The 72089-nt window shown below is 40.4% G+C and overlaps 3 protein-coding genes and 1 pseudogene across 3 annotated transcripts; 3 read left to right on the forward strand and 1 right to left on the reverse strand.

Annotated features, from left to right (window-relative positions):
- Window positions 1-10742: 10742 nt before the first annotated feature.
- Window positions 10743-19763, reverse strand: SOGA3 (SOGA family member 3). Its single transcript, XM_032214848.1, has 6 exons — window positions 18834-19763; window positions 17359-17583; window positions 14989-15147; window positions 14348-14416; window positions 12432-13607; window positions 10743-10853 (listed from the first exon to the last, which is right to left on the reverse strand). The coding sequence occupies exons 1-6, from the start codon at window positions 19761-19763 to the stop codon at window positions 10743-10745; spliced, it is 2670 nt and encodes an 889-aa protein (XP_032070739.1).
- Window positions 19764-39286: 19523 nt separating this feature from the next.
- C4H6orf58 (chromosome 4 C6orf58 homolog) lies at window positions 39287-55748 on the forward strand. The gene is made up of 6 exons (XM_032215330.1): window positions 39287-39635; window positions 45005-45091; window positions 46664-46848; window positions 48333-48463; window positions 50592-50830; window positions 55642-55748. The coding sequence occupies exons 1-6, from the start codon at window positions 39287-39289 to the stop codon at window positions 55746-55748; spliced, it is 1098 nt and encodes a 365-aa protein (XP_032071221.1).
- LOC116508133 (ubiquitin carboxyl-terminal hydrolase 38-like) lies at window positions 42550-43867 on the forward strand. Its single transcript, XM_032216616.1, is given in 3 exon segments — window positions 42550-42772; window positions 42775-43032; window positions 43035-43867. Coding segments are annotated over 3 exon segments (1269 nt in total). The 5' UTR covers window positions 42550-42594.
- A 6923-nt stretch (window positions 55749-62671) lies between the features above and the next one.
- Window positions 62672-64407, forward strand: LOC116507294 (annotated as a pseudogene).
- The last annotated feature ends 7682 nt before the right edge of the window (window positions 64408-72089 follow it).

The raw sequence follows: 72089 nt of genomic DNA on the forward strand, positions 1-72089 counted from the left end.
TGTCTGTTAGCTACTTCATTTCTTAACAGCTTTTACTAAATGGAATTTAGTCCCATAATGCATTTCTCCTTAATTGTTCCTATGCCAATGATATCCTGAAAGGTCTGTACACTTCCCACTAATGCTGAGTATATTTTCAAATATAAATTTTAGCTGGACAAAACTGAGAAGCAATCATGTACAACTATGGAGTATCATGTTTATCTTTAAAAAGAAACCTGGATCAACTTACCAAAAGAAATGAAGTTCCCCCCATTTTTCTGGCTGATGTTAATGCCCCCCAGGAAGGTTTCCTTTCATGTCAGAACTTTCAATGTATCTCTCAGGATTGAGACCAGTGCAGCTGTTCGCCTCCCTAGAATGGTGGTAATCCATTATTAGCTAAAACTAATTGCAGAAAATTCCGGAATTCAGTATCATCAAGATCCAGTTTTTTTTTTCTCTTGAAGACAAGCCAGATTGTTGGGTAATTTTAATTTGTAGCAAGGCATAGTGGAGAAAGTATTCCTTTGACCACACAAAGAGATAAACTGTTCCTCAGCAGCTGTTCCTTTCAATCTCTAGACGGACACTCCAAATCCAAATGAAGTTCTAGATCCTGGAATAAAAGATCAGATTGTATTAACAGATTTTAGAGACTGTCAATTCTGCTAACTTGGAAGTCCATGATTATTGAAGAGGGCAAAAAACTGTTATACTTCTGAACTGACCTAAACCAGGTCAGGAAACAGACACCACAAGAAACCCTAGAATCCTATTGTATTACTCCACAATAACAGAATCTTGAAAGCCTGACAGTTTTTCCTGTTCTGTCCCACTTATAACAAAGAGAGTTGAGAAAGCCATGAAGATGATATAAGAGAAACAAATCGGAAACTATTAAGATTCTGTTCCTGAAGCTTATCTAAAAAAAGTATGATTCTAGTCTTAATATGAAATCAGTTTCCAGGCATTAGTTAAAGCAAGAAAATTTTTTCACACAACCTTATCCTCTTGTATTGAGATCGTGTTTAATATATCTTCTCTAAAACCATCTCTATGTTTCTCTAAAACAGGGATGTCAAACTCAAGGCCTGCAGCCCGGATCCAGCCTGCAGGGTGCTTAGATCTGGCCCGTGGGGCAACTCTGGAAATAGCAAAGGACTGGTTCGCGGTGTCTCTGCTAGCAAAAATGGGGCGCAGGTGGGGTGCACATGCCCCTAGCTACAACTGCTTTTGGCCTCCCTCGTAGTCCAGGAGGCCTTCCAGACCCAAAATGGGGTCTCCGGAGTACTTGCCATCCTTGTCTCAGAAGGTTATAAAATGGAGGAAAAGTAAAATATTTTACCTTTCAGGTTTGCAGGATTCTACTACTAGCCTATGTCAATACTTTATAGTTCTAGTCTTCCTACGGAGTCAGTCTCTTGATCTGGTCTCTCATAAGATGATCAAGTAGATCAAGTATTAAAAAAACAAAACCACAGAAATGTACGCCTCCCTATTTTTATAAGTTTATAGAACCATGTCTGCAGAGGTGCAGTTCCGTGTCACGCCCACCATGGCCACACCCACCCGCACCCAACCCTCCAAGGTCAAACCCAATCCTTATGTGGCCCTCAATGAAATTGAGTTTGACATCCCTGCTCTACAAGAACTGTCAAAATGATCTAGGCTCTCGGTTTTATCATGCAGACCGCACTTATTGCACTTATTGCACTTATTGCACTCCCGCACTTGGGAGGCAAGGTGACATTGTTGTTTAGTTTCTCAACTGTGTTGTCCTAGAAGCAGTGGGAGGCTCATTTCATGATGATCTCTCAAAAAATATCTCCAGATGAAGGCAATGAGATACATAACACTGAGTCAGCAATTCACTGTGACATTTGAAGAAGCTTTTATATATTCTCTGGCAGCACTAAACTGACTTTGGCTGACCTCAAAATGTTAAACAAGTTTGTAATTTGATGGGATACCATAAAAAAAAATCCCAGTGATTTGAGCTAAATTGGGAAGTACAAAAAAATATCCTAGAAGAATGGAATAGCAGAGCATTTCTGTACTGTTGTCAATGACTATTAGGTGCCAGATAAGCTAATTCTACTTTATTGAAAGTTACATTAACACTATCTTGCAAGTCTGAAAGTATCTTTCTCCCCATCCCTTTACAACCCAAGAAACTAAGGAGGGTCTCTTCTGAGCTGCTTGCCCCATCCACATTCCTGCTGTGAGCTAAGTAATCTTTAATCTAACCTTTCTCTTGGCTATGTCTCTTCACCCTGTCTCCCACATATCATTATCGCACCTTGAACTAGGATTTCTTGAACTGCAGCAAAAGCCCAATGAATATGAGAACCCTAGCCTTCAAATTCAGGTGTTTTTATGGAAAATAATATTCTGTTAAGACTACTAAACTTTTAAAAAGAAAGAAAAAAGCCTGGCATGTATATTGATCTGAATCCTGTGGGTTCCCTGGATAGTATAGGGATCAAAAGAAAATAAGACCCTGTCTTATTTTCAGGGAAACATGGTACTTTAATAGGGAGGTGGATTCTGCTAGTGATTATAAAGATTAGAAAGGAAGCAGCAGCAAACTGAAGTGAAACTGAACCCGTGGGCGATCCTCATGCCTTGCAGATGAGGTGGCTCTGTCAGATTTGGCTGTTAATGTGACAGGAAGTGTCTAACACATTTCTGTAATTTGATCAATCATTCTTGCAACCAAAATAGTTTCCACCTCATTCTTGATCAGAATTCTCATGTTCACTATTCATTAGGAGGAAACAAGCAACCTTTGGTTACACTCCCTGTAAATCCATGCACCTAGAAACAACATAGCATGGGTTGTACAATAGAAGTTTTGCCTACAGAGAGAGGTCTAAAGAAGTCCACATACATCGTATGCACAATGATGTCCCACTAAGAAGGTCATAACTGGTGAAAATTCTGGCACTGAATTGAAACTGATTGTTGCAAACAAACTTGAGCTACCTCCTATGAAATAAACATATGGTAGCATGGAGATAGTTTCTCCCATGTGGATGGGAGTAAGGAAATCATCTGGGAGAATCTACATTCTAGCTGATCTTAAGGTTTATTTCACCAATATTCTGGGTCTGATGAGACCCTCCATAATGACAGTTTTTTTAAAAAAAAAAACTAACCAGAATACTTAATATGGCAGGAAAAAAGAGAGACAAGAGAAAAGCAAGTGCAATGAGTTAATGCATGTTCTTTTTGGAGAACAGAAGGGGGGGATTGAGGTCCTACTTTCTACTTTCAACTGAAGGAATTAATACTTGGCTGGTTCCACTTGAGTGTTATTGAATATGCCTTTTATAACCGAGATTCCATCAATTAGCATGCTAAAATGTGCAGTTATTGTAAGTCAACAAGTGTTAACATTAGAGATATTCTACTTGAATGGTTTGTGAATGAATCTCAACAGCAACACATCTGCCTACTCATTTCACACAACAAAAAGCAACAACTTCAGTTTGTTATATCTCATATCTCACAGATATTTTGTAACAGAATTTCCACGGAGTTCCTCCATAACTTTGTCCACCAAATTTGTATGATGCATGTTGTTTCACTTTGATTATATAAACTAGTGTATTTGGCATTTTAGGATCTTAATCACAATTTCTTATAATGACTACGGAAAGACTAGCGCTTGTAGCTCATTTGAATTAATCCAACACCCTAACTACCATAAAGGTAAAGGTTCCCCTCACATGTATGTGCTAGTCGTTCCCGACTCTAAGGATAGTGCTCATCTCCATTTCAAAGCCAAAGAGCCAGCACTGTCCGAAGACACCTCCGTGGTTGTGTGGCCAGCATGACTAAATGCTGAAGGCACATGGAACGCTGTTACCTTCCCATCACAGATGGTCCCTATTTTTCTATTTGCATTTTTACATGCTTTCGAAGTGCTAGGTTGGCAGAAGATGGGACAAGTAACGGAAGCTCACTCTGTTACACAGCACTACAGATTCAAACTACTGAACTGCCAACCTTTCTGATTGACAAGCTCAACGTCTTAGTCACTGAGCCACCGCGTCCTATCATACACAGTGTCAAAGGATGGCATTCACCTTCCCTGTATCTGACATTTAAATCCAAAATTACATTAAGGCAATAAGATAGTTCTTGCACTCATTTGTTTCTACTTCAAAGATATATATAAGATACTAACTGACATACAACTTTTCCTGGGAAAGGGATTACCAGAACAGGTAACAGGAACTAGCAATCCAAAATTTCAAATGAAGAAACTCAGTTTTGCTTTTTGACTGGAATAGTCTTTAAAATGTAAGAATCTGTCAACTGCAGTTGCCAGAAACTGACTTAAACTAGGTTTCAGGATCTGTCAAGATATCTCTCATATTTTTCGGAGTATAGGATGCACCTTTTTTCCTCAAAAAAGAGGCTGAAAATCTGGGTGTGTCTTATACATCGAATACAGCATTTTTTGCCTCCAGAAGCCCCGCCCCCTTCACCAAAATGGCCGTGCCTAGCCTTATGGAGGCTTTCAGACAGCTCCTGGGGGCTGGGGAGGGCATAAATGAGCAAAAAATGGGCTGTCTTTTGTCTAGCCCCACTAGCACTCTATAAGCCTCCATAAGGTTATGCATGCAATTTTTTTTGACAAAAAAACAGCCCGTTTTTGTGAAAAATGGGCCTTTTTTGTTTTTTGCTCCCCGCCCCAGGAGCACTCTGCAAGCCCCCCCCCAAGGCTATTCATGCCTTTTATTTGGAAAAAATGGACCTGTTTTTGCGAAAAACGGGCCATTTTGGGGAAGTTTGCAGAGTGCAAAAACTCCCCCCCTTTTCGGAAAGCTCTTTAGTTAGAGTGATTGATGAGAATTACATTGATCAAGTGCTGTGCCAGCAGAAACAAGTCTTAGGTCAGTGATGGCGAACCTATGACACGCGTGTCAGTGCTGACACGCGTAGCCATTTGGGGTGACACGCACAGGATTTCATGCAATTCATCCTCGGCTCCTGCACGGCCGAGAATGAAAGAATCTGTGCTGGAGGAACGGGGGGGCGGGACGTGTGATCTCCCCCGCCCACACTCACTTACTGTATCGCCGCCGCCCCTTTCTGAGCACAGGGGCTGCTGGTAAGGCGTGTGTGCCATGCGCACACACGTCATCAGCGCGGCGAGGGAGGACCCGCAGGAGAGGAGCGCGGGAACAGTGCGCGCCTCTCTCCAGTCAGGCCGGCACAGAGAGTCTACTCCTGGGACTGTCGGTTACGACCGCACCACACTTATCTCAGTTCATGGCAGGGCTGTGGAGTCTGCTGCTTCCAGCTCCACGTCCTCATCAACATGCCGCTCCGGCCCGCCCCCACTATGAATATTCATATTCTTCGCCCTCGCGTCACTAGGAATATTCATAGCAGGGGCGGGCTGGAGCGGCATGTTGATGAGGACGTGGAGCTGGAAGCAGCTGACTCCACAGCCCTGGTTCACGGCACCCCAAACAAGTTCAATAATATCAAGGGCAACATACGAAATCGACTGATGAACAAAGAAGTTACTAAGCAGGTATGTTAAATAATTTGTTTTTGGTTTATTAAATACAATTATATATTGCAATTATACATTTTTGTAGTTTAAACTATAAATTGTGCAAAATTATGTTTTTGTCGAAGTGACACACAATGCGAGTTATGCTCGATTTTTTTGCCGATTTTTGACACACCACGCCAAAAAGGTTGCCCATCACTGTCTTAGGTGCTGCAGGTTGTCAGTGATTTCCTTCTCCAGCACATGGATAAATACACCTGAAAACAGCTACCTATCTACCTACTCTCTCTCTCTCTCCCTACCTACCGTCTGTATTTCTCTCTCTCTCTCTCTACCTACCTACCTACCTATTCTCTCTCCCTGCCTACCTACTGTATTTCTCTCTATCTACCTACCTACCTACTTTCTCTCTCCCTCCCTACTGTATTTCTCTCTCTCTATCCCTCTATCTACCAGCACATGGATAAATACACCTGAAAACAGCTACCTATCTACCTACTCTCTCTCTCTCTCCCTACCTACCTTCTGTATTTCTTTCTATCTATCTATCTATCTATCTATCTATCTATCTATCTATCTATCTATCTATCATCTATCTATCTATCTACCTAACTATCTATCTACCTACTCTCTCTCTCCCTACCTACTGTATCTCTCTCTCTATCCCTCTATCTACCTACCTACTCTCCCTACCTACCTACTGTATTTTTCTCTCTCCCACCTTCCCCCTATCTACCTACCTACCCTCTCCCTACCTACCTACTGTATTTCTCTCTCTCTCCCTCTATCTAACTACCTACTCTCTCTTTCTCCCTACCTTCCTACTGTATTTCTCTCAATTCCTCTACCTACCTTCCTACCTACCTACCTACTCTCTCTCCCTACCTACCTACTGTATTTCTCTCTCTCTCTATCCCTCTATCTACCTACTCTCACTCTCTCTCACCCTACCTACTGTATTTCTCTCTCTCTCCCTCTACATATATATGTAGGTCTCTAGTTGTTCGGGTTTTCTCCCACGTAGAATTGAAGATGTCTTGGCGACATTTCGACGAAGTCTCATTCGTCATCTTCAGGCTGCTTCAGACTACTTCAGGTTTGGTGTTTCCAGGAGTAGAACAACTAGAGACCTACATACTAACACCCGCGAAAACCTCAGAAAACACACACACACACACACACACACACACACACACACACATATATATATATATATATATATATATATATACACACATATATATATATATACATACCTACCTACCAAAGTACCTATCTACTTTGCCTCTTTAAAACCTTGGTGTGTCTTATACTTCAGTGTGTCTTATACTCTGAAAAATACGGTAATAAGCTGTCAGAACTCAGCACTACATCATGCATAATGTGGGCTGGGAGTTTGATAGTCCTGTGCTAAAATAACAGTAAAGGAAGTTTTAGAACGCCTTATAATTGAAAACAATACGGGGATTTAGATTTCTGAATTTTAATTTAAATCACTATGCATATTTTTCAACTAGTATCAAATTCCAAAAGGTTTCATGTAGCATAAAATTGTCCTTCCTAAGAATATTTGAAATATTCACATACAGCATAATTTGGGGTTCAAACTATCATAAGTCAGATATATCTCTATTGCTATTATGTTTACTTTAAAATTGTGATATATTATTCCTGCAAAACTGTATTAGTATCATTTTTTAATGTAGAAGTGATATGAAGAAATAATCTCATTCTTCTTTTTTTTTTTTAAATCTATTTTATTCATTTTCACATTCCATTTTACAATCACTTATATACAGGGTATTTGCTATAAAAGAAAAAAAAATATAAAAAATAAATTAAAAATAAAATAAAAAAGAAAACACAACTCATCATTCACAACCCCACCTGACACTTCCATCCTCCATACACCCCATCTACCCCCTCCAACTTTCCTTTCCTCCCTCTAACGCTCCCCTCCTACTTCCCTTTCCCCTCAAACCTTCCTTCTCCCCTTACTCCCAACACGCCCTCCTTGCATTCCCCTTACTCCTTCCTTACTCCTCCCTCCTCTTTCCCTCTACCTCCCTCCTTGGTGTATTCCTTTATTCAAGTGTTGTTTATTATAATTTGATAAAAAGTAAAATAAACCAAGGGGAAAAAAAATATAAAGAAAGAAAAGAGAAAAAAAGGAAAAAAAAGAACAACCGTATATAAGTGCATTCTTGTTCTTATTGCGACTATGTTAACACCCACCCACCCACCCCCCATAAATCCCCATCCCTACTCCTCCCGACTTCCCAGGGCCCACACCTGGCACTGCCTTCTATCTAAAGTATCTTATGTTCGTATGGATTAAAAATAAAAGTAATATATTAAAGGGAAAAAAAACCAAAAAAAAAAAAAGAAAAAAAGAAAAGAACAAAGAAAAAAGAAAAAGAAAAAAAAAGAAACTCTTTGTGTTAAGCTCAGCCCCCCATCTTTATCTATGCTTAAATAGTATAAGTCATTCTATCTATATTTTATTGAGAAATAATCTCATTCTTAAAACTGGTGATAATTAAAAAAAACTTGGTACATAGGAGATTTGACTAGATAATGGGATTTTTATTTTAGATCAACTAGTAGATAATAATGATGAGCTATCATTTTCTGTGTTAAAATACTATTTCTCTGTTGCCACCCAATGGCAGCTTTTACAATTACAACATTTATTGATGTCTCAATTTGCAGTAGCATTTTCAGTTTCAGAAACACTTGATTAAAAGGGATCACTATATCCAAGAGACAAGAAACTCCACAATTAATCTTTGTAAACAATTGTTATCAATAAATCAATTTGATATGCCTATTTTAAAGACTAAATGGATATGATGATTTTAAAAGCTGAATGGAACAAGGAAATGGAAAACCACATTTTATCTACAAATTAGGGAATAGAGTTTTTTAAATTTAATTTTACTGATTTTCTATTAAATACATTTCTTACTGCTTAATAAATATCATGTTGTCTGTGTATTTAATTTGCTTAACAATACAAATTATGGTTTTTAATCTCAATAATAAACGTCTCAGTAGGTGTGTGTGTGTGCGCGCATGCGTCTTCAAGTCAGGTAGTTAGAATAGAATACACTTAAAATTTAGAGCCATGTATTTTTTTCTGCCAACATTTATCAAAATGGTTTGCCTTTAGATTCTTTCTAGGCCTAAGAAAATGTAACTGGCCCAAGGTCACCCAACTGGCTTTGTGCCTAAGAGTCAGTCTCCTTGTTTCTAACAAACTGTATCGAACTGGGTCTCCAACAGATCTTCAACTATGACTCATTCAACCAAAAATAAGATTTCAGGTTCATTGGACACCATTGAACTTGTACAGAAAAGTAATGAACACATGTTTTGGGAGATGCTATATTTTGCAATGTTTTTAAGTGGTTGTCCTCTAGGAAGAAGTACCATAATTGGATATATTTACTTGATTTTGAGGTAAGCTTTAATATTTTGGGATGCCCAAATTGTTTTAAATTGCATGCCAATTACCTGAAAATTGACATTTGGACAATGGAAATTGATTTTCTCCTTTCATGTTCCCTCTCTTTGTTCAGTTAGTTAGTTAGTTAGTTAGTTGGTTAGTTAGTTAGTTAGTTAGATAGACAGATAGACAGACAGACAGATATCTATCACATTCTGTAACCATGTTATACTCATGTTTATAAGGTATACTTGACATTTTTTTGTTAAGTTAATAACAACTGCAGAAAGGTCATTCTCCAAGCTAAAACATACAAAGGAATCAACTGTGCAACAACATTTCACAAAAGGTTGTTGCTACTCTTGACTGAGAATGAGCTTGCCAGAAAAATACATACAATATTCAAAAGACAAGTCAGGGTGTTATCAGATGGCAACACTCAGAAGGACTGTTGAGTAACCCTTTATAACACACCTGCACATTAACCTGTGGTGAAGGAGGGTGTTGTGTTCCTGCTGAGCTGAATAGGATTGATTCACTGTGACTGCACAGTACAGACATGCAACATGGGAGGCTAATAAACAAACAGAAGAAGGTAAGAGTGATACTTACCAACTTCATAGAGTGCCTGGCTGCTTGCCTAGAAAATAAGTCACTAATGCTAGTGGTTTAATTATTGGGGATTTGGTTTGGCTTGTTGACAGAATGAGATATTATTGATATTACCATTATTATGTTTGCACGTTGCATATTTATTATAAGCACTTTGCATATTTCAATCTGTATTCAAAAATGCAAGAAGGGCCTGCTCGTCCACTGATTTCTGTACAATTTATGCCATTATTATTCAACTCAATATATGTCTTTGCTGTCATGGACATGGCATGATTGATTTGTCATGGGCCTATTCTGCCTTAACACACACTGACATATAATTTGGTCTCAACACTCATCTTAACTTTCTTCCACCTTTGAAAAAAATGAGATGAATGTACATAAATGTAGATGAGTTTGGCAAAGCTACTGGCCTTATTGTCAATCTAATTGTATCAATATTGGTCAACAATTCTTAAACAGACTTCCCATTTATTAATCCTAATCATAGGAATAAGGGGGAAGGGGCAAAAAGATTTTTGGTTAAGTAATTTTATGACAAGTTTGGTTTACTGCTTTTGTTTTGTTTGTTGCTGGCGCACTAAAATCACTAGACGTACATGCTGCATGGGGATATTGTCAAACTAAAATAAAATTAAGAGCTCCCTTGCTTAGCACATAATCTAATACAAAGGCAAAGAAGCTACACTGGTTTTGTGACCATACATAAGTCAATTTATTAATTATGAATATAAAAGGAGTCAGTGGAGTAGAATGAGTTGATGCTCAAAATGACAGGGCTGCTGAACATGTTTGGGTTCTACTTCTGTGTGAATATCCTCCTCCCCAAAATTAAAAATCACATATGGGTAAGAATAGCTGATCTCAGGTATTACAGCATCACACACACACATCTGCAGGGAAAAATTTCACTTGCGTACCTGGCTATTTGGATGGTGCTAGTTCAGATTTGATCGTGGAGCTCTTTGGTTTGGGCTGCTTGCATCATCTGCATTTTGGCATGGAGGTTGGTTTGTCTTCTTCCTATCAAACAGTCTTCAGTGTTTTTACAGCAGTGATTACTACACAAACTATAGCTTTTGAACTTTGTAGCTTGGGAAGATGGACAACATAAAACAAACTGAAAATAACTCTATAACAAATGGTAAAATGATTAAAATATGTCTACAGCACAAAGAACAATGTGAAAAGAAAGACAAGTTTAAATATTGTTGTGTAAGAAAGGGATGAAAACAAGACAAGGATGAGAATAAGTAAAATGATAGGCTGGAACATCTGGGGAAAGTAAATACAAAGACAAGATAATGATACATTAATAAAACAGCAAACTTGACTTTTCAAGAGGAAAAAAGCTGTATCAAACCTTTCAACCTAATCTTGTAAAAATTGTATATTTCAGATCCAAATGCTGTGCAAAAAGAATCTGAAGGAATCTTGTAATAGTAATATTGGCAATGTAATAATTGTAACATTCTCCTGAAATATCTAGGAATTTTCCCATCTGGGTGCTGACTGCTGATGGGGAGGTACTTTAGTCTTATAATCTGAGTTGTAAACTGAGAGCAAATCCCACTCCTTACTAGCACTAATGATGTTACCAAGTTTGGGTAATGAAATATCTACAAGAAAACAACCAAACTCAGAGAGAACCAAGGACCTCTCATTTCATCCCTGAGTTACAAATATTCTCCTTTATTGGTAGAATTGACAAATTAAAAAGTGGGTTGACTCAAATATTGGTAAGCTGATAGTTTCGCTTTTACCCATCATTCTTACTTTTGCTTATATGTCAAAATGAAGACTGACAAGGCAGATGGCAAGAGACCTGGCTGCAGTTACTCCCTCTGCTAGTCATCCTCTTCCCTATTTTAGCCAAAGAAAAAGGAGGCAAGCAAACTATTCCGAAGGGGGCTCCAAAATCAAGCTAAGGTCCCACTCCCATTAACCTCGTCACTCTCATCTTTATCCTCATCCTCCCAGGCCTTGCCCTGGAGTCCCAGCAAAAGATAGGTGGCTATAAATTATTTTATAGTTATGCTGTCTATGGGCAGAAAACCCTCCATTAAGGAAATCACCCAACACCTACCTGGCTATCTTTTTTTCAGAGCCAAATTAAGACATTCTCCCAGGCAACTGGCATTTTAGAATTAAACAGTTAAGTTTCAGTTGTAAACTGTAAAGTATCAAATTATGCTGGCATAATACCTCTTACATGTTTTATTTTTTTCCGTGCTATTTATTGTGTATTTCAATTATAAATTAAGATTTTTAACTGTCTTTTTCCTAGCTATATAAGTTTTATAAATCCTTTAATAATATGGGTGAATTTAAAAAAAGCTAACAAATGACTACTTACTATTCCACTTTTTAGCCAACCTACAGAGCTCTTACTAGGTACAGTAAGTATCCAATAATGTCTTCCTCTTATGCTCTACTTGTACAAAACCTAAGAAACCAATATTGGAACCATAATCTAGGAAATTTAAATTGAGGTCATAGAAATTAAAGGGTGTCTTCTTCATCTCACATAACTACACATGAAAGTAGAAATAGCAAAAGCACTTATTGCTTATTATACTGCTTCATAGTGCTTTTACCTCCCTCTCTAAGCCATTTACAGAGTCAGCATATTGCCCCAACAATCTGAGTCCTCATTTTACCCACTATGGAAGGATGGAAGGCTGAGTCCACCTTGAACTGGTGAGATTTGAACTGACAAACTGCAGCTAGCAGTCAGCTGAAGTAGCCTGCAGTACTGCACTCTAACCACTACACCACATCGGCTTAAGTATCTAACTTTTATCCTGGGCTGAAACTCTTTTTCCTCAATGGCTTGACCAAATAAAAATCTACCTGACTCACTGACAAAGGTTCATCTGTACTTCGATCATCGGAAGGCTTTGGAACTTCTAGCTTGTCAATGAAGGCTTGGAGCTCTTTCCTAAAGGTCTTCATCTGAGCATTGATCCGATAAAGAAGTTCGTGCTCCCGTATCCTACTTCCATCATCCTCGTCATCCACAAGTCCAAAAAGGTCCCCATTTGCCACATAAATTCTTGCCTCAGTTATGATCGTGCTAGTGTCAGAAATCAATCGGTCAATAGTTTTGCCCAGGCGTTCGGCTTCACAGCGGATGTCCTTGGTTTGCTGCCGATCATTAAAGCTTTTCTGCCAACCTACCGGAGTTGGATAGAAGGATCTTGTAGGGGTCAAGCAACGGATGTTGCGGACCTCCTCTGAGTCACTTTCTCCACCAATGGGCCCTTCTCTTTTGCGGTGAGGGGGACGGGAATCCTCATCACTTTCTTTCTTCCCTGCCTCACTTTCAGCATCGCTGTCCCTGGGACTCTCTCGGATCCCCAAATGAGAGGCTAAATCATAGCGCTGCATGTTGGACAACAGTATCCTGTTCTCATATTGGAGCTGCATTACTTTGCCACTGAGTTCATTAATTTGCATGCGGGTAGCCTTCAATTCTTCCTGAAGCATTTCCGTCTTAGCGCTGTCATGGTGTCGTGAACTATCGTGAGTTCCAGTCTTGTATTTGTATTTGTTCAGCTCTGCAGTGACACGTTTGTTTTGTTCTTCTGCATCAGATAAGTTCCTCCTCAATAGTTCTGTCTCATCTTCAACTAACTGCAGATGCTGTCGTAACTCTGAGACAGATTCATTCGGTTCTCCCAAGAGGGGGTTGGCTGTCCCGGAGAAATCATCTCCTCTTAAGTCATCAAGCTCTGCTTTCAGTCCTCTGTTTTCCACTTCCAGTTCCACGATTTTCCTTCCAAGGATATTGGCTTCTTCCTCTACTAACCTCAGACGGAGCTTGAGTTCTGCTTCTCTTGTGCTAGGTGGACCTCCTGCTTCCCCTTTGGGTAAGGGACTGTCTAGATCACCATAAAATAACCGATACTTCTGAAGATCGTGCTCAAATCTGTCCTTTTCCTTGTCAATTTTGGCTAATTTTTTTCTCATCAGAGTAGCCTCTTCTTTGACAAATTGCAACTGGCATTTCAGATCTTCACTGTCCTCCTGTGGCAAAGAAAGAATAACTCCCAGTTATATTGCTTTACTCCTGGGGAGGCCAAGTGACAATTTAGCACAAAATACCAATATGTTCAATATGTACAAATATATACATATGCAGTAGACAGACAGACAACACAACATGGGAATTGACAAGGTGCCACACTTGCAACAAAAAGTGTGACTCAGTGTTCAGTTGCAATCTTTGTCATCTACAGAAACATGATCATTTGGATCCTAATCAGATGAATCAGTTTCATAAAAAGAGCTCTGGTTTTCACACAGTTGACTAAGGAAAGGTTTGCAATCATCTATAAGGGGTCCTCAATTTACAACCACAAGTGAGCCCAGAATTTATGTCGCTCAGTGAGAAATTTATTGAGTGAGTTTTGCTTCATTTTATGACTTTTCTTGCCACCTTTGTTAAGCAAATCCCTGCAGTTGTTAAATTAGTAACACAGCTGTTAAGTGAATCTGGCTTCCCCATTGACTTTGCTTCTCAGAAGGTCGCAATAGGGGAGCATGTGACTCTGGGATATTGTAACTATCATAAATATAAACCAGTTGTCAAGCACCTGAATGTAAATCATGTGACCACGGGGATGCTGCAATGGTCATAAGTGTGAAAAATGGTCATAAGTCACTTTTTTCAATGCCATTGTAGCTTCAAATGGTCACTAAATGAACTTAAATGGTCATATGGTTTGCTGTATTGTACATGGGACAGAAAAAAAATTCTGTATCACCTCAGCAGACATCTGCTGTGACCTTTTTTCTGATTTTTGCAAATCTTTGCTTCCTCTTCTTTTCATAGACTGTTATAAAAGAAAGAGCAGATATAACAAATATTTTAATAAATGCATGCTATCCAAGTTTATTAAGCCACCATTCAAACAATATGAAAATTCCCAGATTTTTTTGATTAATATTTTTCATTTCCTCATCCAGAGATGGCTATGTTGAAACATGGCCAGGGAAGATTAATTCAGTGTTCTTTAAATGTCCTTGTTCTTATTGATCTAAATGCAATAGCAAGGAACATGCTGAAGATTAAAGTAGTTCATAAGTATTAAATAGCATTTTTAAATATGTTGAGTCAGGTACTGCCTTCAACACAATTGTATTCACTAAAGAGATCAATTTTTTTTAAAAGTCTTAAATAATCATTTCTCAGATCTGCAGGTTGTTTACCATGATAAAATAATAAACAGACTTTCAAATCTGTCTGAAAAGCAAAACTGCTTTTCGCCCACAGATCAGCTGTAACCAGTGCAGTCAGAGAAGAGGCAGGAAACATAGCAAAATAGTATATTACAACCCATGATGTACCTATCCCATTTCAGTCAATTTAGCCTGCCCCCCTTCTGATGAGAAGCTTATCACTGACCTCTTTTATTTTGTCAAATTCATTCTGAAAAGCATGTTTTGCAATCTCAGCTTCTATCAGCTGCTGCCTCAACTTTTCGTTTTCATCTTCTGTGGTGGAGCGTTTTTCTTCCACATTTTCCAACTCATGGTGAAGTCTTACTGAAACATCTTTTGCAACCTACATGGAAGAACATTTAACATTTTCAAGCAGGAAAATAACTTTTGATAGTAGGGCTTAATACACTTGTGAAGTTTAGGGGTGTATTGTGGCAACTCATATCAGTTCTATTAAATACTGAATAAAATGTTCTTCCTAATTAAAAAAAAAACAACACAAGTGAAATTAGGGTTACCTCAGACACTCCAGTTTACTCTTTTGAGATCTATTCCGATACTCAGAAACAATAGGATGAATAGAATTCCCAAAGATTAATTCTTTGATCATTAGAATCATGGCCCCAACCCAGCCAGCAACTGCCTTGAGGTCTTAGTCTGAGGAGAATTACAACCTTAGGAAGGGAAACTAGAGCAAAAATGGAATCAACAAAGTACAGGTATTCTCATCGTACGACTGCAATTGAGCCCAACATTTCTGTTAAGTGAGACCTTTGCTCAGTGAATTTTGACCCATTTTAAGATCTTTCTTGCTACAGTTGTTAAGTGAATCACCACAATTGATAAGTTAGTAACCCGGTTGTTAAGTGAAACTGGCTCCCCCATTGACTTTGCTTGTTAGAAGGTCACAAAAGGTGATCACATGTTCCCAGGACACAGCAATGGTCATAAATATGAACCAGTTCCCAAACATCCAAATTTTGATCATAAGGACACTGCAAAAGTCGTAACTTTGAAAAAAGGTCATAAGTGACATTTTTCAGTGACATTGTAACTTTGAACGGTCACTAAATGAACTGTTGTAAGTCAAAGACTACCTGTACAGTAAATGATAAGGAGACATGTTCATTGGTAGATCTAGGAAAGCCAAGACCACCTTGGTATAAAATATTTGGTTAACTATTGAACATGTTTTACTGTAGCTGTTTTTAAAAAATAAACTCTTGTATTATTACAAAGCAATGCAATTATATTTCATACTTTAATCTAGGCAATTCTTTTATTAGTGCTCAGCTTCCAACTCAAGCATTGGGTAATTAATTTGTTTGATTTGTAGCCCAGGCAAATGTCTCATAAAACTCACTTTAATATTCTTCCTCCCAAGTTGGTATGCAACAATTTATGGTTTAATATCCTTTTTCCTAGGTTGACCATCTCAAAGGAAGAATATATATATATCAAGTCATTTGCCCCTGACTGTCAATCCTTCAAGCTAGGCCACATTAGAAAATAAGATTCCACTGGTATAACTGGAACTATACTTTATTGATTTAAGTAATAAAAGAATCTTGAAATCTGGGTTGTGTTTTCCCATCCCTCTCTGTTATATCTTACTGAATTAGGACAAAGTCAGTCTGAGTTTCTATATCACACTTTCTATTTTCCCAAACTTAAACCATGCTTTTGTTTTTGCAACTATTTCTGCATACTGTAGTTTCAGAGATCCATTTCTGAGGATCTCTACATTGATCCTGGGATTGTAATATTAACTGGAGTTATATCCTTTTTTTTGTTTTCAATTGAAAGGAAAAAAACTGGTATGTGGCATTTATTTCTAGATGCATTCACTAAAATTAAATTAAATAACATTATAAGCCTTAAGGTTCTTAAATTGATGACCCCTGGAATGTGATCTCTAGTGATTCCCTAGTGATTGAATACTTCTAAATAATTGAGTAATGTGGGGGCAGTGGTGCATTACGACCAGTACGTTCTGGTACGGTGATCCGGAGGGTCCACCCGCCCGCCCACGCTCCTTACCCGTATTTGAGCTCTTCAGTGCTTCTGCACACAGAGCGTATGGCACCTGCGTGATGCTCCACCAAACAGCTGGAGTGTCACAGTGGTGTCACGGAACATCGCAGAGGTGTCGCAGGTAGTAAGTATGCATGCGCGTGCTGCACGCGTTCATGTGGTGGATGCCGGGCCCTGTTGCACCGTACCGATTGCAACGGGATCCAGAACCCACCACTGGGGGTGGGTGGGTAAAAAATGAGCATAAGAAGTCATGTCATTCTAATGATCACTAGATATTTTGGACTATGAATCTCACAATGGACAAATCAGGTTGGTTTGGATTAATGAAAAATGTCCAAAAAACCAGGACAGTACCACTTTGCTTACTCTGCCTTAGGTAATTAAATTCCAGTTGTCAAAACCACAAGATAACTCAGTTTTATACTACATTTGCCTTCCACAAAAGATTAGAAAAAGTAAAGGTGTCATAATCTGATTGTTTTTCTCATTGATTGCTCATATTCTGGCCCCAAATTACCTTTAAATCCTGTTCCAAACTACGGAGAAGTTCTCCATCAATTTCTCCAGTCTGTGCATAGCGTAGCTTCTTCCGCTCTGCTTTTCGAAGACGATACTGAAGGATCCTACAGTTTTTGTTAGCTCTCTCCAATTCGTGGCGCGCTTCCTGAAGCTGGCAAGCATCCTCTTCAAAAAAACTGTCCCTCATCTCATCCATTTCAGTTCTAAGTTCATCTATTTCATTCTGGCACATGTTCAGAAAGAACAGATAGAAAACATAAAATGACATCAGGTCACATTGATAAAGAACACAAGATATGGTAATTTACCCATGGTTCTTAAATAACTGTTTTAATCGAGGCATATGGTTCCCCATCTAGCTTTCTTAGGCTTGGAAGTATTACAAATGGCAAGAAGAAAAAACGGTGATCCCAAATTAAGAATGCATCCATTTATATTTCAAATATTCTTTGAATTGGCCAAAAGAAAACACTAAAAAAAGCATGTGCAAATGTAGCAGAATGAAACTGCTTCATAAGCCAGAAGGAGAATTCCCAATTATGTCAGCCATGTATGTTCTATAATACATATATGTGACAATGAGAAGTTTGAAGAATGGAGTAGAACATCTCGCAAATCATATTCAACTATGTATATTTTTTATCTCTTACAGATGCAATAAACGTAGAACATTTATTTAGAAAAGAATAATTTCTAAATGTCTATAACTCAGGGAATCTCAAATTGGATTGAGGCCACTAGAAAATCAACAGTAATTTAGAGGATAATAGTAATTTCTCTAAAATGCAAGCAAAGCAGAATCAAGGTATGGTTTTCTGATCCACAGCTTGCCTTAGCAAGTCCATAGAGGGCAGTTACTATACCACAAAGTCTGAAAATCTTTAAGGAACATACATAAAAATGTAACTATTAAACATGCATGTCATACTCTACTCACTTCTTGTCCAATCCTAAACCATGAAACCATTATCTTCATTTTATATATTTGATTCATTTATTAGATTTATACCTTGCCTTTATTTTGTGTAACTCAATTTATGGGAAGACACAGATTATTATTTTACGGAGTTGTAAGTAACACTAGGTTATTAACTCTGTTACTTTGTCAGTTTGCTGGATTGAACCTCGTATTAATTTATATAGCGATAGTCAATTTGGTACACAATAGGAAAAGCAAATCAAAGGTTATCCTCTAGAATATAGGATTTAAAAAATCCTGCAAATACTGTATTATATTCACATCAAAGTTCATAGCCAAGGATTTATGCATTCCCTCCCCTCCCCTTCTCTTAAACTAGGAAGCAAACCATAAGTATCTCAACAACAATTTGGTCTCTTCAAAGCAGAATTTACTGTTAGCATTCCTTCTCCTTTCTTCTGTGGAACAGGCTAGAACACCACCAGCATGTGCACATACACACTAGAACCGAGGCACACCCCCATTATTCCTTCCCTTCTGTATCTTTTGCTTACCTTGAGGTTTTCATTCTCCTCCTCCAGTTTCTCCATCTCTTCCTGCAGCTCCTGCTGCTGAAGCTGGGATTCCTGGGTCACATTGCCTTCCATAGTTCCACTGAGGCCATTGCTACTTTCATTTGCAGGCAGCACTATGGATGTTGAGGAGGGCAAACTGCCCCCATTGCCATTAGCTTTGTTGTTACCTTTGTTCTGCATCTGCGTTGCTGATAACCCTTTCCTGAGATGAAACTGAATGAGCTCACTTTGCAAGCATCCTTCTTTCCAGTAGTTGCCATTGTTCACTGAGAGAACCTGGCCTTTCCCTGAACCACAAGAAGATGAAGATGATGAAGTTGCCTCTCCTGAACTCTTCTGTGAAGGCTTGTTTGTTTTACCCCTGTTCCAGCTCTTGGATGGCAACTGCGAAAGCACAAAACTGCCCACCCTTTCCCCCTTCCCTCCAGATACAAGCTGTTGCTCTCCAGCTCTAGGACCTGTAAGCTCGGTGTCTTTGGGAGGTGCCTCTCTTACTTCGGCTGCAGGCCCTGGATTTGACCTGGGACACCCTCCCGCTGAGACCAGGAATGAGGCAGGCTGCTCTTCAGCACCATCCCCAGCATGGACAGCTCCCAACAGCACTGAGCTTGTTGGCGTAACCTGTGGGGGAAGTTTGTCTCCTTCACCCTTGACCCGGCTAGTTTTCTGTCCTGTTGGTGTCTGCTGCAGTAGCTGCTGCCGGGTAGAGCTTGCTTTCGAGGCAGGAACTGCAGCTGCTGCTGTTGTGAAGCGGGATGAATTGGCAGCTGGCAAAGGCTGGCGGACAAGAGACTCCTTGGGTCTCCCCGGAGAGAATGCACGCTGCTGCTTAGTTCGGCTGCTGCTGCCCTCAGGAAGCAAACGAGGAGGGGAGGTTGCAGCACCGCCTCCACTAGGTGGCTGGTTCATGGCTAAATCCAAGGTGTTGCTGAAATATTCAGCCCTTTCTGGCTCATTGTCTTCCTGCCCTTCCTCCCTCTCTCGGCTGGTGAGCGAAGCACACAGAAGCTTTGTCAACAGCACTGCCCCTCAATACAAAGCAAGCCTATTCACCACATGAAGAACAATGTGCCTATAATAAAAGGGGTGGAGTTTGAAATTGTTCCAAGAGGTTAGCTCACAATCTTAGAGGCAAAAGATGCAGCCACTGACTGGAAGCTTGCTTTTAAATTCCTGAAGCAACAAGCAGTCCTCATTTGTCATGTGAACGGACCGGATCCTCTAGCTGAAGCTACTTTTCTTAAAGGGCTACTTCCACAAACCACATGTTCCAAAGTACTTCCACAGGTCAGTGAGGATGGATCCATTCAATAGCTTCAAAACAGATCTGCCTACAAGGTCCAGCATAGTTAAAAACAGTATCTTCTAGTTGGGAGGAAAAAACTGTGATGAGACTTAAAACAATCTATATTTAATATGCTGTAAAACAAATCAATAAGAGATCTGTTAGAAAACTCTAATTCCACATATGCACCATATCTTTAATACTGTTTTTTAATTAGAACAAGTAACAGGTTCCCTCCTACCTTCTTCCCATATTTTACCCATGCTTCCTAACAAACTCTGAATGTGTTGAGAGGTATTCAGGTACAATGAAAACTCAAACAATCATGATTAAAAAATAAACAGTTAAATTTATTCAAATAAGAACATTAGTGAAGGGAGGAAGAGATTGAATAAATGGCTTTCAGTAGGTACATCTTTAAGTTATTAATTGTAAAGTCAAAAGCAGCGTTAAGACACTTCAGTCTGAAGCAAGCCCCAATGAATACAAGTTACAAAGCAAAGTGAATGTAGTGTTGCAGCCTTCGTGTAATTCAAATTCAAATTTTGCTGTTAGCTTTTAAAAATTGTCAGTTTGTTTTACAGCACAACTACACCAGCCAAGTGTTTCTTTCCAAGTACTAGAAACAAGAGTGTGAAATAAGAAACAATCTTCATTCTTGAATAAAGGATGGATTGATTTGTAAGGCTTAGCTAAATTTGCATATACATCCATTTGTAAAGTGAACTTCTGTTTACTCCACCTCATATGAACACCAAAGCAAAGGAAATGTATGAAAAAGTTTCACAGAAGAGTATCAACCATTTGTTTTAATTATAAACACAGATGAACCACACCTTCCCTAGCTGGGTATTCTCCAAATACTTTTAGTGTCCTGTTTTCATTGTTCTCCCTAGATGATCACATCTGGCCCGAGATTCTGGGAACTATATTTCAATACAAGAAAGGCATCAAGTTAGAGAAGATTGATCTAATTACTAAGCCCTGATTAAGTAGGATTTTTTTCTTGCTGTATTTGCATAGATGCAATAGTTTGCATAACAGAAGCAGAATCCCAAAGTGGATTTGTTTGATTAAATATAAAAAAGTAGCCTATGATTCTTAAAACTTTCTCAAGGTGACCTCTCTTAGCCAATATTTTTATTTATTTATGTAATAGATTTATAGGGCTGCTCAATGTAATTCTCTGTAGCATACAGCAAGACTCAAAGAAAAACATTCCCAAATATGACATATATATATTTTTTAAAAAACCACCTGATGCTGTAATATGTTTGGCACAATAATAATCTTTACCATGTCACTGAAGCATTAAATTTACTATATGACTCTCAGTATTATTATTAATTGTGTAAGTGCATACCTATTTAATCTTGTCATGAGTAAATTGTCCTCAGATCCTAACAATTTACTACAGGTTATGAACTAAAATGTGTCAGTGTAAGACAATGTTTATTTGAGTACTACTGCTGCAAAGATTATAATAGGTGGCTCACAAAATTATAATAACAATGATGACAAAGTATTTTAAAAGTGCCCTAACAGAAATATCTTACAGTGCAGGTAGCTACAATCAATTAGTTATCAAAGGATGAGAGCGATTAAAAATAAGAATCTTCAATACTCCAGAATCTCAATTTTAACAAACACACACAAATCATGAAATAGACAAGATAAGCAACAATTCTACTTTGTGTATAAGTTTCTTTTGAGTCCAGTGATGGGTAAGTAAGCCTGTTTGGGACAAAAAGCTTTGCACTTTTCAAATGCCTTTATTTGCAAACAAGCTGTAAAACTCATATCTAAGGTCTACGTAGATTGGATTTTACTCCATGTTTTACAAATACTTTAAAATCTGGATGTCAAAGTTTTATCAAAATGCCTTTTCGGTTCTTTAAAACAAAGGAAAGAGAACAACGTTCTATTTAAGGCTTGGGGAATTATCCGAATGCCACCTCTCCTTACAGCAATTAATTGACTAATACAGCAATTAACCCTTACAACAACCGACCTACCTGCAGTACCAGCCTTTTCCCTCCGAAATTTCCGCGGCGGCACATCGAACTGCCAGGTTAGGCCAACCGCCGGCTCTCAAGGGCATCCGCCGAGGGATCCCTTCGCGGCTTGGCGACCCCAAGCCCAGGCTGCTCATCCATCCGAATAAACGTGGCTCGCACCCTACGGCGTCATAACCAATGAGAAATCTTGCGATGCTGCTCTCAGTTCAACCCCGAGCGACTCGTATCCTCTTCTGTCGGTAATTAGAAACACTACTAAAGCCAATCTGGACCCAACACCAAGAAGCTTCCCGCTACCTCCCCTCTCCCCGCAGCTCCACATTGGTCTCCCGGGATCTCGTCGCGTGGGGAATCAAAGGAGCGGAGGAACGTCGCGACGCTGCCCGTTTCCCCACTGAAAACAGTTGCCAGGAGTGGGGGAGGAGGAGGAGGGAAGAAAGAGGAGAAACAAAAGAGAAGGTCACGAAGCGCCAGGCTAGCGCCAAGCATCCCTCCATCACCCCACACGCCAGAATCTCTTTGTCATTGCATTGACTTCCCATCGGTAATCGCTTTGCAAAGTCCCCTTTTTGTTGCAATCGATGAATCAATGAACACCCTTTGCTTAGGCACTGCGGGGTCACTGGGGGGTCACTCCCCCCATATTCCAAGAGACTCTCAAACTTGTTCGGCTTTTCGCTTTGCTGAGCAGCAATGCGACGTCCCTCTCCCTCCTCAACCTGAGCGCTGACTTACCCTGCCCGACTTCGTGGCAGCCACCCCGGGGATGCGCGAAGACGCCCCAAGCCGAGTCAGGGCGTCTCGGGAAACTGCAGCGGTTTTATTCCGACGCTGACCTCATTGGGCCTGGGAAAGAGCGGAGGGGGGCGGCGGTGGGAAGAAAGGAAAGAGGGAGGGAGAGAAGGGGGGGAAGTAGCGAGGCCAGATGAAAAGCGCAATCCTCGGCCACGCCTAGGCAGGCCTAAAGGCTCTGGTCGGAATTAGATTCCGGCCCTCCGTGGCAGGAAGGAAACCGAGGTGCTTTCGAAAATCAGTTCAGGAAACGATCGATCCTGATCAAATATTTATTCCGTTTTGAACAGCGTCGACCCTGCAACAATATCGTGTAAGGTGCTTCCTGATAAAACGCGATCGCTCTGGGGATGCCTTTTGTTCTGGGGCTTAGGTTAAATTGTGCTTCAGACGTATATTTTGTTCAAGGGCGCAAGGCTATTAGTGCCAGAGGCAATGCCTGCGACTCCTGCTAATTTCCCCGGATCGAGAGACTAATCCTCTTGTGCTTTAGGCAGTGGTTTCCAATTCTTTTATACCTAAGTTATTTTGTGAATGGAACAGCTTGCCTTCAGACTTTATTGGTTCTTCATCACTGGAGGTTTTTAAGAAGAGTCTGGACAGCCACTTGTCTCAAATTGTATTGTGTTTCCTGCTGGTCTAGAGAACCTCCAAGGTCCTTTCCAGCTCTATTCTGATTTATTGATTGATTGAATTAAAATAGGCATTTCTGGCTTAGGCCTGATATTCGGCCACATATAACTTTCTTTTCAATGTAAAACCTGCATCCATTTCTCATTTAATTTTAAAGTTGCTATCATCAAATTTAAAGAGTTACCTAAGAGAAGTATCTGCTTCCTATTGCGTGAAATCACAGTTGTTTAGAGCCCATAGAAGATTCAATTCCATGAATTTTGTTAAATGTGCTTGATTAGATTTCTATCCCACCTTTCACTGAGCCAAGGTGGCGCAGTGGTTAAATGCAGCACTGCAGGCTACTGCTAGATCAGCAGGTCAGCGGTTCAAATCTCACCGGCTCAGGGTTGACTCAGCCTTCCATCCTTCCGAGGTGGGTAAAATGAGGACCCAGATTGTTGGGGGCAATATGCTGACTCTCTGTAAACCGCTTAGAGAGGCCTGAAAGGCCTATGAAGCGGTATATAAGTCTACTGCTATTGCTATTGCTATTTCTTCCGGAAACTCAAAACAGCACATGTAGCATCCTTTTTTCCAATTTCCCCCCAAAACACCAACCCTAAGCATAAGCTTCCATGGATATCTTGTAATGTTGATCTGCCCAATTTTGGTCCTTCACCACATTTAGTACTTTTATATGATAGATTAGAAGTAGCTTATCAATTAACAATGGGTTAAAAACTCATTGTGTTATTCAACCAAAATTCTTAATACGGCTGAGACAATTACTCTGTTACAGCATGAACTTTTATTTCAGGTGATATGGACAGAAGTAGGAGGAGAGCCATGGGAATCTATGGTAGCAAAAAATCTGGCAATACCTTTTCCAGCTAACAAATTTGATTAAAAGATCTAAGCCAAGGGTGTCAAACTCAAGTTGTCATGGTGGGGTCAAATGATGTATCAGGACTTTTTTCCTCTTTGCTAAACCGGGTATGGGCGTGGCCAGCACATGACACATCAGGGCCAGGAGTTTGACAGCCCTGGTCTAAGCTTTCATGACATGCAGCTTGCTTGATCAGATGCATAGAGTGGCTAATCTGATGAAGAATTTAAATTGGGATAAAGTGGAGGAAAGGGAGGTGACAATAGTTTTGCCTATAGAGTTTGTATGTGGGGCAGGGTTTTGTTTGGGGTTTTTATTTGGGGGGTATTTTCAAGTCCATTTTTGGCTCCTGGTGACTGCCTGAATAAGTTCTTGCAGTACTCTTGCCAAGGTTTCAGAGGTGATTTGCTGATGTCATCTTCCTAGATTTGACAGAGGGACTGGCCCAAGGTCATCCAGCTGGATTGGTGCCCCAGGCAGAAAGTCTTCTGGTTTTTAGCACCATTACACCAAACTGGCTCTTTAGATCAGTGTTTTTCAACCACTGTGCCGCGGCACACTAGTGTGCCGTGACATAGTGTAAGGTGTGCCGTGGGAAAAACACCTGCCTATAGTCAATATAGGCACAGAGTTAAATTTTTTAAACATTTTCTAATGGTGGTGTCCCTCGTGATTTTTTTCATGAAAAAAGTGTGCCTTTGCACAAAAAAGGTTGAAAAACACTGCTTTAGATTACAAGTGTCTTAAAGTAAAGAAAGCTAAAGGTTTCCCCTGTCCAGTCATGTCCAGCTCTAAGGGGTAGTGCTCATCCTAATTTCTTGGGCAAGGGAGCCAGCGTCGTCCGAAGATACTTCTGTGGCCATGTGAGCAGCATGACTATATGCCAAGGGTCACGAAATTTTGTCACCTTTCCATTGAAGTGGTACCTACAGTGCATTTAATAAATTTACAGACATTACTAAAATTCTGTTTTGGCTTTATCATTATGGGGCACTGTGTGTAGATTAATGAGAAAAAAATGAATTTCAATAACTAGAATCAGGCTGCAGCACAACAAAATTGACAGCAGTGAGGGGAGTCTGAATACTTTCTGAATACAATGTATTTATCTACTCGCATTTACATGCTTTTGAACTGCTAGGTTGGCAAGTAATGGGAGCTCACCCCATCGTACAGTGCTTGGTTCTCAAGCCTGGGCTATCACCTTTCAGCATCTTTGACCTCTGAACTATTGCACTCCACGCACCCCCTACAATGGGGGTGTCAAACTGGCGGCCCACAGGCCGATGCATCACATGCAGGACGCCCACCCCAGCTCTGGGAAGGGGACAACATCATTTGACAATGTGACGCCATGAGTTTGACACCCGTGCCCTACAAGTACCTTACCAATTAATCATTGTCAGGTGTTTAAAACTCATTGTGTTGTGACTCTCTGAGATTGCCTGAAATGTTGTGATGTATGTAAATTCAACAATTTCTCAGTCAATGGGGACAACTCAAGTTTGTCTTTTTAAAAAATGGTCGGTTTGAACTTTGCTACAAAATGGCCTTGAAGGTTGACCTGTTCTGAAATTACATTGTCCTTGTTTTCAGTTATGATGTCAATATTGTGTTCATTGATTCTTATGTATAACATTTGCCTTAGGAGAATCCAGAGGAGAGTTGCTGGAAGACGATGATATGTGTCACACTGGGGGAAAAGCATATGCAGATACCTCTAAAGCTTGTACATGGGATGTTTATGATGATGCATTGATGTGGATGAAGGGGCAAAGTACAGGTAGGTCTCGACTTACAACAGTTCATTTAGTGACTGTTTGAAGTTACAACGGCACTGAAAAAAGTGACTTATGACCATTCCCCACACTTATGACTGTTGCAGAATCCCCATGGTTACATGATTTACATTGGGATGCTTGACAACTGGTTCATATTTATGACATTTGCAGTGTTCCCTTTTGCAACGTTCTGATAAGCAAAGTCATATGCACTTAACAACTATGTTCTTAACCAAACTTCCCACATAACTACATAAATTTTGGGGCTCAATTGTCATAAGTTGATAACTATCTGTAGATAACTGGGTTTATTGAAGAATCTGCCAATGTTTGTATCCTTGTCTTTGTTGCTGCTCGTGAGAGTCCACTTCAGATTGAGGAGTTGTCTAGATGCAAGGAAAAGTCTACCACTCAGTGCTTGAGAAAATGCAGCATCATCCAGTGTTAGCTGCAACTAATTAATAATATGTCTAAGTGATTTGATAACCAGTGGTGTTATGTTATTCTGTTTCAGTCTGTCTTTCTCCCTGCAATTTGATCTGTCTGTTGATTTGTCTATGGGATGGGCAGTTTAGACTCCTGCGTGCATTAAGCATTAATTCCGTTAGTTGAGCATCTCTGTCAAGTAAATCAAAATAGTTCAAGGATGAAAACCCCTGCTTGTTTAATTCTGTAATGCAGCCATTTCCAACCTAATGCTTTCCAGATGAATTATCTATGCTGGGTGAGGAATTCTGAGACTTGTACTCCTACCAAATTTGGAGGTTAAAGTTCCATATCTTCAGGCTTTGCATGCCACCATGAAACTGAAAGAATTGGTACAACCTGATGGACTTCCAATATTTTGCCCTATAATTTCCGTTTAGGTCACTCAATAAACCATATAGCAGGAGTATCAAACTCAAGGATGCTTACATCTAGCCCATGGGGCCACCCTGGAACTAGCAAAGGACCCGTTCGTGGTGCCTCTTGCAGCGAAAATGGAGGTTGGGGCCCCGCACAGCCCCCCTGAGCTCCAGTTTTGGCTGCAACAGTTTCCTAAGCTCCATTTTCGCTGGCAGAGCAATTTAAGCCACCTCAGGCACCCCTAACATGAGTGATATTGACCTGGCCACAACCACTCTGGCCATGCCCACCCATCCCCCTGAGGTCAAACACAACCCTGATGCAGCCCTAAATGAAATTGAGTTTGACACCCCTGCCATATAGCATTGTCGACAATGATGATAAATTGTAAGGAGGCCTCTATTAAAGATTAAACTCCTTTTAAGTAATCAGGTGTGAGTTATGAGTTAGGAAAGGCTGGGCAGGAAATTTAAAAATGGAGTGACCCCTTTATTATCGTTTTCCACTTTCTGACCATTTGTATTATTTGACTTTTCTTCGTCTTTTCTCATTTTTGGTATCTAGATGATTGAACCCATTAAAGAGAGATTTTGAAAATAAACTAAAATAAACCAACTAAACTAATTAAAATCTACTCTCCTTTGCCATTCACCCCTCCCTTTTGCAGAGAAATCTGCAAAATTAAGAAAAAAATCTGCTGAAAGAAAGCTAGAAGCCACAATCTCAGTATCCAGAAAGCTTTTGAATTCCAGTCAGGCTCCACAAACAATAGCTATGTAATAAAAATGTTTCGGGATTGTACAGATGGAGATTGGTATGATTGAATGCTTTCTTGAACAAAATCATTCTCATTGGTGCTCACCATAAACCTTATGGGATATTGAGAAGCAGCATGTAGTAAGGTTGCATAGGTCTGAACTGCATTGCTTCAAAGAGCAAATGGTTCAGATGAGCACTTTTTCCCCAAGTGGGGGAAAAGAATAATTACAAATGCAAAAAAGAAGAGTGTATAACAAGAAAGGAATTACGTCAGTATAATTTCTTTATATCCATCACACTTCTGAAAGAGAAAAAATCATTTTAAAATACAGATGTCCCTATCTTCATTTGCTGCTTAAAGTAAACTGCTGAAAAGCAGTTTTAATAATATGCTTTGCCATTTGTAATATTTGTTTATTACCCTGCCAACAAAAGTGTGTATAGTCAAGACTATGGTTTTCCCAATTGTAATGTATGGCTGTGAAAGTTGGACGATAAGAAAGGCTGAGCGCCAAAGAATTGAGGCCTTTGAACTATGGTGCTGGAGAAGACTCCTGTGAATCTCTTGGACTGCAAGGTCATCAAACTGGTCAGTCCTAGAGGAGATCAACCCTGAATGCTTTTTAGAAGGCCAGATCCTGAAGATGAAACTTCAGCCACTTAATGAGAAGGAGAACTCACTGAAGAAGAGCCTAATGCTGGGAAAGATTGAGGGAAAAAGAAGAAAGGAATCACAGAGAATGAGGTGGCTGGATGGAGTCATTGAAGCAATTGCTGTGAGCTTAAATGGACTTCCAGGGATGGTAGGTGACAGGAACACCTGGAGGAATGTTGTCCATGAGGTCGTGATGGGTCAGACACAACTTCAACAACAGTATTTGTTTGCTTGTTTAATTTAGTCACTCTCTGACTCCAAATTGACTCTGAGAGGCTCACATTATTACAAGGCACTATAAAGCAAACTTCCTACAGGAAAAAGATTGTTAAACTGGTCAACATATAGAAGAAATACACATCCATTATAGAAGAAGAACCAAGTCTTAAGAACCCTTGAAATGGTGTCAGAGTTTATCTTATCAAAGTTACTAAAGCTATGAAAACTCATATCCAGAAAAGTACTTGTATAAGACATAGAGAGCTAGCAGTGTTAGTCCATTATGGCAAAAATAACACTGCAAACTAAGCATCTTAAACTAGTCAGCCATTCCAACAATCATCCCACTTGAGAAGTGACTATATAAACAACCTGTAGTAGAACACAATCTCATTTGCGTGCTAGATAGAGAATAACTGGGAGAGGATGAACGTGAGAAAGTTGTTCCAATCATTCATATTTCTACAAATTTTCAGCCGGCAAGAGATATAGATTAACTAAGCAGTTTATATGGAGAAGATGATGGATTATCTGATTGCAATTTTACTCACAATTTCAATATATTATTAAATCGGGGGCTCTTTACTAAGCCGTTATAAAAGCCTGAAGCCTTCCTAGGTATTCTGCCTCAAACAGCAGTGAAAGGAGAAACAATAAAGTTGCCATAAATTTTTAATTTCTTTTAAGATCTCATAATGGACAAATACAGTAGTGAAAGAATGCCAGGAAAAGAAGCTATGAATCAGAATTCTTCAATTGCTTACTGGAGCTATCTAAAGGAGGATTTTTTTCCCCTAGGCAGTTTTATGGACTGCAATGACATGAGAAAGTTAGAATGAGGTAGCAAAGTGGGGAGGGGGAAGCTGGGTTAAAAATAGGAGATGTTGGCAATATATTATATATACAATGTAATAACATTGCAAGATCTGTAAGCTCAGAATTACCCCTCCTTTCTCCCTGGAATTGTGCTGCATTGCAGGCCATTGCTGTTGCAGGAGGAGAAAAGAATGGGATGAAGTAAGTTCTGTGTCAGCAGCTATGCTCAAAACTGTAACAGCGATTCTAAAAGAATGAACAAAGACTGTAGCTGGCACATGGTCAGTGATGTCCAGGCAAATTATCAGAGCTTGATAAACGAGGTCTTCCTGTTCGTTCTCTTGAAATATAGGAGGACGAAGTATATTCTCCATGAAACTGTGATATGACAGTCAAGTAAGCCAAATAATGGTTACACCTCTACTATAACTACAGGTAGTCCTCACTTAGTGACCACTTATTTAGCAACTCGTCATTCAGAGTTATGGCAGTATTGGAAAGAGAGTACTTACAATCAGTCTTCTAAGTTCTGGAGACAAAATTGCAATTCGGGTATTTGACAACCAGCTTTCATGACAATTGCAGTGTCTTGCGCTCACACGATTGTGACATTCCCTGCCAGCTTCACACAAGCGAAGGCAAAGGGGAAGCTGCCAGGAGGGACCTCAAGTAGCTCTGGTGAGTCCTCCGTTCCTGTGTTTCTGTACACCATCTGTGCCTTCCTTGCCTGAGACTCTCTGCACTCACAGGCACCCACTGCCCTCCTTTCCTGGGCCTTTCTGTGCTCACATGCACATACCTGCACCTTCCTTCCCTGGGGCTGTGTTCACTCAGATGCATGACCCCCCCCAACACACACACTCCTTCCCTTAACCTCCCTTCACCTGTGCCACAGTGCCTTTCCTAACTCATTGAATCAGTGTTGAATATCCTGGGACTGTTGGAGTGCTGCCGCTAAGCCATTTACAATTTTGCATCATTTAGCTACAGCAATAGCAATAGCACTTAGACTTATATATTACTTCACAGTGCTTTACAATCCTGTCTAAGCGGCTTACAGAGTCAGCATATTGGCCTCAACAATATGGGTCCTGATTTTACCACCTTGGAAGGATGGAAAGCTGGTCAACCTTGAGCCAGGTGAGAATCGAACTGCTGGCAGTCGGCAGAATTAGTCTGCAATACTGCATTCTAACCACTGTACCAATCCTGATCTCAATTGCCATTGTAACTCACCTATATACGGTATAACCATACATGATCTCAGGAATTCCTTGTATACTACATTGCTTACCTGTAGTTTTGACACAGAAATAAAGTAGATGAAGTGGGCACTTACAAATAATGTAATATAAATATTGTCATCCCACATGATTTGATTTCTTTCCCTGTGTTTGGATTTGTTCCTTAAATAGGTTTAGGTTTAGGTTTATTAGATTTATATGCCGCCCTTCTCCCAAGGACTCCGGGCGGCGTACAACATTAAAAAAAACACATAATACAAAAGTTTAAAAAAAATTAAATAGAATAACCCAAACAAACTCAATAAGAATTGACAATAACATTTTTTTAAAGAAATTAAAATTAAAATTAGCAATGACCAATAATTTATTTTGTTTTGTTCAGGCCAGGCTTGCTTGCTGGAAAAGTCAACTTTTTGGGGTGCATCGGAAGGATCAGAGGTCCGGGATTATATGAAGCTCTGGGGCCAGCAATGTGTCCTGTGCATGCACTCATGACCCAGCCTGTGTGGACCCCCCACATGTGCGCATGTGACCCCTGCAAATGCCTGTGAACCCATGCATGAACTGCCCCCATGAATGTATATACCTCTCCCACATGCGCCTTGCACATGCATGGCAGAAACCTAAAATATATCCCGCGGGAGAGATGCGTGCATGTGTGGAGGAACAGAGCTAGGGTGATGGCTTGCATGCCCATAGAGAGGGCTCTGCGTACCACCCGTGGCACACTTGTCATAGGTTCGCCATCACAGGTATATATGCTTACCCAACTCAACAAAGTGATTCATGACAGCACACAAAAATCTAAGCTAAGATTTAATTCCACAAAAGTGTTGCACAGTGCATGGGATCAGACATGCACACACACCACCATACGCAAATATAAAAATACTTGGGTCTTATTTTTATGGAATCTGATAGCTGTCCTTCACAACTTCCATCAGTCCCAGAAACAGCCTCACTGACTGCTTCAAGGAGTTACAGAGTGGTGCATGGTTAGGGAATCAACTTATCAACTCTGGGAAGCACTGAGTGGTTTGCTGTGTAATTTGTCCAATGAATTTTAAAAACTGCATAATTTATTTATTTATTTATTTTTTAGATTTTATTTATTATTTATAGGCCGCCCTTTTCCCTGAGGGGACTCAGGGCGGCTTACAATTCATGGGAGGGGGTGTGCAAGACAAAACATAAGACAGTACGTGAATAAAAAAATAAACAATAAAACACAACTTTCATTCAACATTCGGGTGGGGCGGATTAGAATCTTTATCCCCAGGCCTGACGGGATAGCCAGATCTTAAGGGCTGTGCGGAAGGTCTGGACGGTGGTGAGGGTGCGAATCTCCACGGGGAGATCGTTCCAAAGGGTCGGAGCTACTACTGAAAAGGCTCTCCTCCGCGTAGTCGCCAGTCAGCACTGACTGGCGGATGGAACTCGTAGGAGGCCTAATAATACAGCAATGAGTCAACTGGTGGGCACCACAGATTTTAAGACTGTACAAAAGTTTTGCATATATGTAGATGCGAAACAGCTGAACAAGGGTGTGAAAAATGGGTGAAAATTACAACCTATGTTAAATGAGAGTTTTCCAAGTTTAACAGAATAACAGAGATGGAAGGGACATTGGAGGTTGTCTAGTCCAACCCCCTGCTCAAGCAGGAGCCCCTATACCTGGGATGGCGAACCTGTGGTATGCGTGCCACAGGTGGTACGCAGAGCCATTTCTCAGGCACGCAAGGTGTTGCCCTGTCAGCTGGCCAGCTGTGCAAGCTGGCCAGCTAAGTTCAGCCTTTTTTAAAGCCATTGTTCGCCCTCCCCAGGCTCCAGAGGCGTTACAGGAGCCTGGTGAGGGCGAAAACAGCCTCTCCTGCCCCCCCCACCCGGAGGCCCTCCAGAGGCTTCAGGAGCTTCCCTGAAGCCTCCAGAGCACAAAAATCCGGCCCTAAAGGCAAATCAGAAGTTCGGGAACGGAGTTCCTGGTTGCTCGTAGGGGCGGTTTAAGCCCTCCGGAGCCTTCAGGGGCCTTCCAGAGGCTTCCCTGAAGGCTCCGGAAGACTAAAAACGGCCCTACGAGCAAACCGGAAGTCACTTGAAGCTCCTGAGGACCTCCGGAGGGGTGGGGGAGGCTGTTTTTACCCTCCCCAGGCTCCTATAAAGCCTCTAGAGCCTGGGGGAGTGAAAAAAGCATGCAAAAAATGGGAGGGAGCACTTGTCATGCATGCATGCACACTGGGGGATTGCGCATTACATTATGGGTGTGGCATGCCCACACACAACCCGATGGCGATGGCGACCCTTTTTTGGCTCGCGTGCCATAAGCGGGGGGAGTGCAGGGAGGTTGTGTGCGGGCATGCCACACCCATAATGCAATGTGCGATCCCCCAGTGTGCATGCATGCACAGGGAACATTGCATTATGTGTATGCACGCATGCACGTATTTTTGGCATTCAGCACTAAAAAGGTTAGCCATCACTGATATATACTGTATGCAACAAACAATTCTCTTTATTCCAGCAGAATTGAGAAACCTATAACTGTTTTTATGATGTCTGACATTTTAAATTGATTGTTTTTAATATATTTTATATTTATGATATTCTAACTGGCCATCTTGCATTTTTGCAATTGGGCAAAATATACAGTAAATTATTCAGATACATGTACAACAAAAATCGATCTATGTATCCGTAACGGAATTTAGAAACAGATCAAAATAGATATAATTATTATCATCACCACCTGACAGCCAATTGAGCCAGACAATTTTGCAAAGTGTTTCTTCAAATGCAAATCTAAGAGGAAACAGATACACTCAGAGCATAATATTTTTTTCTACTCTTCCATTCACTTTAATTACCTACCCAAAGTATATACGTTTCCGCTCGCTGATAATCACCGCAGTCATCTATTATGCAGTCCAAGACTAATGGATTGGTCCTCCTTGCAGTCCATGATACTCTTAGTTGTGTTTTCATGAAAATATGACATATCCCAAAAATAAACCCAAGCCTGATTTTTTGGGTGGGCCTAAATATACGTCCTCCCCCCAAAATAAGCCCTACTGAAGGTATGGGTGTGGCCAGCACAGGAGGCAGCCCTTCCCTGGTGACCTCATGGAGGTTCAGCCCCTTAATTGCTGCCCGCTGATCAGCTGAGCTTGCGAAGGCTGTGCAACTTAGCCCAGATTTCCAGAGCACCTCCCCAGCTGCCCGCTTCCTCTCCCCTTTCCTGCCGATCGTTCTTTAACAACAGCACAGAGACACATCCCCAAAATTCTCCATCTGAAGCCTTCAGCCTTGCAATCCTGGGAGGGGCATCTATGCTGTGATCCCAAAGAAAGAACAGTGTGTGTGTGTGTGTGTGTGTGTGTGTGTGTGTGTGTGTGTGTGAGAGAGAGAGAGAGAGAGAGAGAGAGAGAGAGAGAGAGAGAGAGAGAGAGAGAGAGATCCAACCTTGGAGAGTTATCCAGGGCTGGCAGCAATGTTCTCTCCATTCTTCCCCCCTCTCTCTCACAAACATACAGGTCCCTCACCCCACCCCCACACCTCCCAAGGTATCCACATCTCTTCACTCTTTCTTTCTTGCAGGGCAAGAAAACTCCCCTCCCCACCTCTCTCCACCTGTCACCCCCAAGTTGTGCCCCAAAATAGTAAGACCTCCCCAAAAATAAGGCCAAGCGCTTATTTCGAGGTTCAAAAAAATATAAGCAGGGTCTTATTTTCAGGAGAACAAGGTAGTTTCCTTTATTGATTAGCTCTTGGGCCATATCAAAGTGCAGAGTTCCAGATACAAATTATTACTAAAAGCTGATAAAAACAATTAAAATGGAATTGGATAAAATACAATTTAAAATGAAATTGAAATAAAATACAATAATTTAATATATAGATAAATAAAATATGATAAAATATTATTTCGCTGTCACCCCTACAATCTACCCCAATCAGTGCCACATATGCTGATCTCAACCGAACCATTTTGCTTAAGTATTGTACTGTGTTAAATGTTATTTTTATTTAAATGTTATGCAGTCCAAAACTAATGGATTGGTTCTCCTTGCTGTCTTCTTTTTAATCACTTAGAATATTCAGCTTTCATTCTATGCATTTCCTATGGAGATTATGCATTCTCCATTTCTGGATTTTTTAAAAATAGACTAGCCAACCACCTCTGATAAATGAATGAAATGATTCGATGATCTTTGTGGTTCCTTATAACTATAATTCTACGGTTTGATACAGATCTTTCCTTTAATTTTATTTACTAAATTTATTACATTTATCCACCACCTACCAAGTGGCTTACAACTTTAATTGTAATTTATGTTAGGGGTATCTCCGTTGGGAGACAGAAAGTAGTGCAGCAGAATGTACAGCTATAGAGAAAGAATGTTGCTAGTAGAAACACACGAATAGCGTTTCAGACACTGCTAGTAAAAACAAGTAGCTTTACTACTGATAATTGCTTCACAAGCAGTGATAGTAGATATTAGTCCAAACACAATTCAAAGAACAAACAATAGCTTACAGTCGCAGTTCACATTCCAGTCATCAAGTCATCAAGCATAGGACAAGCAGAGAGAGAGAGTGAGCTCTCTTGACTCCTTCTTATAGTAAAGTCAATTACAGTTGTTAAGTACATCCACTCATTTAAAGCAACAATGACCATTTGTTGTTGTATATAGATATATATTGTCTACCCAACACTAGGAATATATTCCCAACAATTTATAATCAGAATTAATTATTCTGACCTTTGTTGTAAAAGAAACATTTTTATCCTTCATGTTATCCTTCTGTTACTCATTGCCTTTCTTAATCTTGTCTTCATTTCTCTAGGACATAATATTATTTGACCCTTACAAGATTATCACAGTCTCTTTTTTACAACCAACTGTAAATTCAACTAAGCTTGCCTGTTACATTTATATTACAAATTTTTCAATTTCTATCTTTTTTGCTTTTTTAATAAGGCCTTTTATATTTTCTTTACTTACACCTAACACAGCCATATTATTTGTACGTCACACACAATTAACATTTCAGCCTCCAATTTTGATTCCACTTGCCATCTCTTCCAATTTGTACATTTTATAAGCACTGTATAAGCTAAATAAAAACGGATACAATAAACATGCTTGTCCTAAGCCTTCCACTATTTTGAAGCGCTCTGTTCAAAGCTATTTTGTAGAGTAGCTTCTTATTCCTGGTAGAATTTTATCACAAGTTCAATGAGTCCAGTTTATACATTAGCTGTACTATGTCCCTCATTTTAATATGAGGAAAATCTTTGCTTTAATTAAGAAAGGAACAATGCACCTCCATAAATTCTCTGTTGTTCATTTTAAGCCAGCTATTTGATCTCAGGCTGGCGCCTGTGTTTTTTCTGAAACCTGCCTGTTTATTTGGCATTTTTGCCTCCAGTTTTGTTCCTTTTTGAAGTTTGTAAATAAACTTAATAGATAAATAAATAACTCACTACTCAACAGGGAGGATGTTCCAACACAACTGTTTCTGGAGTTAGCATTGTTTGGAAGAGACAATTATAAAATTATGCTCCTTGAAGTAAAAATCTCCAACACTCATTTTAAAATTAACTCTGTTATAGATTTTATGTCATTTCCTGTGGTAAGGAGAGGAAAAGTTAGTCATGTACCATCAATTGATTAATTGCTGTTACATTACATAGGAAGGATCTGCCTTTGCTGATTCACCTTGAATAAATAACGCTGAACTATTCAGCTGCAGGAAAAATTAAAACAGAATCCAATCAGTAGGCAAAAATCTACTTTTCAAAAAGTAAACAGAACCACCCTCAATACAATATCCATGACTTGGATACATTCCTTTTCAAAATAAATGAAAATGAAACACTCTGTATCTTTCCCTGGATTATGAGAGCCTCTCGTGAAGTTTTCCGTTGGGCTGATCCCTTTTTGATACATTGACAATGGTTTTGATTCCTGCAGGAAAAGTTGAATTTGACTCTTTGTTTTTCTTTGAATTTCATTGACATGTATCCAAGAGGTCTGCAGTGTTCCTTGTACCTTCTGTCTTACCACTCTAGACTAGACTAGAGCAGAGCAGAGCAGAGCAGAGCAGAACACAACGGTGAGGAATGCGACAGCTAGAAAGGAAAGACACACGTCTTGCTCCTGGCCCGCCTCACCTGCCAGAAAATAATAACACCCCCTCCCCCGTAGTAAGGCCAATGTCATATTTTGGGACTCATTAGGGCTGAAAAAAAAGTTGTGAAAAAGCTACATTCAGAGTGTAAGACGCACCCAAATTTTCAGCCTCTGTTGGGGGGGGGGGAGTGCATCCGTATAATACGGTATATCACAAAACCGATGGCTTTTAATGAAATTTGGGAAACGTACTGGACTACAGGGTAGAGTGAAAGAGAATCTGCAAACAATCTGGAAAGTTTGTCAAAAAAATAGAAGAAGGTGACTTTTTAAAAGAAAATTATCATAAAACATGGTTTTGTGTTGTTGAGTAACTAAAGTTTAGTTAGATGACTATCTGGGTCAGAAATCTCCTTTGTCAGGTTGGTCATAACTTCAAATTATTACTAAGCAACCAATTGTAAGTCGAGGACCATGTCTACTGCTCAGTGGTGGGTTGCAGGTGGTACACCCCGGTACGGGTGTACTGGAGCTTGCCCAGAGCACCGGATACTGTTCTTGTACGGTGCTCCGAAGGGCCCACCCGCCTGCCCGAGCTCCTTACTGGTCTTTTAAGTCTTTGGTGCTTCTGCACATGCACACAGCACGTACAGTGCCTGCGTGACACTCTGCTGAGCAGCTGGAGCATTGCGGAGGTGCTAAGATGAATGTGTGCATGTGCTGCACACGTCTATGTGGACGCCACAGGCCCATTCTAACCGTACCAGTTGGAACGGGATCCAGAACCCACCACTGCTACTGCTTCTCGCCAGTGTAGCACCTACTCCCATTAAACAAAACTCTCTTCTCCATTATACAAAGATTACTCTAATTTGCAGCACCCAAGGGCTACATTTTAGAACGGATTACAAAGGAGGAAAGATCAGAAAATTCCCATTCTTTATGATATCTTTCCTGACTGCTTGCTATTATTGCATAATCATGTGAAATATGATGATCATGTTCTAAATACAGAAAATTTGTTAACCACATATATTAAGATCAGCCTGCACCCAAGTCTTACCTGAGACAGAAAGTAACTTAACATACTGTAAGGAATGTATCTGTCAGGCCTGCAGTTAGATTCCTTTTAGGATATTTGGCCTGCCACACACGCTATTATTTCATTATGCTGTTTCATTAGTGTAGTAATTGGGAAGGGGGGAATAGAATTGTGGAATGTGTTGTTGTCATTCCTTTCTCGAAGCCAAGATCATCATTTGTCTCCGCACCTCTGCATCTGACCGGAACTAGGTGGGTGGAAATGCAGTGTGGGCAAAGAAGATTGGACCATGTGATGGATTTATGGCTGTGGGGATAGGATCGTGAGCTTTCAACTGGGTGGAATCCCAGGAAGCTTTGTGCCAACATGTCTGTCTTATTAAATTGGAACTTTAAGGATAGCTCTGCCTTGGACTCTGATTTATTTGGAACGCTAACAGTATCATTATTCATCATAACGTGGGTGGATTCAACTTTTGATCAATAACAATTTAGTCACTTTTAAACAATTTCTTTGTCTTTCATTTTGCAAATAGATTATAAGGGGAAAATAGCTTAAATGTTTAATTGCTACTTTTAGTTTAATTGTAGTTAATTTAATTTAGTTTAATTGATAAGAAAATTAATAAGAAAATTTCAGCAAAGCAAATTTGTATTCTTAGTTACTCAACAGTATGGACTTGCCAACGCAGCTCTTCATCCTTCTTTGGATTATGAAATCCTCTTGTGAAATTTTCTGTAGGGCTGATCCCTTCTTGAAAATGGATTTGATTCCTGCAGGGATGGTTTGTTTTTATTTATTTTGAAGAGGGATTTATCACACCATTGGAATGGTGGGATACATCCCTCTTCATTACTTTCTTAGAAGTAGACTTTAATACCATTCTTAGCCTACTGATTGGGTTATATTTTAATTTTTGCTGCATCTGAATAGTTCATCATTGGTTTACTCAAGGTGATTTAACCAAGGCAGATCCTTCCTATGCAGCATAACAGCAATTCTGCCACTTGATGGTGCCACAAGCCCAATTTTTCCTATCTTTTCAGCAGGAAATGATAAAGCAGCTATAATGCACTTTAATGTTAAAAATGGCTAATAGTAGGTGTTTTAAAAGATTATAATAAATATAGTAGCAGAGAAGATACATTCCATATCATCCCAATTTAAATCCTCCATTAGTCCAGCCATTCTGTGAATCTCATGAAGTTGATGACTTTTTATAAAATTTGAGAAATGCAATGTACCATAGGGTGGAGCAAAAGAGAATTATAGTGATTTTCCTAAGGAGTAGGTGTGGTCTATAGCTTTAAAAGTAGCTTCCACATGCTGGGATGTCTAGAAGCATGACACTGCTGTCCAGCATGGGAGATACTTTCCTGAGAAAACGCTTCTGCTGTCTCACTCTTTTCCTCCTTGCCATGGAGGTTGCCAGTCCAGCTCATCTACAAACACAATTCCAAGATTCTGAAGACATTTTCCCTCCACTCTGGCATTCAGTGCCTGAAAACTTTGAAGATTATCCCATCCAAAATCACAAGATTGTCATCAATGTCTGGAACTACTTAGAGAGAATGGGAATGTATAAGATCTTGCTCAAATCTTCAGCTAAATATTTCCGTGAACTTGGACCTAACAATCTCAACAATATCTTATGGGGATTGCCATTACAGCATGGCTGGCAGTACAGTTCAGGTAGGAACAATTTCTTTTACTCTAATATTAGAATTCCTAAGAGTAAAGTTATGTTGATTCTAAGCCATAACAAAGATGACAGTTTTTGGTTTCAAACAAATTTTCATCTTAAACTGTTTGAAAGTTGGAAGGAAAAATACAGATCATTTCAGACCATGAAATAATACAATTCATTAGCCAAATGATAAACTGGATTGACCAATATCTGAGAAATTGCCATCTGTTGTATGAACATTGAAAAAAACATTGTTTGTTTCTGATAGTCTAATCAAACAATAGAGACACTTAATAGACATTTTAAATGGGAACACAGTAACATGAATAAATAAGGCAATAACAGTTACAAAGATTGATGTTTTCTTCCTTGCACAGGGCAATAATACTCGTACTTCATGGCTACTAGCCTTCTTTCATATTTAATTAAAATTTTAAGAAGAACCGGAATTCTGTAAAGAGCAAAGTAGCTTCTACCATCACTTGCTTTAATTTCTCCAATGCTCTTGGGCCCCAGTAAATGATTCATAGACATGGTTAACCATTGACTTTCAGAACCATTTGTGTGGGTTAGAAATGAGAGGTCCTGTTTTGATCTTGGAGCATTTCAAAATGATAACAATCTTGGATAATACATACTACATATCAGGGGTGGGTTTCAACCGGTTTGCGGCATAACTTCCGGGAACGGCGAAGGGCCCACCCACGCGCCCGCGCTCCTTACCTGGTTTTGACGAGTTCTGCGCTTCCACGCATGCGCAGGACGCATACAGTGCCTGTGCGATCCTCCAGGAGCAGCTGGAGCATCGCACAGACGCTAGTACGCATGCGTGCGGTGCGCGCGCGCCGCACGCATGCACGATGACACCGCACACATGCACGAGGATGCCGCCGGCCCCATTCCAACCAAACCGGTTGGAACGGGGCGAGAAACCCACCCCTGCTACATATGTATTAAAAGTATCTTATTGGGCACTCTTTATGAATATTTTTAAGTCATCAAGGTTTCTTAGTCTCATTGTTGGCTAAAGGAATTGGCATTTTCTGATATGCTAAAGTTAAATGTATTATAATGTGAGAATCAAGAAATATAGCCTATTGATCTATTAGATTCAATAGGTCCTATGGATAATAGAAGGCCCCAAAAGAAAGAGATATGAACCAAAGTTTTCAGCTGGGACGATTTCAAAATTTACCAGAAATATTTGTAATCCTGCTGAACCGTTGCTAACTGTGAAATATGTTTTTTTGCAAAATATGCATTTGTATGGATTTGTTTAAAACAGGAATAATGAAACTGTTGGAAAAGAGGAATTGAAAGTAATGTACACAGGTGTTCACAGATAGTGACAGTTAGTGAGGTTGTGAAGCAAGTATGTGGTTAAAAGAACAGTATAAAAATAGAGTTCAAGATCGGCTCGGGGCTCTCTGTTTTATAGCAGTCCTTGTAGGACTTGCTATTTCTCATTGGCCCTTTGCATCAATATGTTAATGCAGTGTATTACTGCTATTATATCTTTTATATCTATTCATTTTGTAATGTTCCAAATTATTAGAAACAATAAACCTCTGATCTTAAAGTAAGAATTTTTGCTTGTGTTGTTGCCTTTGTTGCCTATTGGAATTTTCCTATGACAATAAACATCACATTTTACTTCAATAACAGTTTTTTTTTTCATGTATGTCATTCAAATGTTGATTGCAGTTTATTTAAGTGACTGTAAAGAGCAAAGTAAAAGTAGCTCTTCATTTGGAACTATAACCAGAATAATTAGGAGCCAGGCTCTCAGTTTTAGCAAAACTGTATTTTTTTCACTAATAATTATGCTGGTTTCACATTCCAGCTCTTTGGTCTTAGTTCCTGTACCTAGTCAATGGGGCTTCAGAAGCCCTGACTTTTAGTTGCTGTTTCTAAATGCCAAATTAGTCTGTAGTTAGGCCTCCTTCATTTGCAATTTAATCATCCATCAGAAGGGCCAACCTTTGATGTATTACTGAAAGCTGGCTGGGTCTGGAAGGGGGAGGTGTTCCCTTTCAGCTGTGTTTTGGGTGCGGTATTAGCTGACACTAGGGTAGGAATAGAAATGTGGTAATCGTCATCTGGCAATATCTACAGATTAGCAGAAGTGAGATCCTGTTTGTCCAATTGTACTCTAGGTATTAAATCTTGCTAGCTGAACTCTTTGACCCCATTTCTGGGTTGGCAGACTTAGACTTATACTATTGAGGGACTTCAGCCTGCCTTCTCAAGTAGTGGGATCTGATATGGTTCAGGAGTTCACAGCCATGATAATAATCGTGGGCCCTATTTTTGGCAGAGCAGTAGCAATGTGCTCTGAAATTAGGAACGTTCTCAGTCTTTCTCTTTTCCCTTTCAGTCAGGATTCAGATCTGGGTATGAGATGGAAGCAGTATTGGTCACACCTTTAGATGATCTCTGATGAGAGTGATATGGGGGTTGTCCATCCACCCTTGCCCTACTGGTCTTTTTTACAGCTTTCAATACTATCTGTGTCATGCTAGTACATCTCCTTTCTCCAAGATTGTTTTGAGTTTGTAGTAATTGAGAAGGAGAGATCCTCTCCTTAGCCCCTACTGTCTAGAATGTCACAGTTTGGTGCTCTCTTCACTCTTTTCCACTCCTATTCAATATCTACATGAGGCCATTAGATGACATTATCTAGTGTCATCTAGTGTCATGCAGTGAGATATCATCAGCATGGGGATGATACACATCTCTGCCTCTAGCAAATTAAGGAATGCTATAGATGTCTCAGTGTCTGGAGGCTGTGAGAGTGTGGATGGGGAAAAACAGGCTACAGTTGAACTCTGGCAAGACTGAATAGCTTTGGGGTTTGGAACCTACCATTTTTAGGACTATGTCATCTTTGGTGCTGGATGCGATTGCACTGCCCAAACTGAAACTGGAAAGACTGGTCTGATTAATTTAGGAAATACTTGTTACATGAACAGTGTGATTCAAGCATTATTTATGGCTACAGATTTCAGAAGGCATGTGTTATCATTAAATCTAAATGGGTGCAATTTACTAATGAGAAAATTTCAACATCTTTTTGCATTTCTTGCTCATACACAGAGGGATGCCTATGCTCCTCGCCTTTTCTTTGAGGCATCTAGGCCTCCGTGTTTACTTCTAGAACTCAGCAGGACTGCTCTGAATATCTTAGGTTCCTTCTAGACAGGCTACATGAAGAAGAGAGAACCTTGGAAGTTCCGTCTTCATCAAAGCTTCCTGAGGATATGAATGAAGAGTCCCTGGTCCAAGAAGTAGCCAACAAATCTCAACTATTTATCAAGCAGTCATGTTCAATGACAGAGGAGAGAACCTTGATAGAAAAAATGTTTCAAGGGAAACTACAAACAAGCATATGCTGTTTAAATTGCAAAGTACTTCTCATAAAGAAGAAGCCTTCACAGATCTTTCACTTGCTTTTTGTCCTCCAGTATTCTTTAAAAACGTTGGTCCACCAACTGTAGAACATTCGTCTGATGAGAAAGATGACTCCACGGAACAAATCAGTGCTAGGGCATTGAGCCCTGTGACAGAGATGCCATCCGGTGATTCCTGTGAAATGGTCACAAATGATGGGACTTTGAAAGATGCCCCCACTGACTCAAATTCTGAAAATGTTACTGATCCTTTTATCTGTAAGACTGAAGTTGGGGATAACTTGAAGAAACACGTCAATGAAGTTACTCCTTCAGTTACTGATTTGTTAAATTATTTTTTGGCACCTGAAGTTCTTAAAGGGGATAACAAATACTTTTGTGAAAAATGTGCTTCCTTACAAAATGCAGAAAAAATTATGCAAATTGTAGAGGAGCCAGAATACCTCATCCTTACTCTTTTGAGATTTTCATATGATCCCAAGTGTCATATTAGGCATAAAATCCTAGACAATGTGTCTCTTCCGCTTGTTCTAGAATTACCTGTTAATAGAACTCTCTCATCCTTAAGTACATTGTCAGGCATTTGGTCTATGAGTGTTGAGTTTTCTGACACGGGGGAGAATTTGGCTAAAAAACTAAAGCCTTCTGGTGCTGAAGAAGTTGGTTGCCCTCAACTAATCCCTTATGTATTAAGTTCTGTAGTTGTTCACTCTGGCATATCTTCTGAAAGTGGACATTATTATTCTTATGCAAGAAATGTTGCTAATTCAGGGTCTTTGCTAGGATCTTTTGATCAGTCCCAAACTATGGCTTTAGCTTATCCTTAGAGCAATTTAGCCAGTGGTCTTTGGATCAACGGAGATCCCCCTCTGCAGAAAGAACTTATGGATGCAATTACAAAAGACAATAAGCTGTATTTGCAGGAACAAAAGCTTAGTGCTCGAACCCAGGAAGGAAGATTGCATTGGTTTCTAAACAGCTTTGATTTCTGCAAAGGACTGTTATGTTACTGAACTGTATTAAATAATGTCTCAAGCTTTTTTCAAGATGTGATTTTTGTTCTAAAAAGAACTTTTGTTTTTTGTTTTTATTTGAAATAAATAAGTGCATCATGACTCTTGCACAAATAGCAAGTGGCCAGTTGAAATTAGGAGGACATTTACACAGCTTCACCTTGAGCACCAGTTGCATCCTTTCCTGAATGGATGGGGGCTCTGTTCATGATCTTTCATGTTCTAATCACCTCCATATTGGACTACTATAATATGCTGTACATAGGGCTACCCTTGAAGAGTATCCAGAAACCTCAACTGGTACAAATGGCAGCAGTTCAGGGAATGATATGTGTCTCTGAAACAGCACGTGTTATGTGTTCCATGAGCTACATTGTTTGCCAGTCTCTTTCAAATTCCAGATCTAATTCAAAGTTTTTAAAAGCCCTTTGGGGCTTTATGGTATGGAGCCAGGTTACTTGTGGGATCTGCCCATCCCAGCAGATCCAGCAAAAGACATTTGTTACAGGTACCACCTGCTAGGGAGCTACCCCTGGTAGGCCCCTGTCTTATGGTGGGCAGAATTCTCCTCCAAAGCGAGACTGGATCCATCCTTGTTCATTTTCCATAAGTGTCTCAGAATCGGGTTATATCATCACACTGGGGGTCCCAGGGGACTGGTGAGGTACTGAGATGGTTTCATCTGCTGCCCTCTTTTAGCCTTTAATTGCAATTTAATTTTTTTAAAAAATAATAATTGTGTTTTATATAGTTTCTTACATAACTCCAAAATCACACATTTTTGTGAAAAGGATAGAAATATAAATCGGATGAACAACCAAATAAATAAAAATGGTCATAAATAAATAAAAACAGTATAAATGTCATGAACAAACAAATAAATAAAAACTACAATACTTATTTTCCCCTTCCAAAAAGGCTGTGCAATATTGGTGTTTCATTTTCTCCCAGGCAGATTAGCAGATCCTTTAAATACTACAGGCTGTGGCCATAAGGACGGAGACAGTCTATGTGTATCTGAATTCAGCTGGTGGGCTTGTAAGTATATATTCTTATTTGGGAATTACCATACTTATTTTTATACTTAATGGAGAAAGCTCCTAATGTGTAATCTCAATTGCATCAAAACATGAATTCTTCAACTGCATCAATGTGTTATAAAAGCAGTAAGATTTGCCAAGTGCTAAAATTTCCACCATGAGAACTACCAAATCTTACAGCTCTCCAAACTTGGCAACTTTAAGACTTATGGACTTTGACTCCCAAAATTCTCCAGCCAGCATGCCTGGCTGAGGAATTCTGAAAGTTGAAGTCCATTAGGCCTTCTACCACAAGCTTCCAGAATCTGAAATGATTGCACATGGATTGTCAACAACACATATGCTAACTGCTTTTATGGAAGTACTCTATTCAAAATGTAATCTCCCATTTCCATACTTCATTTTTGCGCCATCATTGCGCATCAATTCTCATATTCTTCTGCAGGTTTGTTTGACCCCCAAATAATCACACACAGAATAACATTGTAGAAGTGCTTTCACTAGTAACTCCGTTATATATTCGACTTCCTCTATGTAACATTTTCTCAAAAACAAGAATGATGGAAATGAGAATAGACAAACAATGATATATACAATAGAACAGGGTTGTCGAACTCCCAGCCTGTGGGCTGGATGTGTCACACGCTGGCCACGCCTTCACCTGATTTAGCAAAGTGGGGGGGAAGTCCCGATACCCTCCTGTAACGACATGAGTTTGACACCCATGCAATAGACTGACTAAAGACTAAAGTGGCAAAGTCAGGAAAAAAGAAACAAATTTCAGAACATATAAAATATTGCCAAAAATATCTAACATGACTGATTTTAAAATGTTTTTTCTAATAGTTCCATGGGAATAGCCCAGAAGGTACCTCTCATAATTATCTCCAAGCAAGACTGATACAAAAAAGGAATTGCAGTCATGTTTAATAATTAACACTGTCTTGTGATATGAATTCAGTTAGTGACTAGTCTTCAGTGGCATTATGGTTGGACACAAATACATATCATAACTAAAGATTTCTGAAAAAGCCATATGAGATTCCAATTAAAATTAAATAAACTTTCAATATTCTATCAATTAAAGTTAATCTGATGCCATGTTGTCCTATTATTCTGATATCAGTTACATATATTTTTTATTTAATTTTTTTTGTTGCCAGAAAAATTCCCTCTGTGTAAATCAGGCCATACCGAAATACTGGGGAAGCGTTCCCCATGCCATATATTTGAACAAATTGGGATTTGGTTTAGGCCTGCACAGGTAGGCCTTGTTTAGAGACTGACTCATTTAATGACCGTTCATAGCTATGATTCTAATGAAAATGTAACTTTATTACTAGTCCTCACATTTATGAGAACTTTGCAGGTCTATAAGGTAAAGAAAAGCTGACATACGAACATCAGCACAGTCACTGTTTCACTTAACAACCACTTCACTGAATGACCAAGTTGCTAGTGCAATTGTAGTAGCTAAATGAAGGCTACTTGTATTTTTTCCATTAAGCTTATTTTGCTTTGATTAATATTTTTAACCTACTAAACCATGCTCATTTTAAAATTGCCCTAGGTATGAATTATTATTTGGCAGCTATTCCCTTTCTTGGGGCACTGGATAGTGACTTCTTTGAAGAGCTACCAAATGAGGTAGAATTAATTCCACCAGATGAGCAAAGAGTACATTTCTGCCTCAACATTGCTGACTGTAATACCCAGGTGCCAAAAGTGATGTCTGCCTGGAAGGATTTCTTCAAGGTATATTTGTTGATTGTTTTTAGAACTATATGAATATCTTCCTAGTATACACTTCTTCTTCCCTAAACCATCAATGCAAGTACTCTACACATCATTGGGGAAAGAAACCCTTCTAATTTTAGAGGGGGAAAGTGTACTTTTTCTTCATATTTGATGGTGTAGATAGATGTCTTTATATCAGGGGTGTCAAACTTGCAGCATCACATTGTCATCACATGATGTATTGTGACTTTCCCTCTCTTCCTTAAAGGGGGTGGGAGTGGCCAGCGTGTGACACATCCAACCTGCATACCATGAGTTTGACACCCCTGCTATATATGAACTAAACTTTGAGTACAGTAATGTACCAGGGTTTACATCAGTGGTGAAATTCAATTATTTTTCCTACCAGTTTGGTGGGCGTGGCTTGGTGTGGCATAGTGGGTGTGGCTTGTTGGGCATAGCAGGGGAAGGATACTGCAAAATCTCCATTCGCACCCCACTCTGGTGCCAGCCAGAGGTGGTATTTGCTGGTTCTCTGAACTACCGGTTTTCCAGAATCTGTCAGAACCTGCTGGATTTCACCCTGGTTTACACTCAAAAGGCCAGAGAAGGTCAAGACAAAGGAATTGCCTAGCCTAAGACAAAGTCTTTTGGAGTTGTTTGAGACATAATTATCTTACATAGTTATCTGGGAGGAATTTGGGTCTGCTAATCCTAATGAAATAGACAAGTCCTTGGAACTCTGGGATCAACTATCTGTGTTTTAGAATTGTGTCTTTCCTGATTGGTTAAAACTTCTCAAAAGATGATGTGTAGTTAAGTCCATGAAGTGATTTATGCTTCCTTGAAGGCGTTGGCCTCTTTTTAAGAAGCTGTTCCTGCATACAATAGAACTGAACAATTGTTGACTAGTTTCAAACCTTCCCCTTTTTAAGGGAAGGTTGTTGAGAGATTAGTCAACTCAAACTCCAGACGGCCCTAAAGAGGGGGGGAAAATATGCTGTCTTTTGTAAACTGCTCAGAGAGTGCTATAAAGCACTATGGAACGGGTATATAAGACTAGTGATTCCCAATTTGGGCCCCATGCCCCACAAGGGGGCAATTTGATTTTTAATGTGGGCAATTTGAACCTTGCTTAAACCAGTTAATGGCTTTTTAGGCTTTCTCCACATGAGTAGAGTTCACTTTTTGAGTAAAGTAATAATTATATATCACCGGGGGTGGGGGTATCAGGATTTTAGAGATGCTTAGGTAGGGCATGGCCAAAAAAAGGTTGGGAACCACTGGGCTAGACTGAAAGGACAACTTAAACCCATCCACCCAACCACATTATGTCTTCACTTTCAAGAAAGTTTGAAGTAAGCCGAGATGGAGGTTATCTACTATCTATCTATTTATGGGTATGGTTGCATACTTTTTATGAATAACTGAGTGGTTTTATTTATTCTGTGGTACCTAAGATATATCTACATCTACTTATCTTTCTATATATTTATTTTTAGTATCTCCTATCTACTGCACCAAACTCTGAAACAGCTACAAGTCTTATTTTCTCAGAAGATGAAGCCTTGGGTTTTATGTGGAGAGCTCATACTCTCTCTATTACTTCTGCATTTCAGAAGTGTAAAACAAGGTAAGAAGTACCAATAAAGAGGAATAATTTTAGCTCTGGGTTGAAATGAGGGGTGCTTGGTGCTCTCTGAGCTTGATTGTTGTCTTGCAGACATTTCATTACCCAAACTAGGTAACATCATCAGTGCCAATGTTATCTGGCACTGCTGATGTTATCTAGTTTGGGTAATGAAGCATTTGCAAGAAAACAACCAGCTCAGAGAACACCGAGGACCCCTTAAGATTAGATGTTTATCAAAAGAATTATGAGAAGCTCTGATATGAGAAAAAGTTCTTCTTAATCTGGTTTAGAACTTTGCTAAAAGGCAGTTACCGTACCATAGCATTGGTAATTCTGAACAGGCATAACTGCTTCTGGATTGTGGTAAGATAATCTTATGAACTGCCATAATTTCTTGTATGATCCTTAACAAAAAAACCCAGGCAACATCAATGGCTGTTTTCATTTTTTTTCTGTGGTTGGTGGCAAGTAGAAATTATTGTCAGATGTAGTGAGTAGGATTTGCAAGATTCTGCTATTATAGTAATTCTGAATAAAAATGCTAGTTTTCCTGTGGAATTGATTTCTTTGTCTATCTAGTGAGGCTGGCAGGAGATGACACATTATCAACAATTATTGGTATCCATGGGACGATCTTGGTAGCCCACTGGGCATATTTGTAATTAGACTCAACTATGAGTGATTATATCATCTGATTGTTCACAATACTGTAGGAAGAATTTATTTATTTTTTCTTCAAAAGTTTTTTATTTTTTCTTCTCTACATACAAGTATAGGTATACATTCTCACAGTTATTGCTCTTTTTTACATTCGTCGTTCTTACACATTTGTCATTCCATTTACAGGGTTTTAATATAACATTTGGGTTACTTTGCTTACTATCCTTCACCTATTTTGATACCACCAACTTTTCCCTTTATTTTCTCCCTCCCTCCCTTCTCTACTTTCTTCCTTCCTCTCTCCTTTCCCTTCCTTCTTTCCTTCCCTCTTCCCTACTCCTCTCTTCCTCTTCCCCTTCCCCTTCCTGCTCTTTCTCCTTCTCTCCTTCTCCCTTCCATCTTCCTCTCCTTACCTCTATATTCCTTCCCTCCTCCTCTTCTCCTCTCCTCCTCTTTTCCTTTCTTTTTCTGTTATTGTAGGTGTCTCTTCCAGTTCTTAATTTTTATTTTCTTGGGGTTGTATTTCTACAGACCCAAAAATAGTTGAACATCTTGTTCCCTTTCCTTCTCAAATCTTTCCTGATTGTGTTTCCCCCCACTTTGTATCTTACTTTTGAATATATACTTACATATATATTATTATTTTCTTCCCTATTTTCCCCCCTTTTCTACTTAATGGCATATCGTCTGAGTTCCATATTTTCCCCTTACTTTCTTTTCTGTATGTCTTTCTGTAACCATTTATAAAATCTTCCCGATGTCTTGAAGTACACCGATTCCTTTTTATCCTTTATTTTCAAAGTCAATCTGTTTGTCTCTGCACAGTCTAGAATTTTTTTATTGTCTCCTCTTCTGTTGGTCCCTTATTTAATTTCCAATTTTGAGCAAATACAATTCTTGCTGCTGTAGTTACATGTATAATCAAATAGGTACCTTCTTTCTTATATTTCTCTGGAAGGATACCCAATAAAAATGTCTCTGGTCTGGGCTTGATCTTTTTTTGTAATATTTCCTCTAACATATGTTCTTATTTTGGTCCAATAGTTCCTTGCTTCTGAACATGTTCACCACATATGATAGTATGAACCTCTTGCTTGTTGACACTTCTAACATCTATCTTTAAACATCTTAGCTAGTTTTTCCGGTTCCATGTGCCATCTATAAAACATTTTATAGAAGTTTTCTTTATAGGCTGTTGACGTGGTTAGTTTATAGTTTCTTTCCCATAGTTGCTGCCATTTTTCTAGCTCAGTCATGTAACCAAAATTCTCTGCCCAGTTTAACATAGTGTCCTTGACCAGGAAGAATTTATTTTTGATTTGTTAGTATCATCATTGTGTTATCTCAAATCATAGAGTTTGGCTCAGGAGGTGCAAGTCAAATACAATTAAAAATATCTTAGCAACCTCTCTCAGATTTGGTAACATTATAAATATTCATGACTTTCTTTTCCCTACTTACATTTCAGTCTCTCATACCTCAGTGGACCTGAAAGCAGATTTGGAGAGGCCTGGTCTTCCACAGTTCATTTCATTGCAGCCACACATTTTCCTACAAACTTTAATGTTACAAATAATTTCCAGACTGGATTACCACCTCGAATACTTTTGGAAGGAGACAAAGTGCCCTTCATTGGTGACTTCACACCTCTGCAGAATAAAGTGCTTTTTCTTCTTGAGAGTCTTCATACCACAAATAAGAATACAGGTAGGAGTTTGAGACCAATACATGGTCCATATTTAATTACAGGCATACAGAAGACAGTTCCATGCAACAATGTTTTCACTCCCAAATCCTGCTAAAGCAGCATTTTGAAGCCAACTCTATAATTGAATCTATTCTGGCCAACCTCAGAATCCCAAAAGCAATTAGGAAACACCATGAACCAATGAATTCTCCATCCAGCTAACCAATGGAATATTGTAAAATTATCATTCAGGCTTTGCCATTCCCCCTGAGCTAACTAAGTCATTGGAATAACTAATGTTCCCAACCAGACAGGGTCCCCCTACTGCAGTTTTCAGAACATACTTTGTAAAAAAACCTTTGACCTAGGACCATGATGGCAAACCTATGTCATGAGTGCCACAGGTGGCACGCAGAGCCATTTCTGAGGGCATACGAGATGTTGCCCTGTCAGCTCCAGCGTGCATTCATGTGCTGGCCAGCTTATTTTTGGCCTTGATTTTCAGCCATTTTCCCCCTCAGGAGGCTTCCCTGAAGCCTCCATAGGGCAAAAAAGTGCCTAACATGCTAACCGGAAGTTCAGAAGCGGACTTCCGGTTTGCGTGTTGAGCTGTTTTTCACTTTCACTTCAGTGAGGCCTCCTGCAGCCTCTGGAGGGAGAAAAAATGGTCCAATGGGCAACCCAGAAGTCCGTTCCCGAACTTCCGGTTTGCATGTTGGGCTATTTTTCACCCTTCCCAGGTTCCTAGAAAGCCTCTGGAGCCTGGAGAGGGTGAAAAATGGACATACCGGGCCCACTGGAAGTCAGAAAATGGGCTGTTTCCAACCTCTGGAGGGCCTCTAGTGGAGCGGGTATTTTTGCCTTCCCCAGACTCCAAGAAAGTCATATGCACATGAGAGGGAATGTCACATGAGTAGTGGGGACGGCGTGGGGGGTCATTAAATATGGAGGTGGGCATGTGAGTGTGCATGATAGTGCACATGTGTGCTTTTGGCACCCGAGGTTTGCCATCACTGACCTAGGAGTTCTAGGAGTGAAAAAAAAGAGGTGCCTGGTTGTCGAAGCATCATTCTTTCTGCACAGAAATTCCTGCTGAAAATTGTGAGGATGCTTCATATCATAGCTTTTTGTACCCAGACACTTGGTCGAAGAATTGCAAGTATTATTTTAGATTTTAGATTACAATAATCTCTCTTTATGTGTAAAATGTGTTCATCCTCATTTTTTAGCCCAGTGACTAGGAGACAAGGAGAGGAAAATATTGCATGTGTTAGGTAAGCTCCCCATTGGGAGAGCAAGTACGTTCAGAGAAGCATTGTGAGAGTGTTGTTGGAGAACACACAAACCAGCACACAGAGACACTACAGTTTAAGTAGGCTTTTACTTTCGTGGAAATAGAGGTATCAGAGTCCATCAAACAGTCCAAGTCATACATGGATTAGACAGTCAGTCATCAACGTCTTTCAGTTAAGGGATAATCCAAATAACATAGTCCATAATCATACACAGTCTGGTACTCAAAGTTTGCTAGCAGTTGCAAAACGTACAATAGCTCACAACACTTTCTAACAGCCAGCTTCCAAAACACTCAGATCAGATCAGCCTAGCATCTAACAAACAGAGAGCTAACAGTCATTCTGGCTCCCTCTTATGGCCGATTGAGGAAAACAGCAACCAATCACATTTTACAGTATGATTTAAAGAAACAGATATAGCATTGCTATATGATTTATATATTGCCAACCCAACCATTAGATTATAGCATGCATGCTGGGTAGAAAAAAATCAAGCCTGGTATGATTTTTTTTTACAGCAGTTATGAAGCTGGCTAGAAGAGTTACGACTGCTTTATCAGATTACTTGTGACATGTATTAGCAAGTTTTACTTCATGCCTGATAGGGTAGACTGAAATGAAAAGTCATCAAAAACAGGAGAACAGCCTGTCCACAAGGCCTGTGACTCTCTGCAGTCATACATTGCCAAATACAAAGTTTTCAATCTGAGTTGTGCTGCAATCATGCCGTAAAGAAATTGGTGTAGCAACGCCAAACATTGTTGGAACACAGCAGGGAATGTCAATGCTAAATCAATAATTCTGAGTACAGAGTGGCTTGGAGTTGTTAGCATATGTCTATATATGTATTGGTGGGATGACCTAATATCTTCCTATTTTACACTGCTATCTGTGCAGTTTGGAAGATTACTATATTCTAGATATGATGGACTGTAATTCCATTTTTCTATAACCAGATAAAGAGGTTGAAAATGAAATATTGGTCTAATTGTCAGGTTTTCCCATCCTACTTCAGGACTTCAGGCAATCCATTTTAAGAGAAAGCCATCTAAAATAATTAAAGCAAAGGTTTCTTCTGTCCAGTCATGCCAACTCTAAGGAATGGTGCTCATCTCCATTTCCTTAGCCGAGGGAGCCAGCATTGTCAGAAGACCCTTTCTGTACTCATGTGGCTAGCATGACTAAGTGCCGAGCAACATGGAACATTTATTCCCCATCAGAGTGGTACCTATTTATATACTCACGTTTGCATGCTTTCGAATTGCTAGGTGGCCAGGAGCTGGGGCAAGTAATGGGAGCTCACCCTGTTGCGCAAACTCTGATCTTGAATCCCAGCTGTCAGGTTTCCAGCAGACAACTCAGCATCTTTAACTGTTGAGCCATCACACTTCCTTTAAAACAACTATGTGTGCATATTCATTTACATTATATAACTATTATTTAAAGGAGGAAAACTGAGTGCCAAACTGATATGGCACCACTTTTACATCTGCTATTCTAAAATATTTTTTAAAAACTGAATTGCCAGTATGGAGGTGATCATGGGTGGAGGATCTACCTGTTTCTCCAACCATGGAGCAGTCTCAATTTGACAAAAATCGCTGTGCAACTGCAAACAGGCAGACATTAACAAGCATTTGTACAAAAACAACGAAGGACAATATGCATTAACATGTTAAGAACAGCCAGCAGGAGAGGTAGATGTGGAAGTCTTGGGCCAGAGTTGGATGCCACCAGAATTTCAATTTTAACAGAATGGAGCCATACAGAAGAAAGATTTGCCTGCCTATATAGCTTGTAGTTGGAACCCAGATTCCATTGCTTCCAAAGACTTCTTTTTAATTTATGATTTGTGCAAAGGACCCTCTCTCCTAAATATGTCAAGGAACTGGTGCATGCTTTAGATACAATTAAATGTCTGTGTCATTCTATTATTTATTTATTTATTTATTTATTTATTATTCATTAAATTTGTTTGCTGCACATCTACCCCAAATAACTTTGGACAGCTTACAGCATTAATCCTAACAGATAAATATTCCTAAAACAATAAAAATGGAAATCACAGTAAAAAAACATAATAGTTAAAAGATCTGGAAGGAGTGAGGGAGCAAACAGGATGCATGGGGTGGGGGGGAGGTGGAATTGCCTCTTAATTCATCAACCATCTCCAGTGTGATGCTGCCTCCTTTACAAACAGTATAAAATCTCAGAGTAGATCAAATGGCAAGGAATATAAAACATACATATAGAGCAGGGGTGTCAAACTCAAGGCCCGTGGGCTGGAACCAGCCCATGGGGTGCTTAGATCTGGGCAGAGGGGCCACCCTGGAAATAACAAAGGATGGTGTCTCTGGCCGGTGGTGTCCCAGCAAAAATGAAGCTAAGGAGGGCCACAGGAGGAGCCCCACCCGGGCCACCACAGGTGCCCCTGATATGAGTGACATCAAGCTGGCCATGCCCACCCCAGCCGTGCCCATCTGTCCCCTCGAGGCCAAACACAACCCTGATGCGGCCCTCAATGAAATGAGTTTGACACCACTGATATAGAGGAAAAGATTTATTAAAGCCAATTCTCTTAAACTGGGGATAATGACCACCAGATGGGTAATCTTTGCCATCCTGACAATTTGTAATTGCTTATTTGTTTCAGTTTAGACTGCCACTGTCGAAACAATTGGATAACATCACAAAGTCTGAATTTTTTTAAATGGGATTGATTATTTAAGACTGGGAAAAGGGATAGTGATTAATCATGTGCCATCAAATTGTTGTTGTCTCTTAGCACTTACATAAATAGAACAGATCAGAATATGTTAGGGTTTTTTTGCACCCACATCAATTAATTAAGGTGCATTTATGATGCAAAAGGATCGGCAAACTATTCTACTCCACAGAAATTGAATCCATTCTTTCTGGATATTTAAGTTGTATTTTTAAAATCTGAGGTTATCCTGTTGAAATGGTACAAATTTGAAAACTGAAATTACATTTGGGAAAGCAGAATTGCCATTCCCCGCCCCCTGTTGTTAAACTTGTGTTTTTCAGCGGTTTTAAGGTGTTGCATAGTTCCTTGTATTCCAAAGCATCTTTTGAAGATCAACTCTGAAGAGTGTTGCTATTAATTACTGATATCAGATAGGTCTGAGAAGTAAATTGGGTAGTGTTATATCCTCTTTCTGCAAGTTCACAATTAGAAACATAATAAATGCATCATCATGTGGGCTTGATAGGAATGTGATGTAAAATTAAATTTTTTAAAAAATTGTCTTCAAATTGAAGCCATAAGCACATGTTTTTTTGTGCATATATATCGGTGTGGGTCTGAATGTTGTATCTCTAATTAAATTGGCATTGCTTTCCACAAATACTTCTCACAGAATAATTAGTATTGGTATTAACAGCTAATACTGTTGCTTCAATTCTCTTTCATAAATGTTTTATTAGTTTCACTTGATTTTTAAATAGTTTGATGCTTTAAGGATTCTGCTGAAATGAAAAGGAAATAAAATAAATTTATGTGTGTTTGTTTGTAGGGAATATGCTATTGCTTTTATGGAAAAAAGCCATGTCCACTGAAAAAGGAAGACGTTTTGGTCGAAGTCTTATTGAAAAGGTCTTTTCTACCCCTTCTGTGAAATAGCTCGGCTAATTACCCAATACTGTACCACTTTGTGAATTCCCCTGACTGAGTTTGGATTAGGTAGCTTGCCTTCACATTAGTGAGGCATTTGATGATGTTGAAGGGATATCATGATGAGGTCTCCTTTCACTGAAATACTGACTTGCCTAAAGTGTCTTCAGACTCTGCAATGCAACTGTTTTACTCTTAGTAATTATGAGGTGACGGTGGGATTCTCTTGCATTGGATGCAGCCTTGGCGCTTTCATTCAAGTTTTCACCCAAGGCAGGATTCCTTTGCAGTGAAGGGCCAAGATACATATCTCTTATACTTTACTGCCTTCTGTTTGGAAAACTTTACCATTGTCATGAATACATTTTAAAATGTAAATAAAGATATAAATCTAACTGCATTATTGTATTTTATGTATTGATTTACTTCTTTGCATACAAGCCTAATATAATGGAAAACATAATGTCTGTATGTTTCTACTATTTTTATGGGAAAAAAGCCATGTCCACTGAAAAAGGAAGATGTTTTGGTTGAAGGCTTATTGAAAAGGTCTTTACTACCCCTTCTGTGAAATAGCTCGGCTTTGCCCAACATAACTGTAGGAAGTTAGCATTCACCTCTTTCCTAGAAGAATGAAATATCCTATAAAATATTGAAAAGGCAGAATATTATATTTCCATGGATAAGAAATGGAGATACATGTTTTTAGGCAGGAAGAGGGCCAGTCTATTCTACATAAGAAAAATCTCCCCCTTCAGCTCCAGGATGATGGGATTAAGGCATGAGAGTATTAGCCCTTTACCCATCTCACCACAGGGCACATGAGAAGAAGCAATGCTCAACCAAACCTGGACTCAAGACAGCCAACAGAGTTGCTTCTCCATGACCCCATGGGAGTCTGACAACCAATCAGAATATAAGATCAAGATCAAAGACCAGAGAGGTATAAAACCAGGAACTTTCAGCCCTTCTTTCTCTTTTTCTTCTTCACCCAACATCTGGAAGCATGTGATCTCCCTTTTCTGTTCAGAAGCTCAAGCCATGTGATCTTGTCCACCATTAAACCATCTTTCCAAGCAGCCTCCATGTTTCCAGTGTCTTTTCCCCCACTTGGAACTAAACCCAGAAGGACATATCTTCCAACATAAATAAATAGCTTCATGATTTACCCAATGCTGTACCACTTTGTGGATTCCCCTGACTAAGTTTGGATTAGGTAGCTTGGCTTCACTTTAGTGAGGCGTTTGATGATGTTAAAGGAATATCATGTTCAGTTCAGTTTCAGTTCAGTTTATTATATTTATATGCCGCCCTTTCCCCCCGAAGGAGACTCAGGGCGGCTCACAACTCGAACCGGGGAAGGGGGATACAGACAAAAATTTAAAAAACAAAGCATAACAATGTATAATTTAAAACTCACAACAGTCATACCATTCGAGACGGGGGCAACAGCTCTTTAGCCCCAGGCCTGTCGGAACAGCCAGGTTTTGAGGGCTTTGTGGAAGGCCTGGAGGGTGGTGAGGGTTCGAATCTCCACGGGGAGTTCGTTCCAGAGGGTCGGAGCAGCCACAGAGAAGGCACTCCTCTGGGTAGTCGCCAGTCGACACTGGCCGGCGGATGGAATTCGGAGGAGGCCTAATCTGTGGGATCTAATCGGTCTAGTGGAGGTAATTGACAGCAGGCGGTCTCTCAAGTACCCAGGTCCAATACCATGAAGGGCTTTATAAGTGACGACTAGCGCCTTGAAGCGTATCTGGAGACCAATAGGCAGCCAGTGCAGCTCGCGGAGGATAGGTGTTACATGGGTGAACCGAGGTACACTCACGATCGCTCGCGCGGCTGCATTCTGGACAAGCTGAAGTCTCCGAATACTCTTCAAGGGCTGCCCCATGTAGAGCACGTTGCAGTAGTCCAGTCTAGAGGTCACAAGGGCGCGAGTGACTGTTGTGAGGGCCTCCCGGTTCAGGTAGGGATGCAACTGGTGCACCAGGCGAACCTGGGCAAATGCCCCCCTGGTCACAGCTGACAAATGGTGTTCAAAAGTCAGCTGTGGGTCCAGGAGGACTCCCAAATTGCGAACCCTGTCTGAGGGGCGTACTGTTTGACCCCCCAGCCTGAGAGATGGAACACTTGGCCAATTAGTAGGAGGGAAACACACCAGCCACTCGGTCTTATCTGGATTGAGAACAAGCTTGTTAAGCCCCATCCAGTCCCTAACAGCCTCGAGGCACTGGCACATCATGTCAACCGCTTCACTGAGTTGGCACGGGGCGGACAGATACAGCTGCGTATCGTCCGCATACTGATGGTATTTTATCCCGTGCCGTCGAATGATCTCACCCAGCGGCTTCATGTAGATATTAAACAGGAGGGGGGTCAGGACTGAACCCTGCGGCATCCCATAATTCAGGGGCCTAGGGGTCAATCTCTGCCCTCCGACCAACACCGACTGCGACCTGTCCGAGAGGTAAGAGGAGAACCACCGTAGGACAGTGCCTCCCACCCCCACCTCCCACAGTCGTCGCAGAAGGATACCATGGTTGATGGTATAGAAGGCCGCTGAGAGGTCAAGGAGCACTAGGACAGAGGCATAATTTCCATCCCTGGCTCTCCAGAGATCATCAATCAATGCGACCAAAGCGGTTTCCGTGCTGTAGCCAGGCCTAAATCCCGACTGGAAGGGATCTAGATAATCGGTTTCCTCCAAGGACCTCCGGAGCTGAAAGGCTACCACTTTCTCAACAATCTTCCCCACAAAGGGGAGGTTGGAGACTGGACGATAGTTGTTTAAGACGGCTGGATCCAAAGATGGTTTCTTCAGAAGGGGTCTCACCACCGCCGCCTTTAAAGCGGGGGGAAAGAACCCCTCCCAAAGGGAGGCGGTAACAACCGCCTGGATCCAGCCCCATGTCACCTCCCTGCTGTTAGCGACCAGCCAGGAGGGGCACGGGTCCAGTACACATGTGGAGGCACTTACAGCTCCCATGGCCTTGTCCACTTCCTCAGGGGTAACAGCTTGGAAATCAATCCAGTGATGTCCTTCCAGATTCTCCCCTGGTGCCTCGGCTGGCTCTGCGCAATTGGAGTCCAGGTCCGTCCGAAGCCGAGCCACTTTATCCGCGAGGAATTGGACGTAATCCTCAGCTCTGCCCTGCAAAGGATCGCTCGTATCCCTCCTATTTAGGAGGGAACGGGTTATCCTGAACAGGGCGGCTGGGCGTGACTCAGCGGAAGCAATCAGAGAGGCAATGTGTGTTCTTTTGGTCGTCCTAATTGCCCGAAGATAGGCTCTGATGCTGGATGTTAAAAGCGCTTGGTCTGACTCGGACTTACTGGATCTCCATCGTTGCTCTAGGCATCTCTTTTGGTGCTTCATCTCCCGGAGTTCCTCAGTATACCAAGGAGCCCTCCTGGATCCACTGCCTCAGATCGGCCGTAAAGGCGCAATCCGGTTAAGAGCCCCTGCCGCTGCTGAATTCCAAGCAGCAACCAGAGTCTCCGCCGGACTGTGGGCGAGGGTATCAGGAACAACACCAAGCTCCGTCTGAAAGCCCAAAGGGTCCATAAGTTGCCTGGGGTGGAACCACCTAATCGGTTCCTCCTCCCTACAGTGGGGGTTTGGTCTCTGAAAGTCAAGCCTCAGTAGGTAGTGGTCCGACCATGACAGGGGTAAGGTCTCACTACCCCTCAAACCAAGATCACAACTCCACTGCTCCGAGAGAAATACGAGGTCGAGCATGTGACCCACTGAGTGAGTCGGGCCCCAAATTACTTGGGTCAAGCCCATGGCTGTCATGGAAGCCATGAACTCCTGCGCTCCATCAGAGTGTTCACCGAGCGAAGGCAAATTGAAATCCCCCAGAACCATAAGCCTGGGAAACTCAATTGTCAGCTCAGCTACTGACTCGAGGAGCGAGGGGAGGGCTGCTGCAACGCTGTTGGGAGGCAGGTACGTTAACAGCAAGCCCACTTGACCCTTGAGGTCCAACTTCACCAGCAAGGACTCACACCCGACAAGCTCCGGAGCAGGGATCCTACGAGGTACTAGAGACTCTCGGATAACAATAGCCACACCTCCACCCCTTTCTCTGGGATCGCGGCTGATGAAGCACCTGAAAATCCTCTGGGCACATCTCTACGAGGGGGACTCCTCCCTCCAGGCCCAGCCAGGTTTCAGTAATACATGCCAGGTCTGCCCTCTCGTCTAAGATTAAGTCCCGGACGAGGGGAGCCTTGTGAACTACAGACCTGGCATTTAGCGACAGCAGCCTGAGACCAGGGTCCTGATTACTCGTGCCATCTGGCCTTGGAGTGGGACTCATAGGGCCGGAAGGAGGGATCTCTGTAACGTAGCGAGCCCTCCTTCCCCGGTAATGGCCAGCCCTAAAGTCCCCGCCATATCTGCCCCTCCCTGTTAAGACTGTAATGCTCCGGCCCGCTCCCGTGTCCGTAGTCCCTCCATCCACCCCTATAGCCCCCGCGTTTCCCGACAGGCCCTTCGAATCAGTCCTCTCACACAAATACAGCCACTCATCCATGCATTCCCCACATAAGTCAATTAAAACACAAAAAATACAACAGTAATAAAGTTAAAAAAGTGGGTACAGTCATCAATCAAACATACCATTCCCACCGCATTCCTAAAAAAATTTTTGCGCACTGTGCGAGAGAGGAAATCTTAGTATTCTTAGTCTTCTCCTCTGCGGAGTCCAGCAAAGAAAGGGCAAGGCCCAAAAGTTTGTAGTGGCTGGAGGGTTAATGTCGGTTGGGGAGAGGTGCTGAGCAGGCTCCCTGCCCATGTCCTGTTCGTCCCCTGCTTTCTCTTTCTGCAAAGATTGAGGCGCAGAATAATATGTGGGATAGTATCTGGGACGATACCGGAGGTGGATTCAAGTATCCCAGCTCACTCCAGAATGTTGGTCCTGAGGATGAAGGCAGGGGCGGAGACGGTCGGAAGGCGAAGACAGTCAGGCGTCTGAAAGGGGGGCTCCTAAAGTAACCATGGATAGCAGCGGCAACAGCAACAGGAGCCGAGAGGCCGGCCATGATAGTCAAAAGCTGGGGTTTCAGCAGTCGGTCCACAGCAGTGATAAACAAAAGAGTTGCGATGGAAGGGAGGGAGGGGGGATGTGTTTGGGTCGGCAGCAGTAATGGCAAGAAGCCTAACCCTCAGGCCCACGGCACCCCAGCATCAAACTCACCAACCCCTCTGGGAGGCAGCACACCCAGCGTCTCAGCGGCACCTTATAAAACAAAAATAGGACCGTGGCAATCCGGATCCAAGGCTGAGAACTGCGTCCACGGTGGAGGGGGGGGCGCCCAGCTCAATGGCCCAATGGCGCCCCTCAGACAAAGACAGGGCCGCGGCAATCCGAATGCGGCGCTGGAACTGCCGCCAGCTGGAAACCACTGTCCACAGGAGGAGGGGGGGAGGCTGCACGTCCCAGCAGCTCCGCGGTGTCTCGCCAAAGAAAGGCAAGCCGCAGCAATCCATCAGCTGGAGACCGCCGCCCATGCCGTCCGTGGGGGGGGGGGGAAGGCCGCCTGCAAGCTGCTCAGCACCGCTCGACACCGCTACGCCGCCCAGAGCCATCCGAGTTCTCCTTGCACTGAAATCCTGACTGGCTAAAGCATCTTCGGACTCTGGAATTCTCAGTCAAGATCTTTGAAAAAAGGCCAAAGAAAGCTACACCTATGCAACTGTTTTACTCTTAGTAGTTATAGGGTAACGGTGGGGTGCCCTTGCTTTGAATGCAGCCGTAGCGCTTTCACTCAAGTTTTTACCCAAGGCAGGCTTCCTTTGCAGTGAAGGGCCAATATCTGTTCGGTTCAATATTGTTTGAAAAATTTACCCTTTATCATGAACACATTTTAAAAAGTAAACAAAGAAATAAATCTAACTGCATTATGGTATTTCATGTATTTATTTACTAGACTAAAGCAAAACAGAGTAGAGAAAAGCAGAGCAGAACAGAATACAATGGCAAGGAATGAGACAGAGCTAGAAAGGAAAGACACGTGTCTTGCTTCTCACCTGCCTCACCTGCCAGAAAATTATAACACCCCCCCCCCATGCTGGATAGTAAGACCAAGGTCATATTTCGGGACTCAAAAGAAAATAAGACCCTGTCTAATTTTCAGGGAAACACGGTAATAACAGTTTTGAATTGTAGCAAAAATAGTAACAGCTGACAGCAGATACATTCTACATTACCCCAATTTAAATCCTCCATTAGTCTAGCCTATGGGTCGTCAACCTGATCCCTACCGCCCACTGGTGGGCGTTTCAGGATTCCAGGTGGGCGGTGGGGACTTTGGAGGTTAAAACCTCCTTTTGAGCAAGTGGACAGGTGCGAGCGCAAACATCAATAAACCAACGTGCGCAGTTGCAAAATAGGAGAAAGAAAAGTTATAGGCAGGAGAGAATTGTTGTTGGCTAATAATAATAAGTGGGCTAACTAGCTCAGCCTTACTTTTGTTCATTGGCCTAAGAAAGGTAAAAAAAGGAGATAAAAAGGAAAAGATTAAAAAAATAGGGAAGAAAAATAGAGAAAAGAGGATAAAATAAAGGAGGAGAGTAAGCAGTGTTTAGTCTGGCTCATAAATTGAGTTTTGTTATCTTATAAAATAAAAGAAAGAAATAAGTAAAGGAAGGAGAAGGAGAAAATAAAATAAAAAAATAAAAAAGGGGGCAATAGATCCTTGATATAGTGAAATACTATAAATACTATAAGAAAGAAGAAGAAGAAGAAGAAGGCAGGAAAAGGAATTTTTTTTATGGTGACACTTAATAAAAATTGGCACCTAATGGAGCATTGTCTTTGGTGTTTGTAATAAAAGGGAAAAGAGGAGGGAAAAAAGCACTGTGTGGAGTGCAGATCAAAACGTAAGAGTAAAAGTAGTTGTTAAATTGTGAAACAAATTTAGAACCCATGTCTGAAAAAAAGAAATATGCTCGTGGCTATTTACCAGAGTATCTGAAGATGGGTTTCATTGAATCTGTTACAAATAAACGTTTAGCTTCCAATGTGTTTACTGTGCCACGACATTATCTAATGAAGCAATGAAGCCAAGTCGATTGCGAGAACATCTTGCTACAAAGCATTCGCAAGATAAAGATAAGCCCATTGAATATTTTCAAGAAATCTATAAAAGATTTCAAAATCATTCAACAATAGCTGCATCATTTCAAAAACAACATACAAAAATTGAGGATGGATTAACTGCATCTTATTGTATATCACACTTAATTGCAAAAAGTGGTAAAAGTCATAATATTGGAGAAACTTTGATAATATCCTCTATCAAAGAATTTATCTCAACAGTAATGCATCAGGATATACCTGAAGTTTTAAAAACACTGCCCCTTAGCGATAACACAGTAAAGAGACGCATTGACGAAATGGCGGCTAATGTTGAAAATAAACGTATAGGTATTCTCCAAAATTCTTCATTTTCCATACAATTGGATGAGTCTGTCATTGCAGATAATAATGCTCTACTGATGACATATGTACGGTATCTTGATGAAAACAATACATTGCAAGAAAAAATGCTATTCACTGTCAATCTGATTACAGATACAAAAGGATATCAATATTTAATGCCGTGAAATCATACTTTGCAAAAAATAATATACGCTTGAACAATATTGTTGCATGTGCTACTGATGCAGCACCATCAATGGTAGGCTGCTATCATGGGTTTGTTGCTTATTTGAAGGAAGAAGTGCCAAACGTTTTGTGTATTCATTGTGTTGTGCACAGACAACATATTGTAGGAAAACATTTAAGTACAAGTCTCCATTCATCATTAAGTATAATAATTAAAGCTGTAAATAAGATCAAATCTAATGCCAAGTGTGATAGACTGTTTCGACAGCTGTGCCAGGACAATAACGAGCAGTTTATTAAGTTACTTTTATACACAGAAGTTCGATGGCTCTCAAAGGGTACATGCTTGTCTCGTTTTGTTGCATTATTTGATAGTGTCATACAGTTTTTTGAAAGTGATAATGAGGCTGGTCTCTATGAATAGTTAAAAACCGTAAAGAATGATGCCTTTTATTTTCAAGAGATTTAATGAAATTAATTTGAAGCTTCAAGGAGCCAATATAACTCTTATAGGTTGCACAAATATTATGTCATTATTTATTGAAAAACTTGATCTTTTCCGTCATAATATTTTAAAGAGAGAATTTCATCAGTTTCCTGAATTGTCCTCTATAAACAATGATGTAACTCTGGGGGATATTGAAAGGTTCAGTAGACACCTCAATGAACTCAAATTGGAAAAGGAAAAACGATTTCAAGATATTTTAAACTTAAAGATGCATGACTGGATGATAAATCATTTTACAGCAAATGTTGCTGATGTTGATATAACTTACCAAGAAGAACTATTAGAACTTAAATATGATGAAGAAAGCAAATGTAATTTTGGCAGTGGTGGATATCAAAAACTTTGGCAAAATAAAAAAATGCCTGCGTTATATCCAAATATGTGGAAAATGATGTTCAATTTATTGATATTTTTCCCTACCACATATCTTGTAGAATCAAGCTTTAGTGCTGTTAATCATATTATGAGCAAACAGACAAACTGTCTGAATATCACTGAAAGAGGAGACCTTTGTTTGTTCCTTACGAAAATCGAACCAAATATTTAGTCTCGCAGCATCAGCCTCAAAGATCTCGTTAATCACTAGTAAAGCTAATTTCAATTTACTTTATTGTTTTCTAATTAAAGTTTATAAAGTTAAAAGCATTATAAACATGCATAAAGTAGAAATAAAAAGATAAATTTATTTATTTATCAGCACAAATACTACAAAAAGATAAATGTACGTACATTTCTTTTTTTTAAAAAACCCTCCTTTCTAAAAGATATTCCGCACTTGCGCAAAAACTGGTGGGTGATAAGGAAATTTTTCCATCAAGAAAGATCCATTAGTGGGTGGTAGGTAGGAAAAGGTTGACTACCACTGGTCTAGCCATTCTATGTACCACTTTTTTGGAGTATAAGATGCACCGGAGTATAAGACACATCTTAGTTTTTGGAGACGAAAATATGGAAAAAAAAAAAATCTGCCTACCAGGTATTCATCTGACTAGCATCCTTAGTCTGGTCAGCTTCAGCACAGAAGTTTGCTGGTTTTGAGTGTGCACGCTTTTTATCCCCTGGTCTATGTATTCCAAGTGAGGCCACACTGATTAACAATCACTTACAATCATTACAAACAATCATTACTGAGGGCAAGTGAGAAGTCTATTTGGACCAAAGAGGAGTCCACTTTTCAATCTAAACTCCAAGATCATCAACCAGCATGATCAATGCTATTTCTATTCTGGAAAATTGGAGAAATAATACTAGAAAATTATCTGCTGCACAGAAAAGTTGAAGGGCATGCTTAAATGGGAAAATTCAAAGAAGATAGCCACAATTTGCAAAAGAATGTGTTGCATTGGAGAGAAGTAGATTTTCGTTTCCTTGAGAAATTGTTTTTGAAGCACAGAGTCCATTTTGTTTGTCTCTACTCTTCCAAGCCTCACTTACTGGTATCCAAAGGGTTGAGTATGCTGCAGTAAAAATATTTGAAGCTTTTTTTCAGCTCTAATGAGGTGCTAAGGAGTGAAGCGATCTTCTGATCTTCCAATCTTCTCTCCTTGCCTGCTTTTCTCATTGCTGCTCCCTCTGACAATCAGCTGTGCTTTAGAAGCTTTTTTTCAGCCCTAATGAGGCGCTACTGTGAGTTCTAATGAGGGCTGAAAAAAGGTTCAAAAAAGCTGCATTCAGAATATAAGACACACACCAATTTTCAGCTTCTTTTAGGGGGGGAAGTGCGTCCAAAATATGGTATATCACAAAACTGATGCCTTTTAATGAAATTTGGGAAACATACTGGATTACAGGGTAGAGTGAAAGAGAATCTGCATACAATCTGGGCAGTTTGCCAAAAAAACAGAAGGAGATGACTTTTTAAAAGAAAATTATCATAAAAAGTGCTTTTTGTGTCATTGAGCAACTAAAGTTTAGTCAGATGACCATCCGGGTCATAAATCTTCTTTCTCGGGTTGGTCATAACTTCAAATGATCGCTAAGCAACCAGTTATAAGTCGAGGACCATTTCTACTGCTTCTCCCCAGTGTAGCACCTACTCCCATTAAACAAAATTCTCTTATCCATTATACAAAGATTACTCTAATTTGCAGCACTCAAGAGCTGCATTTTAGAACATGGACTACAAAGGAGAAAAGATGAGAAAATTCCCATTCTTTATGATATCTTTCCTTACTGCTTGCTATTATACATACATCATGTGAAATATGATGATCACGTTCTAAATGCAGAAAATTTGTTAACCACATATATTAAGGCCAGCCTGCATTCAAGTCTTAGTTGAGACAGAAAGCAACTTAACACGCTGTAAGGAATGTATCATTGTTCGTCATAACATGGGTGGATTCAGGTTTTGATCAATAACAATTTAGTCACATTTTTACAATTTCTCTGTCTTTCATTTTGCAAATAGATTATAAGGGGGGAAATAGCTTAAATTTGTAATTGCTACATTTAATTTAATTGTAGTTTAATTAATTTAATTTAGCTTAATTAATAAAAAAATGAATCAGAAAATTTCATATCATTCCAATTTAAATCCTCCATTAGTCTAGACATTCTATGCATCTCATGAAGCTGAGGACTTTTAATGAAATTTGAGAAACAGAATGTAGCATAGGGTGGAATAAAAGAGAATCATAGTGATTTTCCTAAGGAGTAGGTGTGGCATGTAGCTTTTAAAAGTAGCTTCCACATGCTGGGATGTCTAGAAGGATGACACTGTGGCCAGCATGGGAGATACTTTCCTGAGAAAACGCTTCTGCTGTCTCACTCTTTTCCTCCTTGCCATGGAGGTTGCCAGTCCAGCTCATCTACAAACACAATCCCAAGATTTCTCTTCACTCTGGCATTTAGTGCCTGAAAACATTGAAGATTATCTCATCCGAAATCACAAGATTGTTATCAATGTCTGGAACTACTTAGATAGAATGGGAATGTATAAGATCTTGCTCAAATCTTCAGCTAAATATTTCCGTCAACTTGGACCTAACAATCGCAACAATATTTTATGGGGATTACCATTAAAGTATGGCTGGCAATACAGTTCAGGAAAAGGAGCAATTTCTTTTATTCTAATATTCAATTTTCAATTTCAATTGAATAAAATTTGTATGCCACCCACTCCCTTGGGACTCTGGGTGGCTTACAGGCAAGATAAAAGAAGCATTGAAAAATTTAAAATAAAAGATACAATTATTAAAATTACACATCAACCATTCTGTCTAAGTGGGGCTGGATATTAATCAACAGCCCCAGGCCTGCCGGAACAGCCAGGTCTTGGTGGCTTTACGAAAGGCCAGGAGAGTGGTAAGGGTCCGGATCTCTACGGGTAGATCATTCCACAGGGCCGGCGCAGCTACAGAGAAGGCCCTCCCCCGGCATTGTCCAGTCGACGGCACCCGGAGGAGGCCCAACCTGTGCAATCTTGTTGGTTGTTGGGAGGTAAGTGGCAGGAGGCGGTTTCTCAGGTAGCCAGGTCCTAAACCATGTAGGGCTTTAAAAGTAACGACTAGCACTTTGAAGTGCGTCCGGAGACCAATGGGGAGCCAGTGCAGCTCGTGGAGGATAGGTGTAACATGGGTGTATCTTGGTACACCCAATATCGCTTGCGCGGCTGCATTCTGGACCAACTGCAGTCTTCAAACACTCTTCAGGGGCAGCCCCATGTAGAGCACAATATTAGAATTCCTAAGAACAAAGTTAGGTTGATTCTAGGCTATGACAAAGATGAAAGTTTTCAGTTTCAAACAAACTTTCATCTTAAACTGTTTGTAAGTTTGAAGTGAAAATACAGATGATTTCAGGCCATGAAGTAATACAATTCATTAGCCAAATGATAAACTGGATTGACCAATGTCTGAGAAATTGCCATCTGTTGTATGAACATTGAAACAAATACTGTTTGTTTTTCATAGTTTAATCAAACAACAGAGACACTTCATAGACATTTTAAATGGGAACACAGTAACATGAATAAATAAGGCAATAACAGTTACAAAGATTAATGTTTTCTTCCTTGTTTCTAAAGCACAGGCTGGGTCTGGAAGGAGAGGTGGCCTTTTCAGATATATGCCCAGCTATGTTTTGGGTGCGGTTTTAGATGAAACACTAGGGTAGGAATGGAAATGTGGTAATTGTCATCTGGAAATATCTACAGATTACCAGAAGTGTGATCTTATATGTTCAGTTATACTCTACGTATTAAAACTCACTTGCTAAACTCTTTGATTCAATTTCTGTGTTGCCAATGGAGTGTCCCAGACATATACTATTGAGGGACTTCAGCCTGCCTTCTCAACTAGTGAAATCTGAGATGGTTCAGGAGTTCACAGCCATGATGATGATCGTGGGCCCTATTTTTGGCAGAGCAGTAGCAATGTGCTCTGAAATTAGGGAAGTTCTCAGTCTTTCTCTTGTCCCTTTCAGTCAGGATTCAGATCTAGGTATGAGATGGAAGCAGCATTGGTCACACCTTTAGATGATCTCTGATGAGAGTGATATGGGGGTTGTCCATCCACCCTTGCCCTACTGGTCTTTTTTACAGCTTTCAATACTATCTGTGTCATGCTAGTACATCTCCTTTCTCCAAGATAGGTTCCAGTTTGTGGTATTTGGGAAGGAGAGATCCTGTCCTTAGCCCCTACTGTCTAGGATGCCACAGGGTTTACTACTCTCTCCACTCTTTTCCACTCCTATTCAATATCTACATGAGGCCATTAGGTGAGATTATCTAGTATCATGTAGTGAGATATCATCAGGATGGGGACGATACACATCTCTGCCTCTGGCAAATTAAGGAATGCTATAGATGTCTCATTCTAATGTCTGGAGGCTGTGAGGGTGTGGATGGGGAAAAACAGCTACAGATGAACTCTGGTGAGACTGAGTGGCTTTAGGTTTTGGAACCTACCATTTTTAGGACTATGTCATCTTTGCTGCTGGATGAGATTGCATGCCCAAACAGATGCATAACTTTGAGTCCTCCTGGACGTGTGACTCCTGCACTAATAGCAAGTGGCCAGTTGTGATTAGGATATTGGTGTTTCATTTTCTTCCAGGCAGATTAGCAGATCCTTTAAATACTACAGGGTGTGGCCATAAGGACAGAGGCAGTCTATGCATATCTGAATTCAGCTGGTGGGCTTGTAAGTATATATTCTTGTTTGGGAATTACCATACTTATTTTTATACTTAACGGAGAAAGCTCCTAACATGTAAACTCAATTGCATCAAAATATGGATTCTTCACTTGTATCAATGTCTTATAAAAACAGTAAGATTTGCCAAGTGCTAACATTTCCACCATGAGAACTACCAAATCTTACAGCTCTCCAAACTTGGCAACTTTAAGACTTATGGTCTTCGACTTCCAAAGTTCTCCAGCCAGCATGCCTGGATGAGGGATTCTGCAAGTTGAGTCCACTAGACCTTCTACCACAAGCTTCCAGAGTCTGAAATGATTGCACATGGACTGTCAACAACACATATGCTAACTGCTTTTATGGAAGTACTCTATTCAAAGTATAATCTCCCATTTCCATATTTCATTTTTGTGCCATCATTGCATCAATTCTCATATTCTTCTGCAGGTTTGTTTGACCCCCAAATAATCACACACAGAATAACATTGTAGAAGTGCTTTCACTAATAACTCTGTTATATATTCAACTTCCTCTATGTAACATTTTCTCAAAAACCAGAATGATGGAAATGAGAATAGACAAAGAGTAATATAGAATAGAACAGGGTTGTCGAACTCCCAGCCTGTGGGCCGGATGTGTCACACGCTGGCCACGCTTAAACCTGGTTTAGCAAAGGTGGGGGAAAGCCCCGATACCCTGCTGTAATGACATGAGTTTGACATCCATGCAATAGACTAAAGTGGCAAAGTCAGGAAAAAAGAAACAAATTTCAGAACATATAAAATATTGCCAAAAATATCTAACATGACTGATTTTAAAATATGTTTTTTCTAATAGTTCCATGGGAATAGCCCAGAGGTACCTCTCATAATTATCTCCAAGCAAGACTGATACAAAAAAGGAATTGCAGTCATGTTTAATAATTAACACTGTCTTGTGATATGAATTCCAGTTAATTGAATTTCACCACTGGCCTGTGGACCATGACTTTGACCCCCCTTCTATATATGAATTAAACCTTGAGTACAGTTATGTACCAGGGTTTACACTCGAAAGGATAGAGGAGGTCAAGACAAAGGAACGGCCTAGCCTAAAACAAAGTCTTTTGGAGTTGTTTGAGACATAATTATCTTACATAGTTATCTGGGAGGAATTTGGGTCTGCTAATCCTAATGAAATAGACAAGTCCTTGGAACTCTGGGATCAACTATCTGTGTTTTAGAATTGTGTCTTTCCTGATTGGTTAAAACTTCCCAAAAGAAGTAGTTAAGTCCATGAAGTGATTTATGCTTCCTTGAAGGCACTGAACTCTTTTTAAAAAGCTATCTGTATGCAGATATAATAGAACTGAATAATTGTTGACTAGTTTCAAACCTTCCTTTTTTTAGGGAAGGTTGTTGAGAGATTAGTCAACTCAAACTCCAGACGGCCCTGAAGAGGAAAAAAAATGCTGACGTTTGTAAACTGCTCAGAGAGTGCTATAAAGCAGTGATCCCCAACCCCCGGTCCGCGGACCGGTGCCGGGCCGTGGAGTACCTGGCACCGGGCCGCGCAGCGGCCGGGGGCCATGATCGCTGCAGCGGCCGGGGGCCATAGTTTCTTTCTGTATGCAAATTGGGGCTAACTGGCACAAGGGGTGTTACTGGACCGCTGGTGGCACTCTGACGTCACCAGCGGCCCACCGCCCCCCTGTGTCCAGCGCCGCCCTTCTCATTCCTTTTCAGCGCTTCAGCGCTGGCCGATTCCTGAAAAAAACCTAAGAGTGCCTGCGCAGCTACGTAGGGCTAGCGTAGACAGCGCTAGTAGCGTAGCTTTGCACTTTATATTTATGTAATTGTATTTTATTTTGTAAGGCATGTTTAAATACAATAAAATAAAAGTTGTTTAATCAAAACAATCTGATATATAAACAATCAATGTGTCGTCGCGAACAATGCCCCCCCACCCCTGCGCGCGCTCAGCGGGCCACGGTAAAATTATCAAAGGCTGACTGGTCCGCGGCGATAAAAAGGTTGGGGACCACTGCTATAAAGCACTATGGAGTGGGTATATAAGACTAGTGATTCCCAACATGGGGCCCATGCCCCACAGGGGGGCAATTTGATTTTTAATGTGGGCAATTTGAACCTTGCTTAAACCAAGTTAATGACTTTTTAGGCTTTCTCCACATGAGTAGAGTTCACTTTTTGAGTAAAGAAAGAATTATATGTCACAAGGGGCGACATCAGAATTTTAGAGATGCTTAGGTGGGCATGACCAAAACAAGGTTGGGAACCACTGGGCTAGACTGAAAGGACAACTTACACCCATCCACCCAACCACATTATGTCTTCATTTTTTTATTTTTTTTAAATTTTAATTAAACAAAAACACAAAAAAAGAATCATCTATTATTACATCTTGTAGAAAGTGTGTCGATTTCCAGTCGAAAACCACTGGACTCCAGATAACTGTCAGCATCACTTCATTCAGTAATCAGGAAAGAAAACCACTGGACTCCATTTGTATTGAAATCAAGTGTACTTTTACTAATTATAAATGAACAGTTGCAAAGCTAAGCTGAGTCTGGTTAATTAGGCGCAAAAGCTAATAATATAATGTATAATTCATTCTCCTCCCCTTGGCATCCCCGTGCACAGTCCAATCATATTTCCCCCAAATGTCAGGTGTGAGATAACTTCGAAAGGCATCACCAGGATGGAATGCTGGACCATTGGCCTTGGCAGGAAACATCCCTCCTCCACATGCGCAGTAAGGTGGTCAGTTCAGCATCTAGAAACTTCCTCCAGCACATCAATGATTCCCCTCCCAAATACCATGCCCCCCTCCCCATTTCAATGGCAGCTGAAGCAGCAGCAAAGCAGAGGCTGACAATAACTTTCGTGCATTTCTTCCACAGTCATTACTTATAGTTCATATTAGCTTATACACTTTAAGTCAAAAATCTTTGTATATCTTACTATCAATGTACCACAATTCTTATTTGATTACAATTATTTGAACATGTTTATGTTCATGATTTTAGAGATGCTTAGGTGGGGCATGGCCCAAAAATGTTTGGGAATCACTGGGCTACACTGAAAGGAAA

The sequence above is a fragment of the Thamnophis elegans genome, chromosome 4 (genome assembly GCF_009769535.1).
Source record: "Thamnophis elegans isolate rThaEle1 chromosome 4, rThaEle1.pri, whole genome shotgun sequence".
Taxonomy (NCBI): Eukaryota; Metazoa; Chordata; class Lepidosauria; order Squamata; family Colubridae; genus Thamnophis; species Thamnophis elegans.

Bases quoted from the DNA above. Each gene is read 5' to 3' on its own strand.
- SOGA3 (XM_032214848.1), bottom strand. From the start codon at position 19,763: ATGAACCAGCCACCTAGTGGAGGCGGTGCTGCAACCTCCCCTCCTCGT. The intron at 15,148-17,358 runs GTAATTTGGGGC...TCTTCCATGTAG, and splicing joins GTTTGGAACAGGATTTAAAG to GTTGCAAAAGATGTTTCAGT. The intron at 10,854-12,431 runs GTAGATTTTTAT...TACTTTCCCCAG, and splicing joins AACCTTTGTCAGTGAGTCAG to ATGTTCCAGCCTATCATTTT.
- C4H6orf58 (XM_032215330.1), top strand. From the start codon at position 39,287: ATGACACTGCTGTCCAGCATGGGAGATACTTTCCTGAGAAAACGCTTC. The intron at 39,636-45,004 runs GTAGGAACAATT...ATTTTCTCCCAG, and splicing joins TGGCTGGCAGTACAGTTCAG to GCAGATTAGCAGATCCTTTA. The intron at 50,831-55,641 runs GTAGGAGTTTGA...GTTTGTTTGTAG, and splicing joins TACCACAAATAAGAATACAG to GGAATATGCTATTGCTTTTA.